Source organism: Aegilops tauschii, chromosome 4 (genome assembly GCF_002575655.3).
Source record: "Aegilops tauschii subsp. strangulata cultivar AL8/78 chromosome 4, Aet v6.0, whole genome shotgun sequence".
Classification (NCBI taxonomy): Eukaryota; Viridiplantae; Streptophyta; class Magnoliopsida; order Poales; family Poaceae; genus Aegilops; species Aegilops tauschii.
In genome coordinates this window covers 282,316,074-282,388,162 of record NC_053038.3, presented here as the reverse complement: position 1 = coordinate 282,388,162, position 72,089 = coordinate 282,316,074, and positions in this window count along the sequence as shown.

The window sequence follows — 72,089 nt, the reverse complement described above, 5'->3', positions numbered from 1 at the left end:
TCATGACGCTCAAACCCTGGGTACTCCTCATAGGCGCCAGTATTGAGATACTGTTGAGTGTCATCGTCATCCTCATCCTCATCTATGGCGACGTCATCAGCGACTAATGGAGCCTCTTCCTCACCCTGTCTACTATCGCCCAACACGACAACCGATGCTAATTGGGTAGGTGGGGTGTTGATGTTCATACCTTGCTGAGGTAGTGTGCTCGTGGGTGTGCTCCCGGCCGCCTCCAGACGAAGCAGGCACTTTGGCCACAACAGGACCCACCCATTGCAACCACCAAGCTGCCGCGGGGTCTCATCGTCATCCCCCCTAGTACCGGAGGAGCCAAATTCTCGTGGCCCCATTTGACACTAGCCACAAAACCTTGAAGACGTTAGGGGGGATCTGCCGGCTGTGGAACAATGGTTCCTTCGGCTTCATTATCGTCGCCTTCCCCACGTCCACCTTCTGGTCGCCGATGGTGTACAGTATGGTGCACGGGGTTACGTCGGCCTGCAAAGACATGTCTGTGATGTGAGACATCCGAAAGGCAACGAAAACGGGAGATTATACATTTATCGAAGAGGGCCGATGTGACAGATACCGTGAGGGCGTCGAGCTCAGCCAAAGACGAAGCACCGCCGAGCACGTCCGAGATGGAGGATGGGCTGCTATGAGCAGGTGCAGGAGACGGTGCAGGAGCTGGTGCGGGAGCCGGTGCAGGAGCAGGTGCAGGTGCTGGTGCAAAGCTAGTCGAGTTGCTCCCGAAGAAGTCGGCAAGGGGAAAGTCCGCATCATTTTTCTTCTTCTGGATTTTGCCTGCTCCAACTGAGAACAGCCGGAACCAAGACACAAGACGTATCTGCAATCGCCTGTTTTGCGGCAGCTACCGTTGTTGCGACTGTCTCACCTGATTTCTTCTCAACCGCAATCTCAACCTTCTTGTCGATGTTTTCTTCAATTAACCTCCGTCTTTCCTTTCTCTCCTCCGTGGTCTCACGGTAGTACTTCTTCCATGTGGCGCCGTCTCCGACACCGTGCACGCGTCAATACGACGACCGAGTGTCCACCGGGAGTCCTTTCAATATGTTCAACGCCCGGTTGAATGGAGTGTCCCACTTGGGCTCGCCAACGCCTCAGATGGCGAGTCGCTTTCGGCCGCAATCCTGTGCTGCTCTCTCTATAAAAGGAACAAGGATCGTTTACAAATATGGCTAAACGTGCAGTCGAATTGATCAGAAACTAAAATTACCAGCAATCTCATGAACTCCGTTGTGACCGGGTCCACCTTGAAAACCTTCTTGGCTGGGTCCCAATGGTACCGGGCCCTGAGGACGTCAAGCTCCTGCGGGACGCTGAAGTCTGCTAAGGGGTCTGGGATGCCCAGACTTTCGCGTTCCGTGTCCTCCTTGGCCCATATGGACCTCTTCCCGCCGTAACCACGGCTTCCGAGGTGGTGGCACCCCATGTTCCTCTGTTGAAACCCCTTCATGTACTTCTACTTTTTTTGGAAGCTTCGGCCTCACAAGCCGCCTTGAATATTTGAAACTGCTCTTCCGTGATTGTCAGATTATCCTTTACAATCTCGGAGTAGGGTTCCTTTTTGTTGACGATCCGATGTTTCACCCTTGCTTTCCAGGCGGCGAACGCGTCCCTAAACTTGGTCATGGCGTGTTTGTTTATCTTCTTCATTGCCGGGTCCTTATCTGGATTTTTATATTCCTTTTCATCCAGGCCCGGGAACAAGAATATCTGGTGCAACTTCTTTAGGAGGGAGGGCCTCATATTATCTATCTTGTTTAGTTTCTCATCGTTGATGGTGGCGGTTGTCCGTACGATGCAACCTATTTGATTGCCGTAGCATGCGCGCACTTCCGCGGGCTCTTTTGGCTCAAAAATGCCGTCGTCCACCTCCGTACCACTAGTCTAGTAGTCATGAGCTGGTTTGGGCGCCGTTGCCTCTTTGCTTTCGGTTCTATACCGGCTCCGCTAGTCTCGGCGCCAGTGTGGATGTCGGTCTTAGTCTCCGATGCGACAGGTGGGCCCAGCAAGAACACCCGTTGATCGTCGGCAAGGTTCAAAAATTCGTCTGCCGCCCGGTAAACATCATTGCAATCACCAGAACCCTGTCCTTCATCATCGCTAGCCATGTTTCCCATGATTAAATCTAGTCAATTAATTCTAGACCTAATAAAATGAATAATGACATAAAAAGGCCTATGTTTTGCAAGAACGTTGACTCCTTCCCGGTGCGGCAAATCCCGGGCACTCGATATGTCCTAGTTTGTAGCACAAGTCATGCCGAAATTCACGGAAAATTTCGGCATGACCTATGCTAAAAAGTGGCCAAATCAAGCACCTGAAAATTGCCAGAACGGAAATGAATCAACATTCCGGCAAAACATAGGCCACTCGGCTTCATTCCATGGAAACAACAAAAGGCCACTTGGGCACAATCGAACCACTTCAATGAAAAGATATAACATGACCACTTCAATGAAAAGATATAATCAACAATAAAAGTATAGGAAGGGATCATCTTTAAAATAAAACTTGCCTAAATTATTTTCCTAGAAAAATAGTGGTCTTTTCAAAAATCAAAAACCTTTGCAAAATGACCTCACTAAACACTTCTCTGCCTAGGACATAACCCAAATTCTGTCCTAGCCATTCCTCTCTCTCTCACACACACATACACACACACATTATTTTCTCTAACCCTTCTCTGCCTAGGACATAACCCAATTAAATTGCAAAGGAACTCCATTTCTCTAACCCTTTTGACCTAATGCTCTAAAATAAATTTTCCCTCTAACCCAGCAAACCTAGTTAACCTAGCTTGTTAACCTAACGAACCTAATTAACTTAGCTATTTAACCTAGTTAGTTAACCTAGCTAGTTAACCTAGTTTACCTAGATAATTAACCTAATTAAACTAGTTAACCTAGCTAGTTCTCTGTCAAAGCCCTAAATAATTTTTTTCACTAACATATATAATTAACCTAATTAAACTAGTTAACCTAACTAGTTCTCTGTCAAAGCCCTAACTAAAATTTTGCACTAACCTAGATAATTAACCTAATTAAACTAGTTAACATAGCTAGCTAGTTCTCTGTCCAATGTTTTTGCTATGCATGAGAGAGAGGAGGGGTGGGGGCTTACAGAGGATGGCTCTGGTGGTGGCGAGGGAGGCAGGGCGTTTGCGGTGACGTCGAGGGAGGCAGGGGCGTTGAGAGTGGCTCCGATGGCGCTGAGGGCGGCTCTGGTGGCGTTGATGAGGCCGCGCGGCTCCGGTGGCATTGGGGGCGGCTCCGATGGCGTCGACGGCGCGCAGCTCTGGTGGCTCCGGGGGCGTCGATGTTGGCAGGAAACGACGGCGAAGTGGGGCGACAACGAATTGGGGAGACGATGGCGAAGTGGGGCAAGGGATTTGGGAAAGAAGTGGTGGCCGGGAGGGAGGGAAACCACTTTTGGGTTAAGTCAAACTTAGCGGTAGCGCGTTTACTGAAAAAGCGCTATAGCTAAGTTAGCTATAGCAATTTTTACTAAACGCGCTACTGCTATAGCTAAGTATTTTCCTTTTCTTTTCTTATTTTCTTTTCTCTTTCTATAGCGGGGGTCTAAAAACGCGCTGCTGCTACATTATCTATAGCGCCTCTTGTGAACAGGCGCTACTCTATGCCTTTCTCCTTTTTTTTCCTTTTCATTTATTTTTCTTTACATTTTATTTTTTCCTTCTCCTTTTTCTATTTCTTTCATTTTCATTTACTTTTCTATTTGTTTTTCATTTTATTTTATTTTCATTAGCAGTAGCGTCTTTCGCCGTAAACGCGCAGCTAAAATAATCTTAGCGGTAGCGCGGTTTTTTACAAGACCGCTACTACTATGTGTAGCCTATCAGCTTAGTAGTGAGAATTTTAGTAGTAGCGCGTTTACAGGGAGACGCTCTACTGCTACGTGTGTATCTGTAGCGCGGTTATCCTGCACGCGTTACTGCTATGTAGCACTAGCGCCCTTTTTTAACAAGCGCTATTGCTAAAGTTTTGTGTATAAGGTTTTCCCTAGTAGTGTTGAGACACCCCTGCAGGGTTCGATCTTTCGAAAGCTATGCCCGCGGTTATGTGGCAGATGGGAGTTTTTAATATCTGGTTGTAGTGAACTCGAACTAAACTCAATTAAAATACACCAACCGCGTATGTAACCGTGATTGTCTCTTTTCGATGAGGTTCGAGAAAAGAAGACGTAAGTAGTTCATGATCACTTCTTGATCATTACTAGTTTGCGACCGCTGCATAGTTTCTCATCTTATTTTTGTACTCGTAAGTTAGCCACCATACATTGCTTAGTGCTGCTGCGACCTCAACACTTCCCCTTTCCATACCAATTTAAGCTTTGCTAGTCTTGATACCCATGGTAATGGGATTGCTAAGTCCTCATGGCTCACAGATTACTACAACAACAGTTGCAGGTACAGGTAACGCGATGATCTAACATGAGAGCGATGCTTGATTGATTTTGGAGTTCTTCTTCTTCTTCGATTAAGGGATATGTTCCGGGTCGTGAGCCTAGGATTAGTAGGGTGGATGTCGTTCTTCTTTTTCGTTTGATTTCATCCGTAGTCGGATCCTGCTCTTCTATATGATGATTGCTATGTATTGATGTACTGTTGTATTCATGCTGTAGCTTGTGGCGAGTATAAGCCTTTATCTTGTATTCTCATCTATTCAGTACATGGTATGTTGTAATGATATTCACCTTGCTATGCACTCGAAATGCGGTTGTGCCCCAATCATGAATTCATCACGTGATTGGGATAGAATCGCATCTTGGGCGTTACACGAAATCCAGTGTGTTACCATGTAGAGGCGCGACTTCCTTTTGCCGTTTTATTTTTTGGTATCTTGACGAACAAGTTTGTTGTTTCCTTGTTCGGTAAGTTTGACTTGGAAACCATGTCAGTTTGAGATCATAATCGCGACACGATACCTCCTCTGGTTCTTATATATACTCCTCTTTTATACTCCCAGGAGTATGTACTCCCGTGGACTAAATGGGTTGGCAGTTATTAGATCTAGTCGCTAATTGCTCCACCAGCCGATGCATGCATGCTTGTGCATCAACAGATTGAGAGATTCAAGGATCCTAGCATACAGATAAGGTTCATTCGGTGCAAGTAAATAATAATAGTGGTTGATTTTTTGTAAGGACCGATAGATATCTACCATACTAACTCTTGACTTAATTATATATATACTACTTTTTTCTGCACACAAGTATGAACTATCTGTTCTGGTTATACTACTACTTTAACGCAAGGAAAAAGATATTTACTACTTTGTTTTAACACAGTAGATATATACTACTTCTTTGGGAAGACAGTATATACCACCTTTTGTATATGAGTATATACTGCCTTTTTGGTAATGGAGCATATACTACTTTTTTTTGGTAGGGGAGTATATACTTCTTTTTCCGTAAGGGAGTCTATACTGCCTTTTTTACGTGAGTATAAACTGGCTCTATGTGAGAGTCGAGTAGCTGCAATGAGAGAGTGGGCTGGTCGCTGAAATGAGTGATAAATTCAAAGTATGCATAAAAGAGTATATCAAAAACTAGATGAATAATGGGTGTAATACATTTTGAAATGCCATCGTATGGCAGTAAAAATACAAGGCTACCCGTAGAAAAATAAAGCACTTGTTGAAGAGGGAAATGGACGTTCCTTTCCAAAATAGAAAAGGAGTATGTATTACTAATTATTTCAGTGTATTTTTGTGATTGGGCATATGCTACTAGAAAAGGATTATCTCTTATTTCTACAACATTATACTATATTTTTTGATGGGGTATATGCTGCGTTACAAAGTGTATATACTCAATTTTTTAGGACTATATACTGATTTATTCTGGAGGACTATATACTAATTTTTTTTGGAAGCTTTATATACACCCGAAGAAAAAGTAGTAAACCCATCAGGCATAAAAAATAAATGAAATTTTGATCATCAATAACAATCATGACTCGATTGTGTGAGTGCAAAGCAAGCTCCTAACTATTTCTACGTCGACGTACTAGCCACTTTATTGCATGTGTACAATATGAATACATTGGGTAAGTGGCTAAGTGCATCAACGGTCGCTAGTGGCTAGGGCCTAGATGTAGATTTATGTGCTCTTCGGCCCGACACCATGCATGCACCGGGACATGTGACAGATCGAGAGGACAGCAGACACGCCGGCCATGGGGTAGCCGAATGAAGTAGCTTCACTATGGCCACGTCACCACCGCATGTCGTCAGTGTCGTCTTTGCCCTGCACCATAGGCCATCACGCCGCAGGTATATAGAAATTATTAGTATTAGTTAGCAAGATCTTGACTCCTTGGGTGCTCGATCTGACTAATAAATGCAGCCAGTAACAAAAATAACAAAAGATGAATGCATCAATTTGAATGGAACGACAGCTTACCTAGTACTATTTTCTTCGTCCTATTTTCTTCGCCGACGATGACATACTGGACAGGAATGGATTGAGAGATCAACGGAAACATGAACACGGTTGTGGGAGCCGAAAAGAAAAATTGGGAAACATCAATTGCACGTACCCTCGCAAACTAGAGATGATGAATCAATGGATGTGCTGGTGGAAGCCTCCCACCAGGGAAGAAGCACGGGGATCATCGTCGGCCATGTCTGGCGGTCAGTCGGCGGCGGAGGAGGTGAGCCGATGCTCTTTTTTTTTTTATGTCCGTGGGTGTTGGTAAGAGATGAGAACGCCGTTTCAAATGGAATCCCTGGAAGACACGCCTACGAGAGTTGGAAAAAAGGAACCCGTTCAACTAATTTTCAAATCCAAGGGCTTTATCCGGAGTTAGTTAGCTTTTTTTTTCTTTAGTAGTTAGAGGGATGAATGGTTGCAACAATGATGGGTGTAGGTAGGAGTACGTACTCTTAGGAGTACCAACCCATTTTCACAACTGGCGCAATACACAAAGACAAACAAAAACACCTAGGGTTTTGCCACATCTCACAACTTGCGCTGCCACCATAGTCTACTCTATCAGACACGCCAGTGTGCATACACTTTTTTGAAACTCAGACGTCACACACTTATACATCATACTCTAGGTGGAGTACACAATACACAAAGAGAAGCGGCATACGCACGCACTAGTTCTTTCACACCCACGCGCGGGTACACTCGTAGGAGCACATTTGTTTACAAAGAGGCATCCCAAGTGACAATTTGACTCGTGTAGTTTTCAACTTCTGGAGGGGTGGGGACCACATGTGAATGATCCAATACATAGTGCGACATGGACGCGGTGGCGCGTTATTGATCGAGTTTTTTTACTAGAACATTAAATGAAAATAGTGGTTCGCGCGTATTCAATTTAAAAACAATTGCTACAACAAAACCACTCCACTATATATACAAGCAGGAGCCTCGGCACTTGCTTTACTAGGTTTGCTCTCATTCACTTTATCATCCTCTCCAGATCTAAACAAGATAGCGGTGCCCACACACTCTCTCTATGCTCATCGCTGGTCATAGATCCGGCTGGACCCCATCGGCCGGACAGGGGAGTAGGTGCATTGTTCACGCGGTCGTCGACGGCGAGAGAGGAGACCAACAGCTACCCACCCGTCCCGATCGGCGGCCCGTGTCGATCTCTCCGACACAGGGCTGGCTCGGGAGGGCCTCCCACCCCTCCTTCCTCCCCGTCGTGTTGTGGGCAGATCCGGCCCCCACCGCCCTCCTAGCCACATCACGACGACCCTCAAGTATATGTTCCATTGAAACCAACCTTGTTCTATTGCCCCAGCACCCCACGTGGCTGCATGTGGATCTTTTTCTAGTTCCATCGGCTGTTCCAAAGCTAGTTCATGTTGTTGAATCTAGGATTTGGTTCAAACAGGGAAGAAAGCGGGAAAGCTGTAGCATGAATCTAGGACTTGGTTCAAAGAGGAAAGAAAGGGGGAAGTAGTAGAGACTGGCTACCAAACCGGTCTCTTGGTCAAAAAGGGGAAGAAAGCGGGGTGGATGGCGAAGGGTGGGGGAAGTACTAGTAAGATACTCGCCAGACCTGTCTCTTGGTCGAAAAAGGAAAGAATGTGAGGGGGTGTTGGGGGGGGGGGCAACACAACTAAGAACGAGCAGTTCTAGATTTCCTGTGCTCACATAGTAAAAGGCCACCATGGAGATTAAAATATGGGACAAATGCAGACATGCTGGCTAAATATTTGCCGCTCTCAGCAACCACATCCGCCTCACAACTTTATGCCCCTGCTTTTCCTATGCCCTTACCACTACCGTTAATCTAAAATCACATGAAAAATGAAGCAATGCCATTGTTAGCCTAATGTTACTTTCAAGTAATGTTGTTGTCAGTCTAGTGCCATCGATAAATTGAAGCAATGTCGCCACCATTTTATAAAGTGCTTCTGTCTTGCTTTATTTCCTGTTAATTGTGTTTTAGAAGTTACAATTAAATATCACACCGGTAACATTGCTTCATCCCAATGGAACTGCACAAATTTGAATGCACATTTTAGTTGTACCATGCACAGAGCTACTGACCATGTGCTACTCTCATGACAGTAATACTAATGATATTGTTTTGCATGTTAATCTAGTGCCAGTGTTGATGTGATATGATGCTACTTCTTACTTAATGGAACTTTTCCATACCGTCAATATAATGCCATTCATAACACAAGGGGTGTTGCTGTTAATCATATGAACTACAAATAACTGTCACTGCTTAAATAACCCTATTACATATTTGTGCAAACAGGGATGTCCATCTCCATATCTTTTCTATTTGTGAAAACAAAAGCACACACCTCAAATTTAATACAACCACACAAAATTAGATGGTTGTTCTTACCTGTCATCCTCTAGCCACCCGTATTCCAGGTATTCCTACATTCGTAGTAACTAGGTAGAATGACCAACACAAGCTAAAAGAAGCAAAATTGTATTTAGACATCCTGATTGCAGTGCAGGACCGAGCCTGTCATGTGTGGTGGAGAAAACAAGCATTGCGTCCTTGTGGGAAATACACTCACTCCCAGATCAAGGATGACCAGAGGACTAGCTGGCCTGGCTGTGCAAAGGTAGTGGGGCCAGGTGCATAGTACAAGAGGCATTGTTTTTTTCTCTCGAATACGCACGAGTGTGTGTATCATATATTAAAGGAGAATAGGGAAGACTCCCTCCACTTTTGATGTTACAAGGTTATGTACAAGTGGCTCGAAGGCCACACCGCCTATCTATCACGCTATTCTTGATTACTCATTACTATCCCATGATGTGAGGCCAACGAAAAATGCCTCGACTTCCCCTCTCAGTAGTCCTGCCTACTTCCATGCCCGGGCCTCGTTTCCTATGTTCTATAGCATCATTCGTGTAGATGGCTCCGCTCTGTCAAAAACCACGATGTTGCGGTGTGTCCAAAGTTCCCATAGGACAGGGATGCAGACCAACTTCCGGTGCTGCCCCGTTTCCTCTTACCTGATGCACCACTCCGGTAATGACTCACTTGATATTGGAGCTCTTTCTGGTTGCCCCATAGCCAGGCAAACCTTTGCCCAAATCTTCCTCGCGAATACACACCCAATCATGATGTGGGTTATGGTCTCGTCATGCCGTCCGCACAGAGGACATGAGCTCTGGTTGGGAAGTCCCCATCGAGCAAGACAGTAAGAGGTCCAACACCTGTTCTTGATGGCAAGCCAAGTGAAGAAGCGACGCTGGAGGGGCGCCCTCGACTTCCATGTGAATTCCGCCGTAGGCGCGACCTCTAATCCAGAGAACTTGGCCGCGTATGCAGATCGTGCCGAAAACATGCCATACTTCTCCCACGCCCACTAGATCGTGTCCTGCGTATCAGTTTGCAGGTCTGTCGCGTCCACTCGTTGCCATATTTTCAGAAATTGGCGGAGCATGGTGGCCGTAAGCTCAGGTCCAATGTCAGATGCCCAAGGGTGGTTTGTCAGGGCCTCCGAGACTGTACGAGTGGATCTAACTTGTCTTGTTACCTTCTTATAAAGCAGGGGTGCCAACTCCTGGATTCGATAGCCGTCGAGCCATCTGTCCTCCCAAAAGAGTGCCACATCTCCGTTTCCCACCTTAGCTGTAGTCGCTGCCTGAAAGAGGGCCATCGATTCCGCTGGCACAATTTTTTTGAATTGAGACGCGGGCCTTGATTAGTCGGTACGTTGTAGCCATGGCCGTCTCGCCAGCATCGCGGTGTTCAACCACCGTAAGTTTGGTATTCTGAGTCCACCGGCCCCCCTAGGGTGGCATACCAAGTCCCATGCCTTGGCGCAGTTGCCACCCCGTGCCTCCATCTTTCCACACCACAGGAACCCTCTACATATCTTTGTCAGGGCAGTCAGAGTTCTCGAAGGTATATGGAGCGCGAGCATAGCATGTATAGGGATTACACATAGCACGGAGAGTGTCGGTGCAACAAACCCTGGGCCCGTTGCCCAGACTGTGCACAAGCACAAGAGCAAGATTGAAGCACAAGCCTAATTTAGAGATCGAAGGACCAAGAGATTTGAAGAACCAACATGCAGCTCCAAGAGACCAAGATCAAGCTGGAGAAGCAGAGTATCGACAAGAGAGGGGCCTCCCTTGCCGGGCAGGCGAGCCCGGCAAGGGGCGAGGCCACCACCAGAAGCAAGCAATCAAAGCTCCCCGGCAGGGCCTGCCGGGGCTCGCGGAGGCAAAACCACCTCACCAATCACTCAAGCGCGACCCACGTGATCAATCAGTGCGGTGTCAAGCCGCAAGGTGATTAAGTGGCAGCCATTCGCCACATGGCAGCCATTCGCCACATGGCAGCCATTTCATACAGAATAAGCACACAAATGACACCTGTCCTGCAACGTGTCAAGGGAACAGGCGCGGAGCTGGCAAGATAGCCCAGCAAGCCTTGCCGAGCAACCAGTGATGTGACACTAAGCGGTGCATTTAATGCACCCTGTCAGCCTGCAGAGTTAGGTATTATAGCATTGTTTGCTATCATATCAGTGGATAATGACTACTTTGCCATTGTGGTGACCCTAGGGATGAAAATGGAGTGGAAACTTTCCGTTTTTCCGGAGGAAAAATGGAAACGGAGAGGAAATACGAAAACGGAAACGGAAATTTGCAAAATGGAAGTGGAAGTGGAATTTTTTATGTGGAAACGAAAACAAAAACGGAACGGTGTTTTCCGGTGGAACAGGCGTGGAAATGGAACTTTCGTTTCCGTGAATATGGAATTTCCTGTTTTACTATGGACCTATGGCTGTTTTGTAGTCCAACCACCAAACAACACACAATTTTACAATGAGTAGAATGGATCATTTGAGCCCAACTTCTACTACCACACATGTACTCAGCTTGACCCTATACTCAATTGTCCAGTACTACTATAATACAATGATAAGTTGCTAACATAATGATATTATTTTGTAGCCATGTTAACAATTCATTAAATTTGTTTGTCTTTTGTGTGTATTTATCTATGATTCAAGGATTTTTTAACTTCCGGTCAACACACACTTCTGTTTCCGTGTCCGCTTTGTATTCGCTCCGTGTCTGTTTCCGGTACTATCCATTTCCGTATTCATTTTTGGGGTTTCTGTATTCGTTTCTGCTTTTGCAAAAAAATATGAAAACAAATATGGTAGCACTCAGTTCCATCCGTTTCCGCTCCATTTTCATCCCTAGGTGACCCCTTGATATATAAAAGGAGGCCCATGGCACCCGTAGGAATGGTTGGAAACTTGACGAACCCACACCCCCATACGCGCGTAGTCGCTACCGCCCTACGGCGACCCCTGTCGGGAAAGTGTAATACGTTCTACTATCTCCATTCCACCATCAATCCACCAAAGCAGGAGTAGGGTCTTATGCCTCGCGGCGGCCGAACCTGGGTAAATTGCTTGTGTGCTCTCTGCCGTGCTGCCGTGCACTGGTCTGCTCTTTGTGCATCGCGACGTCCCCCCGCCGAACCAGCAAGGGGCCTCCTGGTCCCATAGGTGGCCGTGGATATCCCGCAACTTCATTGGCGTGCCAGGTAGGGGGCTCGCTTGCGCGAACCTGAAAGCATGCGCAACGCGTCATCTTCATCACCATCTTCATCTTCGACGACGCTATCAACCATGGCGCCCAAGAAGAAGAAGTCCGGTTCTTCGGCCCATCCATCCACCTCGAAGGCTCCGCGCCCGCGGCCTCTCATGCCGAGGGGGATGCGGAGGCAAGCGAGGACGTGAACACTGCTGGGGGCGTGGTTGGAGCAGGTGGCGCCATCACCACTTCCCCCGCGACCGACACGGGGGCTGGAGATATCGGAGGAGAACAACATCAGCAGCGCCTCGACGGTCACGCTCCGCAAGGTGAGGGCGAGGGGGTCACTCCGTCTGCACCCTCTCCTCCCACCGACGGGCACAGCCGCAGCAACGGAGCTCGGTCCAGGGTGAGCCATCGTCCTCCGGCCGCTCCCACCATGGGAGCGACCGCAGACCATGTGCCTCCTCCTAGACGAGCCAACCAGACCGTTGCGCTCAACAGGAGCCGCTGACCCTCGAGCACCACAGCCGTGCAACCCCGCTGCCCAGGTAGTCGTCCCACAGCTGCGTGGACGCGGCACCACCGCCGTCACCGCCGCTGGCACCGTTAGGAGCCAGGCGACGGTGCGGTCGACGTCATCAACATCTATGCCAAGCACAGCCACGGAGGCTATGGCGCGAGCTCAGTTGCTACTGAGGTTTCCGCCAGCAGCCGAACAGATGGATGAATGGCGTGCCACCATCCAAAGCCTGATCGGTTTCGCCGAAGCTGGGGGCTCACAACGAGCCGGCCCACCACGACCTCCCCAAGCGACAGCAACCGCCTGTAGTGCTGGCCGAACGGAGGGGGCCGTCCCCACGATGCGGTCCCCACTACGGTAGCCGACGCGGGTGGAACTGAATCAAGACCCCAATGACATCTCGATGGCCCCTTCTGACCCTCGAGCGCGTCCAGGCCAACGTCGAGCCCTGGAGGATAGGCGGCGGGGAGACGCACGCGTCATCATAGATCGACACCGCGACGACCTCCGCCAGACCGACGGGTGCGATGGCCTCAACATCGATGAGCCCACGCTCTATGTTGGCGGGTGCCTACCTTTCGAGGTCGGCTGCCTTGCCTTTACGCAAGAGCTGTGGCAAGTCCGTTGGCCGTCCGGTCGCATGTTCAAGCCAGAGATACCTGAGAAGTACAACGAGAGGCTGAACCCGACAGAGTTCCTGAGCATCTACACCATGGCTGTTCAGGATGCCGGGGGAAGAGATGAGAATGTGTTCGCCAACTACTTCCCTTTGGCCCTCAAATCCAACGTGAGGTCTTAGCTGATGCACCTGCCGGAGAACTCCATTTCGTCGTGGGCAGACCTGTGCAACGAGTTCATCGGTGCCTTCACCGATAGCCACCAAGAGCCCGGCAGGCCCAACAACCTGCAACTCCTCCAGCAGAAAGAAGGAGAAACCCTCAATAAGTATTTACAGAGATTCAGTAAAGTTCATAGAAATATTCCAAATATCCATCCGGCAGCCGTTATAGCAGCTTTCCAGTCCAATGTGCGCAACCGTCGCATTTATCCTAAGATGAACGTGCGGTTGCCCAAGACTGATAAGGAGCTATACACACTGGTGGATAAGTGTGCTCGGATGGAGGAAGGAAGTAAGTTGCCCGGAGAGGAAGATTGCATCAATGTCGGTTTAGAGGATGAGGATGAATCAACCAGTTAGAGAAAGGGCAAGAAACGCAGTAGGAAGCCAAGAGATAAGGCAGTGATGACTGTGGAAGGTTCGGGCACACCTAGTGCCGGCAAGAAGGCCAAGGCCGAGACCCCCGTCAAGGAAGTTGCCGCTTGCACTGGCTGCCGGGAAGCCGCTGCCGCCGAGAAAGCTGGGAAAGACGATGGCCCGTATTGTAAGATCCATCGGACCAAGGGCCATGACCTTTAGGAGTGTTACCAGGTTGAGCAGCTTGTCAAGAAACAAAGGGCGGAATATGATAAACGTGACAAGGAAAAAGGTCAGAATGCCGCTGTACCCTGCCGAGGCGGTGAAGAAAATAGCCCCTGCAAACCCTTTCGAAACCAAGGAAAACCCACCAGGGGTCAAGAGAAGGAAATCTGTGATGATGTGAGTGATGAGGGGAATGAAGAGGAAACCAGTGAGCAGGAGTTTCAAAAGGCCACTGACGCCCTATGGGTTGATGGGGGTGCGTCTTTGCACGCATCTCACCGCCAGCTCAAGCAATGAGCACGTGAGATCAATGCCGTGGAGCCAGCACCAGAGGCCTGGAAGCCGCTCAAATGGTCCCACACGCCCATCTTCTTTGATGAGGAGGATCACCCTGGCCGCAGCACTGCGGTGGGATGTTTGGCATTGTTGGTCTCCCCAACAATTCGCAACCTCAAGGTCACAAAGATGTTAGTGGATGGCGGGGCCAGGTTGAATCTGATTTCCCCGACAGTCATCAGCAAGCTTCAGATAGGAGAAGAAGACTAGAGGTTACCGGCATGTTTCAAGGAGTTAACCCTGGCAGGAGCCATCCTAAAGGGAAGATTACGTTGCCGGTGACATTCGGGGGAGAACTGAACTACCAGACAGAGAAGATTGTGTTTGATGTGGTTGATCTTTCCCTGCCGTACAATGGGATTCTTGGACGCCCGGCCCTGGCCAAGTTCATGGCAGCATCCCACTATGCTTACAACACGTTGAAGATGCCTGAGCCACTGGGAGTCATCACTATCCCATCAGATGAGAAGGATGCAATTATCTATGTGGACAAGATGTACCGGGATGCAGTCACAGCAGAGGCAGCGGCAGCGACAACTCCCACCAAGGAAAGCAAAGGAAAGAAGAGGGATTGTAGGACCTCTGACAAGGAGTCCGGGAGCATACCCCCTTCGAGTGCACGACACCCGTTGACGACGTGCCGGAGTGTTCCAACAGCTAGAGATCCAAGGTTGCTGCACCCCAAGTGAAGAAGGTCCTGGAAGGGCTGGCTGGCATTGATGGTACTTTCGCCATCAGTGCCACCCTCAATGAAAAATAGGAAAGCGCGCTCATTGCCTTCCTGTAGGCGAGTATCGATGTGTTTTCCTGGCAACCATCTGATATCCCCGGTGTTCCCAGGGAGGTAATCGAGCACCACCTTGCTGTCTGCCCACACACCCGACCTGTCAAGCAGAAAGTCCAGAAGCAGGCCTTGGAGAGGCAGTAGTTCATTGCCGAGGAGATCAAGAAACTGGAGGCAACTGGTTTGGTCGGAGGAGTACTGCATCCTACGTGGTTAGCAAATCCAGTGGTAGTCTGGACGGCTAATGGGAAATGGTGGCTTTGCATTGATTTCAAAGATCTCAACATGGCTTGCCCGAAGGACCCATTTCCCTTGCCACGCATCAACCAGATTATGGATTCCACTTCAGGTTGTGATTTTCTCTCCTTTCTGGACGCGTACTCTGGATATCACCAGATCTTCATGTCCAAAGAAGATGAAGAGAAGACGTCGTTCATCACTCCATGTGGTACGTACTGCTTTGTCTGGATGCCATTCAGACTAAAGAGTGCCGGGTCCACTTTTGCAAGGGCAGTTCAGATTGGTTTTGAGCCACAGTTACACAGAAATATAGAAGCCTATATGGATGATATCGTGGTCAAAACCAAGGATAAGACCACCCATATCCAGTATTTGGAGGAGACATTTGCTAATCTGCGCAAGATCAATTTGAAGCTTAATTCGGAGAAGTGTGTGTTTGGTGTCCCCTCCGGCAAGCTGCTTGGTTTCTTCATGTCCCATCGGGGGATCGAAGCTAACCCTGACAAGATCAAAGCCATCAAGCAGATCCAGGCGTCAATGACTGTTAAGGCTATGAGGCGCTTGACGGGATGCGTTGCCGTGCTAAGTAGATTCATTTCCAAGTCTGCCGAGTGTGCCCTATCGTTCTTTAAAGTTTTGAAGAAGGCAGGGCTATGAAGTGGACCCCGGAAGTGGATGTGGCTCCGCAAGAGTTGAAGGCCTACCTATCGTCTGTGCCTACCTCGGTTGCACCCAAACCTCAAGAGCCGTTGTTGCTATACTTGGCGGCAACCAACCAAGTTGTCAGTGTAGCCTTGGTAGCACAGCGAGATGTGGATGAGGCAGAAAGTGAGCAGAAAACAGCAGAACCAGATAAGGATCAAGACAGCAATGAGCACGACAACGAGAGCAACCCCAAGGACATGGCAAGGAAGAAAGAAATGCAGCGCCCAGTGTACTTCGTCAGCTCCTTGTTATAGGGGGTAGATCGAGGTACTCTGGCGTGCACAAGTTGATCTTTGGTCTCATTATGGCCTCAAGGAAACTGCGCCACTACTTCCAAGCCCACAGATCACGGTTGTCACTCGTTTTCCGTTGCAAAGGATACTCCGAAACCCTGAGGCTACTGGCAGAATAGTGGAATGGGCATTGGAGTTATCCAGCTTTGGTTTGAAGTTCTAGAGCACGTCAACTATTCAGAGCAGGGCACTGGTAAAGTTTATTGCAGAATGGACGCCAACCCGTGATGAGGAAGTGACAGAGACAGCTATCCCCGGCAGGGAATCACCCCAAGAATGGATTATGTATTTTGATGGCGCTTTTTCCCTACAAGGTGCAGGGGTTGGCGTGCTTCTTGTTGCCCCCTCCGGGGAGCACTTGAAGTACGTCGTTCAAATGCACTTTGCCCGGGAAGAAGCCACCAACAATACAGCTGAGTATGAAGGGCTCCTTGCTGGGCTCAGAATTGCAGCAGAATTGGGAATCAAGAAGCTGATCATATGAGGAGATTCACAGCTTGTGGTCAGACAAGTCAACAAGGATTATCAAAGCCCATTGATGGAAGCATATGTCGAGGAAGTGAGGAGATTGGAGGAGCACTTTGACGGGTTGCAAATAGAGCACGTACCCTGTGCGGAAAACAACATAGCTGATCACCTGTCAAAGTGTGATGCGCAGAAGTTTCCTGTGGAACCAAGAACTTTTGTTCTCCGTCTCTCTTGGCCCACCGTATCACCAGCCACAATGGCCCAGAAAAGGAGAAAGTTATACTATGGTAAGCCTCTCCCATTCGAGCCGTCCGCTCTCGGCAGAGACCCTGCCAGAAATAACTCCTCACAGCCTACCGGGTCACCCCCTCCAGCCGGACCCATGGACCCCATGAATGAGGCTGGTGCTCCCGCAATAGAGGAGGTGCCGCTAGTCCTCGTTGCCGAGCCCCAGGCTCCAACTTGGGCAAGGCACATCGTCCACTTCCTCCAAACCAGAGAACTTCCCGGCGACCAAGTTGAAGCTGAAAAAGTAGCCCGGACGGCCAGTATGTATCAGTTTGTCGATGAAACTCTATATAGAAGGAGGCCCAACGGTGTGAAACTGAAGTGTGTCTGCCAGGAGGATGGAAAGGAACTGCTGGCTGAGATTCACAGAGGAATGTGCGGCTCCCACATTGGATCAAGGGCATTAGTTGGGAAAGCATTCCAGCAAAGATTCTATTGGCCCACAGCCCTCCAAGATGCGGTCGAGCTCGTCACGACATGTGAAGCCTGCCACTTCCATTCGAAGAGAACACACCTGCCTGCCAAAGCCCTTCAGACAATCCCTCTATCATGGTCATTTTTGGTCTGGGGGGTCGATATCCTCGGCCCCTTCCCCCGAGAAACCGGGGGCTTTGAATTCTTGTTCGTCACCATCGACAAGTTTACATAGTGTCCGGAAGTGACTGCTGTGAGAAAGGTGACTGCTTAGTCAGCTATCAAGTTCTTGAAAGAATTGGTGTGTCATTTTGGAGTTCCGGCAAGGATCATCACCGACAACGGCACCCAATTGATGAGCCACGCCTTCATGCAATATGTTCGTACCCTTGGATGCAAGATCTCATTCGCCTCTGTGGCACACCCTTGGAGCAATGGACAAGCTGAGAGGGCGAACGCTGAAGTGCTACGTGGACTCAAGACAAGAACTTTTGATATGCTGCAGAAGCACGGCATGCGGTGGATCGAGGAGTTGCCGGTAGTTCTCTGGTCCCTCAGAACGACACCTAACCGAGCTACCGGGCAGACTCCCTTCTCCATGGTCTATGGGGCAGAAGTAGTTAACCCCACGGAACTCATTTACGGGTCCCCTCGAGTGCTTGCCTACGGTGAAGTAGCGCAAGATCAGTACCGGCGTGACGACGTTGTGCTATCGAGGAGAACCTTCTTTGAGCTGCTACGCGTGCTGCACGCTACCATCAAGCCCTGCGTTGCTATCACAGCCGCGGGGTTCATTCCTGGTGTTTTGCGGAAGGTGACCTTCTCCTTTGGCAGTGCCCGGCAGCCACCCTTTTGTACATGCCTTGCCTCAGCTGCATGTATCCCCTTGTACAAAGCCGGGGCAATGACCCCGTGCAAGAGAAAATAAAGAAGCTGTAGGATTGAAAGCGTGTCTAGAGGGGGGGGGTGATTAGACTACTTGACCAAATAAAAATCTAGCCTCCAATTTGAAGTCTTGGCAGATTTTAGCAACTTAACACAAGTCAAGCAATCAACCAACACATGCAATTCTAAGAGTATAGCAGCGGAATGTAAATCATTGAATATGAAGGTAAAAGGGGAGAGTTTGGAGGGAGCAAACACGATGTAGACACGAAGATTTTTCCCGTGGTTCCGATAGGTGGTGCTATCGTACATCCACGTTGATGGAGACATCAACCCACGAAGGGTAACGGTTGCGCGAGTCCACGGAGGGCTCCACCCATGAAGGGTCCATGAAGAAGCAACCTTGTCTATCCCACCATGCCCATCACCCATGAAGGACTTGCCTCACTAGGGTATATCTTCACGAAGTAGGCGATCTTCTTGCCTGTACAAACTCCTTGGTTCAACTCCACAATCTTAAAGGAGGCTCCCAAGTAACACCTAACCAATCTAGGAGACACCACTCTCCAAAAGGTAATAGATGGTGTGTTGATAATGAACTCCTTGCTCTTGTGCTTCAAATGATAGTCTCCCCAACACTCGACTCTCTCTCACAGATTTGGATTTGGTGGAAATATGATTTGAGTGGAAAGCAACTTGGGGAAGGCTAGAGATCAAGATTCTTGTGGTTGAATTGGAATATCTTGGTCTCAACACATGAGTAGGTGGTTCCCTCTCAGAAAATGAATGCTAGAAGTGTAGGCACATTCTGATGGCTCTCTCCACGAATGGAGGATGGGTGGAGGGGTATATATAGCCTCCACACAAAATCTAACCGTTACACACAATTTACCAAACTCGGTGGGACCGAATACTGAAACTCGGTCAGATCGATTTAGTTCAAAATGTGAACGTTAGTCTTTTCGGTGGGACTGACATGTCAACTCCGTGGGACCGATTTCATTAGGGTTAGTGCATAACGTAATCTCGGTGAGACCGATCACATGAACTGGTGAGACCGATTCATGTAATAGGCAAACAGAGAGTTGGTCAGGCAAACTCGGTGGGACCGATCACTCATTTCGTTGAGACCAAAACGTTACGAAAAGGAAACAGAGAGTTTGCATTGCGAACTCGGTGGGACCGATCACTCATCTAGGTTAGACCAAAAAGTTATGAAGGGAAACAGAGAGTTTGTAATCCCGTCTCGGTGAGACCAAGATCCCTATCGGTGAGACCGAACTGATTAGGGTTTCTTGTAGTGGCTATGTCAAGTGAACTCGGTGGCGCCGGATAGATCAAATCGGTGGGGCTGAGTTTGACTTTCGGTTTGGTACATATGTGGATATGAGAAAGTGGTTGAGGGCTTTTGGAGCATATCACTAAGCATTTGTAGCAAGCAAGCCATTAAGCAACACCTCACCCCCTTTTAATAGTATTGGCTTTTCCTATGGACTCAATATGATCTTGGATCACTAAAATTAAAATGTAGAGTCTTGAGCTTGAGCCAATATGTGTCCTCAGCATTTTGAGGGGTCCACATCTCTAGTCCATGCCATGCCAATCATTGAACTTTATGAAAAGATTATCTTGAAAGAATATTAGTTTAATGAGATATATGTTGTTAAGAATTACCAAAACCACCCAGGGATTAGTTGCACTTTCAGAAGCGCTGTAGGGGGGCCCAACTAAGATTGCTTGCATGCATGAGCACACCGAGATCACTGCATAACCATTTCATGAGCATTTGCATATGCATATAGATAGGATCGTATCCTGCATTCATTCTCATCTACATGGAGTTGCAGGTTCCAGCCGTGAACTTGGCTTCGACAAGGGACGAGAAGATTGCACGACACAGCAATCCTCGGCAAGCCAAACAGATAAGTTATACCTCCTGTCCATTAGTGTTCTGTAAAGCTATAACTTTGCATGAGGAAACCTCGCCTCTCTTTTGCAACTTAGGTGCTCGCATCCATGACTCGAACATTGCTTCAGTCAGGATGGTCCCAGTGGCCTTTAGTAAAAAGGAGTTGGCGGGGGGCTGGCCCCTCTGTATGTTCCCCGGCAGACGCAGCTCTCCGGCACACAAAGAGGGTGCCGACAGGATATTCTACCGGGGAAAACTCGTTTATTTACATTAAAGAGGCATTCCACCTCTACATGGACATACACATGCACGGGTTCCCGACAAGGTTCATATTTTTCATTCATATGCTAATACAAGTACAAGCATTTCAGAACACAAAGATGGACTCGAGTGATTATATTATTTGAATTAAAATTTGGCAAGTGCCAACAAGTTTAAGATTAAAAAAAGGTAAGTGCCCCGTGATCCCCTCTTTTCGTTTTCCCTCCTTCAGGCACTTCAGCGGAAGGAGGAAAAGACGAGAAACAACACACCCAAGCAGGAGCCCACACCGGTCTCGTCAGGGTCCGTCAGGCACGGCCTGACAAGACCGGGAGTGGCGAGGCTGTGAAGGAGAAGTGCGGGGGACGGGGCGGCGCGTTCTGGTCGCCGCCTCCAGAGCCAGCAAGAAGCCCCGGCTTGAGCGCCGGTGGAGTCATCCACCAAAGCTCAACCGAAAGACTGTTGGAGACGAGGAGAAGGCGCCAAGAGAACATCCCTCCCCCGCTATCACTCGAAGAGGCTGGTGATGACGGTGCCGGGGAGGGAGGGGAAGTGCGGAAAGATGAGGAAGCAGGTCGCCGATCGGAGGCGAAGGCGTCCACGCCCTCGTACTCCGACCCGACCCCCTGCCACCCGCCTTCTTCGCTTTCTCCTCACCACTACTGCTCCCGGGAAGTGCCAAGACTCCAGTCCGGCACCTCCAGCGGAGAAACAACAAGCAGTCGGGACGGCCGGGGGCTTGAGGCGCGCTGCTCCCCTCCTTGGCGGGCAGGAAGGTGCGCCTCTCGTCGACAACAGCCCCAAGACCTCCGGGAGGGGCAATGCTGGGATTACCAACGATCTCCAGCCCTGCCTTCCGGGCGAGCCTCAAAGAGGCCAAGAGATTCGCCATGCCAAGGAACAGGCTCACTCCCCGAGCGTCAGCACCAACATGGGGCAACTATAGCCCCAAGCAGGAGCCCGTGGGCTGGCCCCAGGCTCTTCTCATCGACATAGCCAACAGAAGCAGAGAACAAAGGAAGAAGAGGGGGAATGCAAAGATGGATGACTCCGCCCTCCTTTGCTCCTCCCTTTTATAAGCCGGGTGGGGAGGGCAGCTGCTCCATCAACGGGCGGCCACCACCCTCCTCCCCCCAATTCAAGACGGCCGGGCCCACACCATGATGCTCTCCCGCGCCACGCGCCTCCGTTACCTACCCCGCGCAATGCATGCAACATACGTGGCCAAGGATAAGGGCGCGCTGTGGGAAGAGTAAATTGGCAGTTTCTACCCCGTGTGTTAAAGTCGTTCACGTGCCATCACTGGAGCGGCCCCACCACTATTGGCTTTATACCACGCGCGGGGATACCGGAAACTGGCCCGAAATCAAGGCTAATGAAGCAGCAATGGAAACTTCAAGGGGCCAACCCGTTCAGCAACCCTACCTGTGCACTTATTAGGCCCTACCCCAACGATGCTCAGCAGCGTGTTCGGGGCAGGCCCGGGGGCTTCTGTCGGTGCAACAAACCCTGGGTCCATTACCCAGACTGTGCACAGGCAAAAGAGCAAGATTGAAGCACCAGCCTAAGTCAGAGATCGAAGGACCAAGAGATTTGAAGAACGAACATGCAGCTCAGAGAGACCAAGATCAAGCTGGAGAAGCAGAGTATCGACGAGAGAGGGGCCTCCCTTGCCGGGCAGGCGAGCCCGGCAAGGGGCGAGGCCACCACCAGAAGCAATCAATCAAAGCTCCCCGGCAGGGCCTGCCGGGGCTCGCGGAGGCAAAACCACGTCACCAACCACGCAAGCGCAACCCACATCGTCAATCAGTGCGGTGTCAAGCCGCAAGGTGATTAAGTGGCAGCCATTCGCCACATGGCAGCCGTTTCATACAGAAGAAACACACAGATGACACCCGTCATACGACGTGTCAAGGGAAGAGGCACGGAGCTGGCAAGATAGCCCGGCAAGCCTTGCTGGGAAATCAGTGATGTGACACTAAGAGGTGCATTTAATGCACCCTATCAGCTCGCAGAGTAGGTATGACAACACTGTTTGCTATCATATTAGTGGATAATGACTACTTTGCAATTGTGGTGACCCCTTGATCTATAAAAGGAGGCCCATGGCACCCGTAGGAGGGGTTGGAAAGTTGACGAACCCACACCCCAATACACGCGTAGTCGCTGCTGCCCTACGGCGACCCCTGCCGGGCAAGTGTACTACGTTCCACCATCGATTCACAAAAGCAGGAGTAGGGTCTTGCGCCTCACGGCGGCCCGAACCTGGGTAAATTGCTTGTGTGCTCTCTGCCGTGCTGCCGTGCGCTGGTCTGCTATTTGTGCAACGCGACATCCCCCCGCCGAACCAGCAAGGGGCCTCCTGGTTCCATAGGTGGCTGTGGATATCCCACGACAGAGAGGATAAGCATGAGCCGACCACTTTTGGGTAAGGTAGCGCGACCTTCCAGTTGGGCAGGCGACTAGAGAATTGCTCCACCAGGTACTGAAGCTGCGCGATAGTGGCCTTCCGAATCGTGAGTGGGAGGCCTAGGTACTTGTACGAGAACGATGCACTTGTGCAGGCTAATGAGCTGCACATGGACTCCAACTCCTCGGTCGAACATCGAATGGGGAGTGCAGCGCTCTTAGATAGATTCACCACAAGGCCCGAGGCTGCCCCAAAGAGTGCCAAGATCTCCCTACAAGCCCGTATCTCCTGGTTATTGGGCTTGAAGAAGACCATTACGTTGTTAGCAAACATAGATAGCCGCTGGTGTACTCCGGCTCGAGCCAGGGGTGCGAATATGCCTCGATCCATGGCCTTCTTGAATAGGGATTGCAACGGCTCCATGCACAGGATAAAAAGCATAGGGGAGATTGGGTCCCCCTGCCGGAGACCGCATGTATTGTATATCGTATCGGTACAAGAGGCATTGTGGTCTTCTTATTTCTATAACTAGTGGTGCTTAAATTTAGTGGAACTGCACAAGAAGTTCAGATGGTCAATCCAGTACAAGGTTCAGTTCAATATTCCAATTGAGAACACAATTATAATTTCTTATTCTAGAATCAGAGAACCTAACCCTGGATGCTGGCAACAAGAAAAACCGGAGTGAACCCCAGGAAATTAAAGCTTTCCTAGGGAGGCCCTTTACTCAAAGAAGCCTTGCTTGATTTTCCTTATTTGTAAAACTTCTCACAACGTCGTCTTTTCCTATGTACTTCTAAAAGAGATGTTATGTTCTATGAATCGTCGAGATGTATAAAAAATGTTAAACTTATGCTTTTCAAGTATTTTATGAAGCCGAGTTTATTGTGAATGTTTAACATGAATGCTGGACTAGCGTGTGAACATTTGGAATGTATATTGTAGCCTCAGTTAACTGCATGAACACTTTATCAAGATATGTAGTTGCTTATATGTCAGATAACAGAGTATTGAGTGTGAGCTGGTCGATAGCCGACTTTTCTAGTGTTGAAGCAAGTTCCGCCAATGTGTCGTGTCTGCACCAACTATGCTTACAAGTGGAGTAGCACCAACAGTATTTACAAGCACTTAACCAGCATTACCTACCCTATGTATACATCGGTGCACCAAGAGTTGCCAAACAAGTACTCTATTTCATCAAACACACACAACTCATATGATGAACAGTGGCAACTTATGTATTACCATGCCATATTACATGAAAAAACTCATGAGGATGCATCTGTTTCGGCAACTCTTACGAGGTTTCTCACATGATTCATGGGCACACAAAAGTAGCAATAATTCAAACAAAGTACTACCAGTAGAGGGCACGATAATTGATACGTCTCCAACGTATCTATAATTTTTGATTGTTCAATGATATTATAGTATCAATCTTGGATGTTTTATATGCAATTATATGAAATTTTATATCATTTTTTGGGACTAACCTATTAACCTAGTGCCCAGTGCCAGTTGTTGTTTTTTGCTTTTTTTTGGCTTTTCAGAAAATCAATATCAAACAGGGTTCAAACGGAGAGAAAACTTTGGATTAATTTTTTTGGACCAGAAGGGACCCACGAAGGTTCAGGACAAGACCTGAGGAGTCACGAGGAAGCGACAAGCATAGGGGGCGCGCCCCAAGGGGGCGCCCCCCAGGCTTGTGGGCCCCTCGTGGCACCTCTTGACCTAATTTCACCTCTATAAATACCCAAATATTCCCAATACATCAGAGAGCCACCCGAAATACTTTTTCTGCCGCTGCAAGTTTCTGTTCTTCCACGATCCAATATGGAGGTTTTTTCGGGCACCATGCCAGAGGGGGAATCTATCACGGAGGGCTTCTACATCATCCTTGATGCTGCCTCCATGAGTAGTTTACCACAGACATACGGTCCATAGCTAGTAGCTAGATAGCTTCGTCTCTCTCTTTGGTCTTTAATATAATGTTATTCTCAATGTTCTTGGAGTTCTACTCGATGTAATCTTCTTTTGTGGTGTGTTTTTTGGGATCCGATGAATTGTGGGTTTATGATCAGATTATTCATGAATATTAGTTTGAGTCTCCTCTGTATTATTTTATGCATATTTATTATAGCATTGTATTTCTCTCTGATCTATCCGTTTAGTTTGGCCAAGTAGATTGATTTTTCTTGCAATGGGAGAGGTGCTTTGTGATGGGTTCAATCTTGTCATGCTCAATCCCAGTGACAGAAAGGGACGTGACACGTATTTTTATTGTTGTCATTAAGGAATAAAACATGGGGTTTATTCATATTGCTTGGGTTTACTTTGTCTTCATCATGTCATCTTGATTAAGGCGTTACTCTGCTTTTATTAACTTAATATCCTAGACGCATGCTAGATAGCAGTCGATGGGTGCAGTAATAGTAGTAGATGCAGGCAGGAGTCGGTGTACTTGTCTCGGACGTGATGCCTATATACATGATCATTGCCTTGAATATCATCATAACTATGCATTTTTCTATCAATTGCCCAACAGTAATTTGTTCACCCACCATACGTTATGTGCTCGAGAGAGAAGCTTCTAGTGGAAACTACGGCCCCTGGGTCTACCTTTATCTTATATAAAATCCAAAAATATCTCTCTGCACTTTTTTTCAATTTATTTATTTTCCTAACACTACGATATTTGATCCTTGCAAATAACCACCGAGGGGATTGACAACCCCATTGTTTGCGTTGGGTGGAAGTATTTGCTTTTGTTTGTGTAGGTGTTGCTAACTAGGTTCTGCGTGGTTCTCCTAGTGGATTGATAACCTTGGTTCTTAACTGAGGGAAATACTTATATCTGCTGTACTACTCAATCCTCTCCTCTTCGAGGAAATCCCAATGCGGCTCACAAGTAGCAGGAAGAATTGCTCACGCCGTTGTCGGGGAGACATCACCAAAACCTATCAAGTACCTACGCATAAACTATCATCTATTTGCTCTTATTTTTATCATGTTGCCTTTTTATTTGCCTTTGCCTCTCATTTACATCTCCTCCACTTCAATATTTTTTACAAAAACACAAAATATTTTTATTTTCTTATTTGCTTGCCTCACCGCCATGGTTAGTTCTCCTCCCGATATGCCTTTCCCTCCTTACCTAGGAGAAGGTTCATGAATTTTAGATTTTAAGCACTTTAGCAATGACTCTTTAAAAGAAGCTTGGGATAGATTATTGATGTCGACTCCCTCCGTCCCAAAATTCATGTCTTAGATTTGTCTAGATACGGATGTATCTAACACTAAAACGTAACTAGATACATTCGTATTTAGACAAATCTAAGACAAGAATTTTGGGACGGAGGGAGTACTACGCAACATTCTTCTTGTAGGCGTGGTTGGGCCTCCAAGTGTGGAGTTTTGTAGGACAGTAGAATATTTCCCTCAAATGGATGACCTAAGGTTTATGAATCCGTGGGAGCGTGTAGGATGAAGATGGCCCCTCTCAAACAACCCTGCAACCAAATAACAAAGAGTCTCTTGTGTCCCCAACACACCCAATACAATGGTAAATTGTATAGGTGCACTAGTTTGTCGAAGAGATGGTGATACAAGTGCAATATGGATGGTAGATATAGGTTTTTGTAATCTGAAAATATAAAACAGCAAGGTAACTAGTAACGAAAGTGAGCAAAAACGGTATTGCAATGCTTGAAAACAAGGCCAAGGGTTCATACCTTCACTAGTGCAAGTTCTCTCAACAATGATAACATAATTAAATCATATGAAAATCCCTCAACGTGTGACAAAAGTCACTCCAAAGTTCCTATCGCGGAGAACATAAGATGAAATTTCTTGTATAAAACAACCTCAAAGTTATTCTTTCCGATCAATCCATTATGCTATTCCTATAAGTGTCACAAACAGCCCTAGAGTTCGTAGTAAAATTACACCATATGACACACATCAATCAACCCTAATGTCACCTAGATACTCCTATGTCACCACAAGTATCCGTGAGGCAATTATACGATATGCATCAAACAACTTCATATTCATAATATTCAATCCAACACAAAGAACCTCAAAGAGTGCCCCAAGATTTCTATCGGAGAAAGAAGGAAGAAAACGTGCATCAACCCCTATGCATAGATTACCCCGATGTCACCTCGGGAATCCGCGAGTTGAGTGCCAAAGCATACATCAAGTGAATCAATAGAACACCCCATTGTCACCACATGTATCCCAAGCAAGACATACATCAAGTATTCTCAAATCCATAATAGTATTCAATCCGATAATAGTGAAACCTCAAAGGTAAAACTCAATTCATCACAAGAAGGTAGAGGGGGAGAAACACCATATGAACCAACTATAATAACAGAGCTCGTGGTACATCAAGATCGTGTCAAATTGAGAACACGAGAGAGAGAGATCAAACACATAGCTACTGGTACATACCCTTAGCCTCGAGGGTGAACTACTCCCTCCTTGTCATGGAGACCGCCGGGATGATGAAGATGGCCACCAGTGATGGTTTCCCCGTCCACCAGGGTGCCGGAACAGGCGATAGATTGTACGTGACAGGCAATCTAACAGGAGTTTTTCGACGCGTTAGTATTGAATGGACAAGAATTGAATGGGATTGTGCCGATTGGTTTTTCATGGCTACAGAGGCTTGCGGCGGCGGAACCCCAGATCTAGGTTTCTTTCTAGTGGTTTCTGGATTTATAGGAATTTTTGGCGTCGGTTTCATAGCAAGCTGGTCCACGAGGCAGCGACAAGGTAGGGGGCGCACCGACCACCCTTGTCGTTGCCTCGAGACTCTTCTGGCCCAACTCTTGTGCTTCGGGGGCTTCTTCTGGTCCATAAAAAATCACCGTAAATTTTCAGCTCGTTTGGACTCCGTTTCATATTCATTTTCCGCAAAACTCAAAAAAAGGAAAAAACAAAAACTGGCACTGGGCTCTAGGTTAATAGGTTAGTCCCAAAAATAATATAAAATAGCATATAAATGCATATAAAACATACAAGATGGATAATATAACAGCATGGAACAATGAAAAATTATAGATACGCTGGAGACGTGTCAAGCATCCCCAAGCTTAATTCCCGCTCGTCCTCGAGTAGGTAAATGATAAAAATAGAACTTTTGATGTGTAATGCTACCTAACATATTTGTCAATGTAATCTTCTCTATTGTGGCACGAATTTCAGATCCATAAGATTCAAAACAGAAGTTTAATATTGACATAAAAACGATAATACTTCAAGCGTACTAATAAAGCAATCATGTCTTCTCAAAATAACATGGCTAAAGAAAGCTATCCCTACAAAATCATATAGTCTGGCTATGCTCCATCTTCATCACACAAAATATTCAAATCATGCACAACCCCAATGACAATCCAAGCAATTGTTTCATAGTTTTGATGTTCTCAAACCTTTTCAACTTTCACGCAATACATGAGCATGAGCCATGGATATAGCACTAGGGGTGGAATAGAACATGGTGGTTGTGGAGAAGACAAAAAGAAGGAGATAGTCTCACATCAACTAGGCATATCAACGGGCTATGGAGATGGCCATCAATAGATATCAATGTGAGTGAGTAGGGATTGCCATGCAACGGATGAACTAGAGCTATATGTTTATGAAAGATCAAAAGAAAACTAAGTGGGTCTGCATCCAACTTGCTTGCTCACGAAGACCTAGGGCAATTTGAGGAAGCCCATCGTTGGAATATACAAGCTCTATAATAAAAAAAATTCACTAGTATATGAAAGTGACAACATAGGAGACTCTCTATCATGAAGATCATGGTGCTACTTTGAAGCACAAGTGTGGAAAAAGGATAGTAACATTGCCCCTTCTCTCTTTTCTCTCTCTTTTTTGTTTGGCTTCTTTGGCCTCTTTTTTTGTTGGCTTCTTTGGCCTGTTTTATTTTTCCTCACATGGAACAATGCCCTAATAATGAAGATCATCACACTGTTATTTACTTACAACTCGATACTTAGAACAAAATATGACTATATGAATGCCTCCGGTGGTGTACCGGGATGTGCAATGACTCAAGAGTGACATGTATAAAATTTATGAACGGTGGCTTTGCCACAAATATTATGTCAACTACATGATCATGCAAAGCAATATGACAATGATGAAGTGTGTCATAATAAACGGAACGGTGGAAGTTGCACGGCTATATATCTCAGAATGGCTATGGAAATGCCATAATAGGTAGGTATGGTGTCAGTTTTGAGGAAGGTATATGGTGGGTGTATGGTACTGGCGAAAGTTGCACGGCACAAGAGAGGCTAGCAATGGTGGAAGGATGAGAGTGCGTATAATCCATGGACTCAATATTACTCACAAAGAACTCACGTACTTATTGCAAAATCTATTAGTCATTGAAACAAAGTACTACATGGATGCTCCTAGGGGGATAGATTGGTAGGAAAAGACCATCGCTCGTCCCCGACCGCCACTCATAAGACAATCAACAAATAAATTATGCTCCAACTTCGTCACATAACGGTTCACCATACGTGCATGCTACGGGAATCACAAACTTGAACACAAGTATTTCTACCACTCCACAATTACTCACTAGCATGAATTTAATATCACCATCTTTATATCTCAAAACAAATGCAAGGAATCAAACTTCTCATATTATTCAATTCTCTTTATATGAAAGTTTTTATTATATCCCTCTTTGATGCCCATCATATTAGGACTAAATTCGTTGCTACTACTATTAAACAAGCAAACATATTCATCGCTAAACGCATTCGGTCTAACCTACACATAACAATCCCGACCAATTACAACCTCACAATTAGAGATACTTAATTTCGTCTCGCCGTCCAGATTACATTGAGGGTAAACCAAGAGTGCGTTTAGCGATTTCCCCTGGCGGACGATTACTCTGCCAAACCCCACCTCCTCCCACGCCAGCACATATCTAGGAGAAAAATAAGGAGGAAGCATAAGAGGAAACAACGAGATATTGGGAAACAACACGTCCTGGCTTCCTGTGGATAAACACGAGGGCCGCGGAAAACGCGAAGACCACCAACCCTCCTCTGACGCATCTGAGAGCAGGTCATCGCCCCGGACGATCCACTTCTTACGGACGCGAGAGTAGGCCACCGTCCTCGCCGCTCCTCCGATGGAGGCGAGAGCAGGAAGCCGTCCTCGCCACTCCTCTGACAGAGGGGAGAGCAGGATGCCGACCCTGCCGCTCGTCCTCTCCTCTCACATGTAGGCCGCCGACCATCTTCCGATGGATGTGGGTGCAGGCCGACGCCCCTGCCGCTCTTCCTCCAATGGATGCGAGAGCAGACTGCCACCCCACCACTCTTCCTCAACGGATGCGAGAACAGGCCGCCACGCTGCCGCTCCTCCTCTGCTATACCCCAGGTACGTCGCCGCTGAACAGACAGCACGGCCACCGCCCGCCGCTCCTCATCGTCTGCACCCATGAAGATGCTACTAATTAAGGTGGCTTAGCGCTCTATGGGTCGATTGATTTGTAGGATTTGAATTCATAGGATTTTGTAATGGTTTCTTAGCACTCTATTTGGAGGAAATATTTATCAATTTCTGATTCAAATTCTTGTGGTTCTCCAATCTTGGGCAACTTCATCGGAATAGGAGGATCGCAGCAGAAGGAGCATCAGGCATGTGCTTGCGGCAACCACGAAGACCAGAAAAGAGGTGGATGGGTTCTCGCCAAGTTTCTGTGGCTCACGGTTTTCAATCAGCTCTCTAGAATAACTAGAAGATGAGTTACCATGACTTCTACATCAAAGGTTGGATCTTTCAGCAGTTTGTTGTTGGTTGTGCCTACTTACTAATCTGATTTGATGTCAACCTAGGGAACTGCCGATTGGATGTGAATGAAGTTGTTAATATGATTTTATTCGTGTACGCTAATGATAGATCTTGCATTTCTCTACTATGCTTGTCTGTAAGAGCTACTGTGGTGGATAAGGGTGACATGCACCAATGTAAACTTCAAATGAAGCTTACAGCACGGCGAGGAATAACCTTGATTTCTGCATGAGTAATGTACCTGTAGTGTTTCACGCCGTGTTCCTGGACTACCGGCATTTCAGAATGATAAGCATTATGCATCAGATTTTTGACTGAATGATTTAAAGGTCTAAATTGATTAGAGAAGATGGTGATACAAGTTGGGCCTCCAAGTGATCAGATTTTTGACTAAATGATTTAAAGGTCTAAAATGATCAGTACTATGCAACCTTATTCTTGTAGACATTGTTGGGCTTCCAAGTGCAGAGTTTTGTAGGACAGTAGCAAATTTCCCTCAAGTGGATGACCTAAGGTTTATCAATCCGTGGGAGCCGTAGGATGAAGATGGTCTCTCTCAAACAACCCTGCAACCAAATAACAGAGTCTCTTGTGTCCCTAACACACCCATTACAATGGGAAATTGTATAGGTGCACTAGTTCGGCGAAGAGATGGTGATACAAGTGCAATATGGATGGTAGATATAGGTTTTTGTAATCTGAAAAATATAAAAACAGCAAGGTAACTAGTAACGAAAGTGAGCAAAAACGGTATTGCAATGCTTGAAAACAAGGCCTAGGGTTCATACTTTCACTAGTGCAAGTTCTCTCAACAATGATAACATAATTAAATCATATGTCAATCCCTCAACGTGCGACAAAAGTCACTCCAAAGTTCCTATCGCGGAGAACATAAGATGAAATCGAATCTAGGGTATGAAACCACCTCAAAGTTATTCTTTCTGATCAATCCATTGAGCTATTCCTATAAGTTTGACAAACAACCCTAGAGTTTGTAGTAAAATAACACCATATGATACACATCAATCAACCAATGTCACCTAGATACTCCAATGTCACCACAAGTATCCGTGGGTCAATTATACGATATGCATCAAACAACTTCAGATTCATAATATTCAATCCAGCACAAAGAACCTCAAAGAATGCCCCAAGATTTCTATCGGATAAGGACGAAAACGAGCATCAACCCCTACACATCGATTACCCCAATGTCACCTGGGGAATCCGCGAGTTGAGTGCCAAAACATACATCAAGTGAATCAATAGAACACCCCATTGTCACCACGGGTATCCCACGCAAGACATACATCAAGTGTTCTCAAATCCATAATAGTATTCAATCTGATAATAGTGAAACCTCAAAGGTAAAACTCAATTAATCACAAGAAGGTAGAGGGGGAGAAACAAAATATGATTCAACTATAATAAGAAAGCTCACGGTACATTAGGATCGTGCCAAATCAAGAACACGAGAGAGAGATCAAACACATAGCTACTGGTACATACCCTCAGCCCCGAGGGTGAACTACTCCCTCCTCATCATGGAGACCGCCGGGATGATGAAGATGGCCACCGGTGATGGTTTCCCCTCCGGCAGGGTGCCGAAATAGGATCCCGATTGGTTTTTCATGGCTACAGAGGCTTGTAGCGGCGGAACTCCTGATCTAGGTTTCTTTCTGGGGGTTTATGGATTTTTAGGAATTTTTAGTGCCGGTTTCACGTCAAGGGGGTCCATGAGGCAGCGGCAAGGTAGGGGGGCGCGCCCTAGGGGTGGGCACACCCTCCACCCTTGTCATTGCCTCAGGACTCTTCTAGCCCAACTCTTGTGCTTCGGGGGCTTCTTCTGGTCCATAAAAATCACAATAATTTTTGTACCTCGTTTGGACTCCGTTTGATATTTATTTTCTGCAAAACTCAAAAACAAGGAAACAGAAACTGGCACTGGGCTCTAGGTTAATAGGTTAGTCCCAAAAATAATATAAAATAGCATATAAATGCATATAAAACATCCAAGATGGATAATATAATAGGATGGAACAATAAAAAAATTATAGATACGTTGGAGACGTATCAATTATTAGAAATACAAATGAGAGCTAAGCCAAAGAGTCACATCAAAGTACTCCTTCGAAGTTTTTATGCTGGTCTACCTCTAGACGTGTCTTGGATTCCCTATTTGAAAATGATTTCCTTGGGAATAACATTTTTGACACCTATGAAAAGATGAAAAGCATATTTGGACAACCAAAAGTAGAAACTGTTGAACCCACCATACTAGTAAGCTACCGTCAAACTTAGCTAATAAAAGAAACTAAAAATAGTATGGATTCCAATTTTGGAGGGATATTTAATCTTTCCACTAAAATAAATGATAATGTGGTGTGACAAAATAGGAGATTTGATACTTTGGAACAAAAGGTTGATGCTTTTTGTGTGTGTTGAAAGCTAAAATAAAAACTCTCAGGGCCAAACTTAACCATTTAGTTCATATTATTGATAATGGCAAAGAGGGTAAAATAGTATGCGGGAATATAGATATTGCTAGGTAAACTAAAGATGACAACACTTGAAACTATGCATTACGCCTAGCTAGGGGTGTCTGTGTCCAAACCGGCAGATCTCGGGTAGGGGGTCCTGAACTGTGCGTCTAAGGATCAAAGGTAACAGGAGGCAGGGGACACGATGTTTACCCAGGTTCGGGCCCTCTTGATGGAGGTAATACCTTACTTCCTGCTTGATTGACTTTGATGAGTATAGGGGTTACAAGAGTTGATCTACCTCGAGGTCATAATGGCTAAACCCTAGATGTCTAGCCTATATGATTATGATTGCCCCTACGGACTAAACCCTCTAGTTTATATAGACATCGGAGGGGGCTAGGTGAGGGAGTCCTGGACTAAGCGGTCCTCGGGCATCCGGCCTGTTGGACATGAGCCGGACTAATGGGCTGACCAAAGGCTCTCTCCCGTGTCCGGATGGGACTCTCCTTGGCGTGGAAGGCAAGCTTGGCGACCAGATATGAAGATTCCTTTTCTCTGTAAATCGACTTTGTACAACCCTAGCCCCCTTCGGTGTCTATATAAACTGGAGGGCTTAGTCTGGAAAGGGGACAGTCATATAGGCTAGACTTCTAGGGTTTTAGCCATTATGATCTCATGGTAGATCAACTCTTGTAATACTCATATTCATCAAGATCAATCAAGCAGGAAGTAGGGTATTATCTCCATAGAGAGGGCCCGAACCTGGGTAAACATTGTGTCCCCCGTCTCCTGTTACCATCAACCTTAGATGCACAGCTCGGGACCCCCTACCCGAGATCCGCCGGTTTTGACACCGACATTGGTGCTTTCATTGAGAGTTCCACTGTGCCGTCCTCGAAAGGTTTGATGGCTCCTTCAATCGTCAACGACGATGCTGTCCAAGGGGGAACCTTCCTCCCCGGACAGATCTTCGTGTTCGGCGGCTTCGCACTGCGGGCCAACTCGCTTGGCCATCTGGAGCAGATCGACAGCTTCGCCCCTGGCCATCAGGTCAGATTCGGGAGCTTGAACTATGTCTTGGACATCCGTGGAGACTTGATCTTCGACGGATTCAAGACCACGGCGGCCGCTCCCTGTCCCTACGATGAACATGACTTAAATCTGTCATCGGACCATGCTCAGGAAATTTCAACTATAACTACCCCGGCCTCAGATCCGGAGCAGATCGCGCCATCCAAGGACGGGAAGCTCAACCACGCCACGGAGGCCGCTGATTCCGTGATGTTGGAGCCACACACAGACATAACCTCGGGTGGTATCTGTGTCTCCGGAACATCGGACTCGTTTCCGGCCATAAGTTCCAAACCACGTGTGTCCGCGCACGTCGAGCTGGATCGGTCATCGATCGTCGAATTCAGTGCTGAGGACATCTTCCGGCACTCGCCTTTAGGCGACGTGTTAAGCTCATTAAAAAAAATCTGTCCTTAGCGGAGTGCTCACAGCCGAATTATATCCGGTTCGAACTGGAGCCTGATGACAGGGAATTTCGCTTCCCACCCGCCACCTACTTCATAGCTACTGTCGAAGACTTAACCGACATGCTCGATTACGGCTCTGAAGACTTCGACAGTATGGACGATGAAGATGAGGAACATGGCCAAAATCCGCCATTCACCCAACGTTGGACGGCCACTTCTTCGTACGACGTATACATGGTGGATACACCCAAGGAGAATAACGGCGAGGACAAGGAAAATCCAGTTGAGGACGAACCTCCTAAGACACAACCAAAGCGCCGACGTTAGTGGTGCCGCTCTAAATCCCGCCGCAGCAAGGACAACAACACCAGCACATGAGACAATAACACTCTGGACGGTGCCGAGGACAGAGAAGATCCCGACGAACAAACGACCAAACAGGACGATCGGGAAGATGGGCAAGTTAGCCCTGATGAACAGGCCATAAATGACGACTCGGAGGGCAGCACTTATCTTCCACCCTCCGAGGATGAGGTGAGCCTTGGCAACGAGAATTTTATCATCCCTGAGGAACCTCTCGAGCAGGAGCGCTTTAAGCTCCAGCTAATAGCCACTGCAAGGATCCTGAAAAAGAAGCAGCAACAGCTTATGGCTGATCAAGATCTACTCAATGATAGATGGACTGATATCCTGGCAGCCGAAGAATATGGCCTTATATGCCCAGCTAAAAGTTACCCGAAGCGCAAATTGCTACCTCAGTTTGATGACGAGGCGCTGGAGCCCGTACCATCATCGCGCAATGCGGCTGACCGACCACCACGCGGTCGAGATAAAGCGGCAACTCAGGCCGAACACCAGACCGCCCCACCTCACCGTAAAGGGAGGGATAAAACAGCTCGGGGTTATACATATGACCTTCAGCAGGACCTGGATAGTAGAGCAGGACATACCAGATCGATCTACAAATCGCGAGGACATGCCTCGACACGTGACGACGGCTATCTATTCGGACGTGACAAGGCTAGCCACGCCCGGGCCGAAAACCGCAGACGGACTCCATCGGAGCTACGTCACGCCGTGGCCCGATATAGAGGCACCGCACACCCTCTTTGCTTCACTGACGAAGTAATGGATCATGAATTTCCAGAAGGGTTTAAACCCGTAAATATCGAATCATACGATGGAACAACTGACCCCACAGTATGGATCGAGGATTTTATTCTTCACATCCATATGGCCCACGGAGATGACCTTCATGCCATCAAATACCTCCCACCAAAACTCAAAGGGCCAGCTCGGCACTGGTTAAACAGCCTGCCTGAAAATTCTATTGGCAGCTGAGAGGACTTGGAAGAAGCCTTCCTTGACAACTTCCAAGGTACATATGTCCGGCCACCAGATGCCGATGACTTAAGTCACATAGTTCAACGGCCTGGAGAGTCAGCCAGGAAATTTTGGACTAGGTTCCCAACTAAAAGAACCAGATCGTCGACTGTCCGGATGCTGAAGCCCTAGCGGCCTTTAAACATAGCATCCGTCACGAACGGCTCGCCCGCCACTTTGGCCAGGAAAAGCCGAAGTCCATGGCAGCCCTCACGGCACTCATGACATGCTTTTGTGCGGGTGAGGATAGTTGGCTGGCCTGTAGCAAAAACACAGCAAGTGAAATGGGCACCTCCGGGTCAAAAACAGCAAGGCAAGCTCCGACGTAGCACAAATGCCAAAGCAATGGCGACAACACCGATGACACGATAGTCAACGCCGGATTCAGTGGCTCCAAGTCCGGTCAGCGGAAGAAGCCATATAAAAGAAACAATCTGGGACCATCCAGCTTGGACCGCATACTAGATCGTCCGTGCCAGATCCACGGCACCCCAGACAAACCAGCCAATCATACCAACAGAGATTGTTGGGTTTTTAAACAGGCAGGCAAGTTAAATGCCGAGAACAAGGAGAAGGGATCGCAAAGCAAGGACGATGATGAGGAGCCCCCGCAACCGAACACAGGGGGACAAAAGAAGTTTCCCCCTCAGATCAAAACGGTGAACATGATATATGCTACACACATCCCCAAGAGGGAGCGCAAGCGCGCGCTCAGGGACGTCTATGCGATAGAGCCAGTCGCACCAAAATTTAATCCCTGGTCTTCATGCCCGATCACCTTTGATCATCGGGATCATCCGACCAGTATCCGTCATGGCGGTTCAGCCGCGCTGGACCTCGACCCAATCATTGATGGATTTCACCTAACGCGAGTCCTCATGGATGGCGGCAGCAGCCTCAATCTGCTCTATCAGGACACATTGCGCAAAATGGGCATTAATCCATCACGGATCAAGCCCACAAAGACTACCTTTAAAGGAGTCATACCAGGTTGAGAGGCCCGCTGTACGGGCTCGATCACACTAGAGGTTGTCTTCGGATCTCCGGACAACTTCCAAAGCGAAGAGTTAATCTTCGATATCGTCGCCTTTCGCAGCGGCTATCACGCACTGCTTGGACGAACCACATTCGCTCGATTCAATGCGGTGCCTCATTATGCTTATCTCAAGCTCAAGATGACCGGACCACACGGCGTCATAACAGTTAATGGAAACACGGAACGCTCCCTCCGTACCGAGGAGCACACCGCTGCCTTAGCAGCAGAAGTACAGATCGGCCTTTCCAAGCAGAACCTTAATTCGGCGGCCAAGCTCCCTGACGCTATCAAGAGGGTCCGGCCTATTCTGCAGTAGAACAGCTCGGCTCAACAAGAGCTCGACTAGCAATTCGGCCTTCGTCCCAGTCCCGATGAAGTGGCGGCATTCGCACCGCGCGTACATAATTACGCACTCAAAATACCATGGGCATAAACGGAGGCATAACTAGCTTGTGATCTACAATACAGCTCAACCGCTCCCGGGCACATATACTTTCAGTGTTTCCTTTTTTCCTTTTCAGGTTTCTTTTCCACAGGCCTTCCCTGATGGCTTGATCGCAGGTCCTTTCGAAGGACAAATACACCAAGCCGGCAGTCAGCTTGGACGTAGAGGGGAATTTCTAGGTGGTCTCTTTAATGACCACTCTACCTGTTTTCAGGGCCCACACACGCAACTCTCCTTGGTTGTGGCATGTTAAATAGCCTGTTGCTTATCGCACTATTTGTATCAATGCGCTTTGACGTATTAATCAAATTATAATGGAAACAGTTTGTGGCCCAAATTTTAGGGCCCTTACCCATTACTTTTGCTCCTTTTCAGTTTTCCTTTTTTAATAATCTTATCAGATAGCACCCATACACTGTGGTACGTTTCAATCTGCCAGGGGCTTCATAGCGCCCCACACTATGGCAACAAAGTCCGAACACTTTTTACAGTATAGTTCGGCACCCCGAATTTAGCACTATATGCATTGGCTCCGAATCATGTCTTTGGTCAATAGTTGGGCTGCCCGGCTCCTGTGCTTGCTACCTTACGTTCCGCTATATCAGCTAAGGTAGTTAAGGGAGCACTACTGCGATTGTGCCCTGGTTTACCCGAAGGAGCACCTCAGTAGAGAAAGCCGAAAACTGACTGTCATGATGCGGCGAGAGCCGGTCAGCTCTTCGGAGGTTTCAAATCGTTAGAGATTTTTTCCGCATTACGCGAGGGATCGGTACTTACCCAATCAGGTGCTTATAGCATTCTAGTTCGGATACTAGGGGTTGCGCCCACATTTTCATTGTCAAACTCCTATGGCTAAGCGAGGGTGCTAAAGCCGCATAGTCTGATTGCCTGGTTCATTCCGCTAAACGCCTCCTTCAAGGACCAAACAATTGGATCAAGAGTGTTTAGATTCCATCCCGAACACACCCGTACTGCCTACGTGGGGCAGAAGCCGACGACTGGCCAACTCTCAGATTTCATACAACACGGCCGCACATGAGGTAAATTTTTTAAACATAACAAAAATAATATTACATAACAAGTTTGTTTCATCATACAAGGCAGAGACAACATGAATGTATTCATTCAAAGATAATGTCTTTCGCACATTGCGTCGCCACAATGCAAGACCCCTCCAGGACGTCTTCAAAATATCGCTCGGGCGTGCGGTGCTCCTTGCCCTCAGGCGGCCCTTCGGTCACAAGCTTGACGGCATCCATCTTCGCCCACCAGACCTTGACGCGGGCGAAGGCCATGCGCGTGCCCTCGATGCAGACCGACCGTTTGATGACGTCCAGCCGAGGACAGGCGTTCACCAGCCGCTTCACGAGGCCGAAGTAGCTGCTGGGTATAGCTTCGGCAGGCCACAACCGGATTATTATATCCTTCATGGCCAGTTTGGCCACCCTATGCAGCTCGACCAGCTGTTCAGCTGATCGGTGAAGGGCACTGGATGTTCTGGCGCAAGGTACTGTGACCAGAACAACTTCTCCGTTGAGCTCCCTTCTTTGGCTCGGAAGAACTCTGCAGCGTCTAACACACTGCGGGGCAGATCCGCAAACGCCCCTAGAGAACTCAGAATCCGGGTTAGTAAGAAATACTTCTTCTTCACATACTTGCTTTGCATACTAAACGCCTTACCCACCGCGATCTTCTTGGCCTCCTGGATCTCCTGGAGAGCGCCCTGGGCCTCAACCCGGGCTTCTTCCGCGCTTTGGCAAGCCTTGGCGAGTTCGGTCTCTCGAGCCGAAACAACGCACTCCAAGGCCTCGCACTTCTTCACAGCGTCCTGGAGCTCTTGCTGGACCTCGTTAAGCCTGGCCTTGAGCTTCTTACGGGCGGCTTGCTGCTTTCTCCTCAGCTTCGGCCAGGGCCTTTTTAAGGGCCTCGACCTCGATCGTCGCTCCTACACATATCATAACACTACGGTCAATACACATCAGTTATTCTTTCCGAATATATAGCAAGTCATTACATACCTTGCTGGTCTTCCAGCTTCTTCCTAGCTTGGCCAAGCTCCTCCTCGGTCCGCTCCAGTCTCTGCTTTAGTCCAGAGACTTCAGCAGTGTGGGAGGTTGCCGCCAGCAACGACGCCTGCTTATTCACATCAGATAACTTTAGTTAGTTTCCTGTGAAATTTAATTGATCCTCTGTCTGGGCTTTCTTTCCGAACACCAGACAGTGTCTCAGGGGCTACTGTCTATATTGGGACCTTTTCTTTTGCGTCGCTTACCTCAAAGCCGGTCAGCAGGCCGTTGCAGGCTTCGGTCAGTCCGCTCTTGACGGAATGAACCCTCTCAATCACCGTACCCATAAGGATACGATGTTCATCCATGATGGAAGTGCCTCGTAGCGCTTCCAGCTGATTATCCGGTGCCTCTGGTTGGACAGAGGCCACCGGCAGAATAGGCACACCCCCTTCTTTCGAAGGAGGTTGCTGGCCGGACTCCGGAGCCGTATAGGTCTCTGGCATCATGTTCGGCTGGGGGCCGAACTGAGCATGACCCCCATTGCTAGTCTCCATGGGGGACTGCTCCCCCATGTGTCTAACGGCTGAGGTTTCGCCCTCTAGCGCCACCCTGACGGCCTCTTGAGACTCTCCCTGGCCAGGGAAAGTCCTTCGCGACAGCACCTCGGTGTCGCCCTTGGCCGTGGGAGAGTAAGCGGCCGGCGGTGACTCACTGGCCATCGCCTTTGAATCCAACAAACCCCTTGATGAGGATCACTGGGAGCTGTCGTGGGCCGGACTGCAATAGCACAATTAACCATGTTAATACAACAAAGAAGAGAGCCCGGATACACGGACGAATACGAGTTTGTCAGTACCTACGATGCGGCCAGGGGCTTGTTCCGGGGGCGTCGCTCCGGACTGCTGTTAACGTCCCACGCGGTGTTATCCGCAAGGGAGCCCTTTCCCTTCTTGGGCGCCTCCGCCTCCAGATTTGTGGAGGCTGCCCTCTTCATCCTCCCCCCATCCGGGGGAGGGTTGCTTTCCTCCTCCTCACCATCATCGTCTTCGGCGGCGGAGGAGTGAGTCTTGTCTTCGGACATCGCGTCCAAAGCGCCCTTGCGGCGAGGGCCACCACAGCCCCCCTTGGCCTTCTTCTTGGCCTTCTTCTCCGGCGGCTGAAAGGGCGCCGGGACCAACATCTTCGCCAGGAGCGGAATGACTGGTTCTTCGGGCAGCGGAGCCGAACATTGAATCCGCTCCGCTTTCCCGGTCCATACCTGAAAGAATAAATCAGTAAAGTTTAGTTACCCTCCTTGAACAAGCAAGTAGAGGGCACGCCTTGAGACGCGAAGGACTTACCGCATTGGCGGGATGGGCAAGATCGTGCCCACAGTCTGAGTCTATGGACGGGGCTTCTCGTCGCCCTTGAAGAGCAACTTCCAGGCATCTTCGTGAGTGGTTCCGAAGAGCCTCACCAAGGCTTGGTGCTTCTCCGGATCGAATTCCCAAAAAGGGGAGGCTCGGCTTTGGCAGCGGAGGATCCGACGAACTAGCATCACCTGGATCACGTCGACGGGCTTGATGTTTCTGTCCACCATGCTTTGGATGCGCGTTTGCAGCGCCATCAGCTCATCTGACGAAGACCAATTTGGGCCCTTCTCCATCTAGGAGGTCAGCCGCATTGGAGCTCCAGACTTGAATTCGGTAGCCGCGGCCCAGGTGGCGTCGCGGGGCTCTGTGATATAGAACCATAGCTTCTGCCACTCCTTGACAGTCTCCACAAACGTGCTTTTGGGCCATGTGACGTTGGGCATCTTGCTCACCATGGCTCCTCCGCAGTCTGCGTGTTGGCCATCCACCACCTTCGGCTTCACGTTGAAGATCTTGAGCCACAGTCCGAAGTGGGGTTGGATGCGGAGGACGGCCTCACACACGACAAATGCCGAGATGTTGAGGAAGGAGTTCGGGGCTAGATCGTGGAAATCTAGCCCGTAATAGAAAATCAGTGCACGGACGGAAGGATGGAGTGGAAATCCTAACCCGCAGACGAAATGAGGGAGGAACACCACCCTCTCGTTGGGCTTCGATGTAGGGACGACTTGCCCCTTGGCCGGAAGCCGGTGGGTGATTTCCTTCGCCAGATACCCGACCTCCCGAAACTCAGCGATGTCCTTCTCCTTAACGGAGGAGGCCATCCACTTGCCTTTCCCTCCGGATCCGGACATGGTTGAGTGCTTGCTTGAGGAGGAAAAGATGAGAACTTGGGCGCTGGAGCTCGAGGATGGAAGGGCAGAAGAAGAGAGAAGGCGTGGGTGAAGAAAGGGAATCCTTATCCCCTTATAAAGGCAGTGAATATCGAACGCCTCCCCACTCGCCTTAAAACTCGCCTATTCCCAAGGGCTGTGTAAACAGGCATGGTTGGGTTACCTACACCCGTATTGATGAGAATCCCACAATAAGGGGACACGATCTCTGCTTTGACAAGACACGCCAATGGAAACCGCATCTCGAAATGCGGAACAACATACGAAAACAGTTCAAAATAATGACTGGGCAGACGTGATGTCGTCTTGCAAAAAGTTGTCAGCGGATGGGACTCATGAAATATTATACTATAAAACGGCTCTGTGTGTGGTACATGTGTTGCAGATCCGGACATGTTCGTTGCGTTCGAAGACTATCTTGGAGTATTCGGGAAGGGGAACCCGCCTTGGAATGCCGAAGACAATCTGCGCGCCGGACACCTCATCATTGAAGCCTGGTTCAGGGGCTACTGAGGGAGTCCTGGACTAAGGGTTCCTCGGGCATTGGGCTTGTTGGACATGGGCCGGACTAATGGGCTGACCGAAGACTCTCTCCTGTGTCTGGATGGGAATCTCCTTGGCGTGGAAGGCAATCTTGGCAACCAGATATGAAGATTCATTTTCTCTGTAAACCGACTTTGTACAACCGTAGCCCCTTCCGATGTCTATATAAACCGGAGGGCTTAGTCTGGAAAGGGGACAGTCATATAGGCTAGACTTCTAGGGTTTTAGCCATTACGATCTCGTGGTAGATCAACTCTTGGAATACTCATGTTCATCAAGATCAATCAAGCAGGAAGTAGGGTATTACCTCCATAGAGAGGGCCCAAACCTAGGTAAACATTGTGTCCCCCGTCTCCTGTTACCATCAACCTTAGACGCACAGTTCGGGACCCCCTACCCGAGATCCACCGGTTTTGAGACCGACACTAGGGTTGTACAGAGTTGGTTTACAGAGACAGGAATCTTGATATCCGAACGCCAAGCTTGCCTTCCACACAAGGAGAGTCCTATCCGGACACGGGGAAAGCCTTCTGTCTTGTATCTTCATGGCCCATCAGTCCGGCCCACGTTACATAGCCCGGACGACCGGGGATTTCCTAATCCAGGACTCCTTAGTAGCCCCTGAACCAGGCTTCAACGATGATATGTCCGGCGCGCAGATTGTCTTCGACATTGCAAGGCGGGTTCCTCCTCCGGACACTTCAAGGTAGTTTGATCAACAAGAACTATATCCGGCTATGCTTAACAGTTACAACCCATTACCACAAGAACAAAATACTCAACAACAAGTTACGTCTATCAACAACCCTTTTTTGGCGTGACATTTATGCTTGGCTTCAATATTATGTCGAACCGTTTTTAGCCTCTCGCTTCGCGTTTCAAGGCACGACCCACATCGATACGTCTTGTCCAACAGAGATCACGTCCCCTTATTGCAGGATTCTCATTAATACTGGTTTTGATAACCCAACCGTGCCATTTGTACGATTCCTTGGGAATAGGCGAGTTTTAAGGGTTTTGAGGAGGCGCTTGGTATTCATTGCCTTTATAAAGGGATAAATACCCATCTTTCTCCCCTGCGCCTTTCTTCTTCCTCAGCCTTTCCATCCCTGAGCTCCAGCGCCCAAGTCTCGACTTCTTCTGTTGCCACCAAGCACTCCGGCCATGTCCGGGTCCGGCTCTCAAGGCAAGTGGGTGGCCTCCTCCATCACCGAGGAGGACATCACGGGGCTCCGGGAGGTACTTGACTGCGGAAATCCCACACAGGCGTTCCTGCCAAAGGGCAGGTCATCACCACACCAAAGCCCGGTGAGAGGGTTGTGTTTATCCCTCACTTCCTCCGCGGGTTAGGGTTCGCTCTTCACCCTTGGTTCGCGGTCTTATGTTCTATTACGTGCTAGATTTTCACGATCTAGCCCCGAACTTGTTCCTCCATATCTCGGTGTTTATCGTCATGTGTGAGGCTTTTCTCCGTATCCCCCCATGTCGGTGTCAAAACCGGCGGATCTCGGGTAGGGGGTCCCGAACTGTGCGTCTAAGGTCGATGGTAACACGAGACAGGGGACACAATGTTTACCCAAGTTCGGGCCCTCTCTATGGAGGTAATACCCTACTTCCTGCTTGATTGATCTCGATGAATATGAGTATTACAAGAGTTGATCTACCAGGAGATCATAATGGCTAATACCCTAGAAGTCTAGCCTGTATTACTATATCTCTTTTCGGACTAAGCCCTTCGGTTTATATAGACACCGGAGGGGACTAGGGTTGTACAAAGTCGGTTACAGAGAAAGGAAACTTCATATCTGGTCGCCAAGCTTGCCTTCCACGCCAAGGAGAGCCCCATCCGGACATGGAAGAGATTCTTCGGTCTTGTATCTTCACAACCCATTAGTCCGGCCCATGTCCAACAGGCCGGACGCCCGAGGACCCCTTAGTCCAGGACTCCCTTAGTAGCCCTTGAACCAGGCTTGAATGACGAGGTGTCCGGTGTGCAGATTGTCTTCGACATTGCAAGGCAGGTTCCCCTTTCCGAATACTCCAAGATAGTCTGTAACGCCCCGAGACCGACGCTCCAGAAGCCTTCCATGTTTTTCGTTGTCGTCGTGTGTTTTATTTGTTTGTTGCATTTCATCATTGCATCATCCGCACTGCATCGGCACTCGTTGTCGTCATTGTTTTTAAAACATGCATCCGCTCATAGTTGTCGTGTCCCCCTTGCTATCATTGACCGTTTTGAGACCAACCACACTTGCAACATTGCTCCTCGTTTTCTCTCTTGTCTTCTCCGGGGCCTTTTGTCAGACACCTTGTCTTTGTCGACCCCTCTCAGACCACCCCTTGCGCGCGTCCGAAATTTGTCCCGAACCCGACCCGGGTTGTTGTTACCGATGGGTCCGGATCATCCCCTAACATCTATAAAACATCACCGTTTTCTTTGTTGGACGCTCTAGCCTACTTATTCTCGACCGCCCGATTATAATCGGACGGACCGGATTAACCCCTACCCTAATCCCCTACCTATATAACTAGACCAACCCTAATCTTTAGGGGACTTGTCCCATCCTCCCAGCTAGCCGCCGCCGCCACTCCACCAAATCTCTCTCGGGATCCATCCCCTCCTCGATTTCACACACCAGCCAACCAAATCCATCTCCTCCTCCATCCAATCGAGCCAGCCAGCCACCACCAAATCCTCCCCCTTGCCTCCCTCAAGCCCACAAGAGAGGAGCTCCTCCTCTGCCCGAGCGCTCCTCTCCACGCCGGCATCCCCGTCCCGACCAGCAGGTTGCCGTCTCCTCGCGCCCCTTCTTCCCTATCTCTGGTTCCTCCCCTGCTCTTTTCCCCTTCCTTCTTTCTATCTCTCTTACGTGAGCTCTCTCCTTGTTCTCTTCTTCACAGGGAACCGAGCAGCCATGGCCGCCGTTTGTCCTCGTCGCCACCCTTCGGATCCGCGCCGGATCAGCCTCCTCTGTGACCTCCCCTTCTTGCTGGAGTCCCTCCCTGCTGCAACTCCCTCGAACAATATCGGGGTCGAGCCTCCCGCTCCTGCCGTCCCCGTTGACCCACGCCTGTCCGCCTCGGAGCCGGCCTCCACCGCCTCCTCCGCATCTGCTTCGCCTCGCCGGAGCTCCGTACGCGTCGCTGCCGTCGTCTTCGTGCCGCAGCCCAAGCGCTGCCCCGAGTCGCACTGCCTCCTTCTGTCGGGAGCAGACAGAGGAAGCTGCCCCTGCCGCGTTGACCGCCAAGTCCCACCCCGCCCTGCTTGCTCCTTCAAGTCCGTCGAGGCCGGTCCTCCCTGCTGCCCTCTCGCCCGGATCCAGCCGCCCCTGCTTCCCGTTGCGCCGCCCGCCACCAAGTCCTTCGTCATCGGCCTCTGCTTCCTCTGCAACGAGCAGAAGCTCTGCTCGTCCCGTGCGCCTGGAGATCGAGCAGCTGCGCCCGTTCTCGAGAGCGTTGACCAGGCCCGCAGCCGCAAACGCGTGTGGCCCAGCTCCTCCTGCGCCAGGGCCCATCGTGAGGAAGCCCATCTTCTATTTGCCCCTGTGCACTGTTGGGCCAGTCAGTTTCGGCCCAATGTTGTTTTTTCTCTGTCTGTGATTTTGCCTATTAATGCTGAGAAAAAACAGATTTGCAGAAAAACCCCTAGAGTTCATGCATTCAATAACTCCATAACCATGCATCATTTGTAAAAACATTATATATGAATAATGCTTAGAATTTTGTCTATTTTCATAATATGCCACTTTCAACCATGTTAAAAATGTTTAAAATGCTGTTTGTTTAAATTTGCTTAAATGCCATGTTAAAATGATTTATTTCATAACTAAATAACTGTAGCTCCATTTTAAATAAACTTTATATGTAAATGGGGTAGAAAAATGCCTAGTTTAACATGGTGCACTTCATTTTGCTGTTTAACAACATTAAAATTGTGTTTATGGCAGAACAGTACCAAATCTAAAATATGCATGTGGGGATTTTTCGGAATTGTTGTTTGATGTTTCCGGCCTCATTTAAATTGCCTAAAATGTGTAGATTTCTTATGCCTCACTTCCTGCCATGTTAATCAACATTTAATATTGTTGCGTACATAACCGAGAGAGAACAAAATAATTGATGTGGTGTTTTGTCAATATGCAACTCGTTGCATATTGAGCTCCACTGAATTTGTAGTATTGTTTGTTACATTTTGCCATGCCATGCCTCATTAAACCGGACATGCATCATACTTGTTTGTGCATCATGCCATGTGTATGTGGTGGTTGTTTATTATGTTGTTTGTTTCTTTCCGGTTTGCTTCTCTCGCTAGCTTCGGTTTCGTTCCGGAGTTGTGAGTATCCGTTCGACTACGTCCGTTTGTCTTCTTCATGGACTCGTTCTTCTTCCTAGCGGGATCTCAGGCAAGATGACCATACCCTCGAAATCACTTCTATCTTTGCTTGCTAGTTGTTCGTTCTATTGCTATGCTACGCTACCTACCACTTGCTATATCATGCCTCCTGTATTGCCATGTCAAGCCTCTAATCCACTCTTCCTAGCAAACCGTTGTTTGGCTATGTTACCGCTTTTGCTCAACCCCTCTTATAGCGTTGCTAGTTGCAGGAGAAGATGAAGATTGCTCCATGTTGGATTATGTTTATGTTGGGATATCACAATATCTCTTATTTAATTAATGCATCTATATAGTTGGTAAAGGGTGGAAGGCTCGGCCTTATGCCTGGTGTTTTGTTCCACTCTTGCCGCCCTAGTTTCCGTAATACTGGTGTTATGTTCCTTGATTTTGCGTTCCTTACGCGGTTGGGTGATTTATGGGACCCCCTTGACAGCTCGCTTTGAATAAAACTCCTCCAGCAAGGCCCAACCTTGGTTTTACCATTTGCCTACCTAAGCCATTTTCCCTTGGGTTCTGCAGACTCAAGGGTCATCTTTATTTTAAACCCCCGGTCCAGTGCTCATCTGAGTGTTGGTCCAACCTGTCAGTCGCCGGTGGCCACCAGGGGCAACTCTGGGCTCGCCTATCGGAAGCTTGGACAATCCGGTGTGCCCTCAAAACGAGATATGTACAGCTCCTATCGGGATTTGCCGGCACATTCGGGCGGCTTTGCTGGTCTTGTTTTACCATTGTCGAAATGTCTTGTAAACCGGGATTCCGAGACTGATCGGGTCTTCCCCGGAGAAGGTTTATCCTTCGTTGACCGTGAGAGCTTATAATGGGCTAAGTTGGGACACCCCTGCAGGGTATAAACTTTCAAGAGCCGTGCCCGCGGTTATGTGGCAGATGGGAATTTGTTAATATCCAGTTCTAGAGAACTTGACACTTGACTTATTTAAAATGCATCAACCGCGTGTGTAGCCGTGATGGTTTCTTTTCGGCGGAGTCCGGGAAGAGAACACGACTCTTGGGTTATGTTTGACGTAAGTAGGAGTTCAGGATCACTTCTTGATCATTACTAGTTGACGACTGTTCCGTTGCTCCTCTTCTCACTCTTATTTGCGTATGTTAGCCACCATACATGATAGTGCTTGCTGCAGCTCCACCTCACTACCTTCTCCTACCCATAAGCTTAAATAGTCTTGATCTCGCGGGTGTGAGATTGCTGAGTCCTCGTGACTCACAGATATTTCCAAAACAGTTGCAGGTGCCGACGATACAAGTGCAGGTGACGCAACTGAGCTCAAGTGGGAGCTCGATGAAGATCTTGTTCGTTGTGTTGTTTCTCTTCATGTTGATCAGTAGGGGAGCCCAGTTGGGACGATCAGGGATCTAGCATTTGGGGTTGTCTTCTTTTATTTTGGTTCCGTAGTCGGACCTATGTGTGTACTCTGATTGATGTATGATTTATTTATGTATTTTGTGAAGTGGCGATTGTAAGGCAACTATTTATCCCATTCTTGTTCATTACATGGGATTGTGTGAAGATGACCCTTCTTGCGACAAAACCACAATGCGGTTATGCCTCTAAGTCGTGCCTCGACACGTGGGAGATATAGCCGCATCGTGGGTGTTACAAGTTGGTAATCAGAGCCATCCCCGACTTAGGAGCCCCCCTGCTTGATCGAATAGCTGACGTTGTTGAGTCTAGAACAAAAATGTTTTGAGTCTTAGGATTATATATATCGCAGAGTAGGATTCTTTTTACTCCTCAGTCCCTTCGTCGCTCTGGTGAGGTCTCCTGACGTAGATGTTTTGACTCTTCTCTCCTCAAATTTCACTAAAAAAATATTTTAGGATCACGCGGGTATCTTGGAATTGTTCTGATGGTTTTGTGGAGGGAACATTGTTCTTGGTGCCTCCTGACATTTAGGGGTTGTGGCAGTATCCCGGGGAGTTGAGCTCCGAGGTGTTGTCGTCACACTTTTATCGTTGCAGTTCTAGAATACCCGAGTTTTTTTCGCCGACATCGAAAATCTCTTTTATGCAGTTGTTGGTGAGATCACCTTGACGCCACCCAGTACTGGGGCGGGAGTTCGGGAGTATTGCCATAACTCGTATAACGGATGCTTTTCGAAGGTTGAGGTACATGATTTCCGAAGGTGTCTTGGTTATGTGTTGAAGGATGGATACAGCTGGATCTAGGTATTGTTAGTTTGGGTGAGATATATTGTGTCCCATGTATCCCCAACACCTGATTGCATAACCAGAAAGTTTTGGGAGTTTATAAGTGGGAATTCAAGTAGCTCCTAGGATATCTTTCCGACAGATGCTTGATATGAGATTGGGGTTCGACGTCTAGTGGTCCGCCTTTCCACGGTTGGTTTTACAGTGATCTCTTAGTGTCTTAAAGAGTCCTTGGCTATGCTGACTCGGGGACGCTTCGTATGTCATGTGCACTGCCTTGTACATGATGGTGTTGTACGATCAAGCCCGTGTGGGCCCCACCACGAAAAATTCGGACGAAATCTCTATCATATGTTTGTTCCGGCTTATTTTGCAAGCCAAATCCTTTGTTTTTTGTTTTGTTTTGTGTTATTCGAGTTGCTTCAATGACAAGTGTTGATTCCATACCTTATTCTAAGCGGTGTTCTCATATTCCTATGTGGATACTAATCCTTCGTGATCATCGAGTTTGCCATCTTAATTCTATTTCCAACCGGTGCGTTTCTCTTCGAGATGATCCCATCATTCTCCCCATTCGGAAGATCAATAATAAGTTTTCTCAACGTTGTTTGTTTCATCTGCCCCAAGTAGTCTTTGTTTTCCCGCCCTCCCACCCTTTTCTTCAAGGACTCAGATTTCTTAATCAAGTATCCATTTTATTCATGTGAAGTCCCTTCATTCTTTTCAATCAATGTTCTTACCCGGTGGTTCTCATGAAGATGTTCTTCAAGTTTATTATTCTTCGTTCTTTTTCTTCTCCGGTGGATTCAATTCAAGCTTTATCGATCATATCTTTTCCTCGTTTCAAATGCTTTCTCATGCCAGTGTACCTCTTAATCATGTACTTCTCGCCATTCATTTGTTCTGGAGTGCCGAAGATATCTCAGAAGATTTGTGTCTCCATTATCAATCCGTTCAAGCTATTTCGAGGTTGTTATCACATTCAAGCCATTTAATTCAACCGGCGCAATATTTCTTTTAATCATTCCAACGTTGTTTCTTTTGAGTGGGCCCTAACCCACAGGTTTTTTCCCAGCATCTTACCTAACTCTTCTAATTCTTTCCGGAGTTATTCTCAAATTCATTGCAAAGTTTGACGTAAGAATGAATTATCATCAGTCAAATGTCTTTCTCCAAGATCTTTCATATTCTTTTCATCGTTGGTTCAACCTTTCTAATTTTCATCCCGGAGTATCTCAACAATTCATGGTGGTGTTTCTCGTCGTCATTCTCAACATTTGAAGACCGAAGAAGAGTTTCTCTTAAATCTTGCTCCATTCTCTTCAAGATTCATGGTTCTAGCTTGATGCCATCCTCTCATAATTGTTTTTGATTGTGAGAATTCTTTTCACCCATCCGGAGCATTTCAGGAGTCTTTTTCAGTTTGATTCTCCGAAGGCCATCTTTTCAAAAGATTTCTTCGTTCTAAGTTTTCAGCCTCGTTCTCCAATTATTCTAAATTGATGTCTCTTCGTTCATCTCCATATTCTTCCGGTGCATCGTTCAAGTATTCTCTAATCAGCTCGTGATCTCTTCGTTCTCGTGTATCAAATTCCCTCGAGTATTTTCGCGCGCTCTTTAATTCTTACGGTGATTCGTTCTCTTTTCTTCATTCATTTTCAATTCTTACGGTGGTTCGTTCAAGATTCCTTTTCCTATGTCCTCATATTAATGTATTCATTGTTTCAATCCTACCGGCGGATCGTTGAAAACTTTTCCTAAGTTTATGCTATATCTCTCTTAATCCTTTCTACGAGAATAAGTGGTATGCCAAATCCGTTGCTTGTCATCAATTTAAATTTGTGAAGGATATGCATAACTTAATTCTTATTCTTGTTTTACCCAAATGATTAGTTCCTTATTCCGGAGATTCATCAAAATGCTTGTTTTCATTTGTTCATCTTTCTTTCCGGAGTTCCAAGTTTTTCTCGGTTATGTCATTTCAAAGCTCCACCCAAATCATTGCAAGGCTTCACCTTGTGTTGTCAACTTCTCTTTCTTTTTATCATCCTTTTATTACTGGAGTTCTTCATGAAGGTTCACATGGTGCTTCGTCAAGGATTCCTTTCATTCTTCAATTGTTCGTCAAGATTTCTCACGGAGTTAAGATCCGCCAAGCTATACTTTAAAATAAACATGGTGTTCAACACATGTTTTTTTTGTGGAGTCCAAGCATTCTTCATCTTGCATTCTAAAGTGCAATTCATTCTACCTTTTCATTTGAGGTGGTGTTATGTCATTCTTGACAGTTTGAGTTCGCGTTTCATGATTCACATGTTGTCAAGAATGAGATATTTTAAATCCACCAATCTCTTCGTTGGATTTATCTTGTGTCATGTTTCACCTAAAGCTTTCCCTAAGGATTTTTGCTATTTATGGTGCTCATAAATGACCCAAGTTCTTCATTTATCCTCCCAGCGAAATAAGTTTCTCGTCTCCTTGTTCATATCAATCCAATCTATTGTTTTTCCGTTAGTGGCAGAATTTCACCTTTTTGAGATGTTTTCCATAAGCCCACAACAAGCTTGTTCTTTTCGTTGTTGATTTTTCCAACAACTCCGTTCAATCCTACTTCGTAAGGATGCTCTTTAAAATTCATTTATGGTAGGAGATGTTGGTTTCATTCTTCGTTCTATTCACCCCAACTACCTAACTATCATGCATTGTTTCCGGAGGCTTTGTGATGTTGCTCTCTTCGACCAATCATGTTGTTTCGTCAAGATCATGTAATTTTCCTTTCTTATCCGTTTAGCCAGAGTGTCGTGTTTTCATTCGAGTTCTCTCATCTTATCAAGTTTTGTCTCCTTCCTCAACTGGAGTGCTGTCTGAAATCTTTCTTACGCCTTGTGCCATTCTTTCATTAGTTCCGGAGGCAATGTGTTGTTAATTTCATCGAGTATCTTCTCATCTTGTCAAGATCATGTTCAATTCCTTCCATTTACAGTCGGAGTGCTGTCCAAATTATATCACTCTTATTCCTTCTCTATCTTGTTTTAACCGGAGTGCTTGCATGTACTTCTCGTCCATTGTTCTCGTCATTCATAGCTTTGCAAACTCCAAGGTTCACATGGTGTTCCTTGTTTCTTTTTTCTACCGGTGTTCATATTCCTTTTGATCCGTTAAGCTCTTGTTTCATATTCTTCAACCTACAAAGGTTCTCGCAATGTTCCTTGTTTCTCTTTTCTAACGGAGTGTTTTCAACTTTGTTCATCTTCGTTGTATTATTTTGTCAAAATTGTTCAACTTCCAAGGTTCTTTGGTTTCACTCATTTGTCAAGAAGCAATTTGTTTTACCTCTTCCCCTTCCGTTTCTCTCCGGTGCCATCCCTGATCTCGGGACGAGATCCTCTTGTAGTGGTGGAGTGTTGTAATGCCCCGAGACCGACGCTCCAGAAGCCTTCCATGTTTTTCGTTGTCGTCGTGTGTTTTATTTGTTTGTTGCATTTCATCATTGCATCATCCGCATTGCATCGGCACTCATTGTCGTCATAGTTTTTAAAACTTGCATCCGCTCATAGTTGCCGCGCCCCCCTTGCTATCATTGACCGTTTCGAGACCAACCACACTTGCAACGTTGCTCCTCGTTTTCTCTCTTGTCTTCTCCGGGGCCTTTTGTCACACACCTTGTCTTTGTCGACCCCTCTCAGACCACCCCTTGCGTGCGTCCGAAATTTGTCCCGAACCCGACCCGGGTTGTTGTTACCGATGGGTCCGGATCATCCCCTAACATCTATAAAACATCACCGTTTTCTTTGTTGGACGCTCTAGCCTACTTATTCTCGACCGCCCGATTATAATCGGACGGACCGGATTAACCCCTACCCTAATCCCCTACCTATATAAGTAGACCAACCCTAATCTTTAGGGGACTTGTCCCATCCTCCTAGCCAGCCGCCGCCGCCACTCCACCAAATCTCTCTCGGGATCCATCCCCTCCTCGATTTCACACACCAGCCAACCAAATCCATCTCCTCCTCCATCAAATCGAGCCAGCCAGCCACCACCAAATCCTCCCCCTTGCCTCGCTCAAGCCCACAAGAGAGGAGCTCCTCCACTGCCCGAGAGCTCCTCTCCACGCCGGCATCCCCGTCCCGACCAGCAGGTCGCCGTCTCCTCGCGCCCCTTCTTCCCTTTCTCTGGTTCCTCCCCTGCTCTTTTTCCCTTCCTTCTTTCTCTCTCTCTCTTACACGAGCTCTCTCCTTGTTCTCTTCTTCACAGGGAACCGAGCAGCCATGGCCGCCGTTTGTCCTCGTCGCCACCCTTCGGATCCGCGCCGGATCAGCCTCCTCCGCGACCTCCCCTTCTTGCTGGAGTCCCTCCCCGCTGCAACTCCCTCGAACAGAGAGGGGTCGAGCCTCCAGCTCCTGCCATCCCCGTTGACCCGCGCCCATCCGCCTCGGAGCCGGCCTCCACCGCCTCCTCCGCATCTGCTTCGCCTCGCCGGAGCTCCGTACGCGTCGCTGCCGTCGTCTTCGTGCCGCAGCCCAAGCGCTGCCCCGAGTCGCACTGCCTCCTTCTGTCGGGAGCAGACAGAGGAAGCCGCCCCTGCCGCGTTGACCGCCAAGTCCCACGCCGCCCCGCCTGCTCCTTCAAGTCTGTCGAGGCCGGTCCTCCCTGCTGCCCTCTCGCCCGGATCCAGCCGCCCCTGCTTCCCGTTGCGCCGCCCGCCACCAAGTCCTTCGTCATCGGCCTCTGCTTCCTCTACAACGAGCAGAAGCTCTGCTCATCCCGCGCGCCTGGAGATCGAGCAGCTGCGCTCGTTCTCGAGAGCGTTGACCAGGCCCGCAGCCGCAACAGCGTGTGGCCCAGCTCCTCCTGTGCCAGGGCCCAATGTGAGGAAGCCCATCTTCTATTTGCCCCTGTGCACTGTTGGGCCAGTCAGTTTCGGCCCAGTGTTGTTTTTTTCTCTGTCTGCGATTTTGCCTATTAATGCTGAGAAAAAACAGATTTGCAGAAAACCCCCCAGAGTTCATGCATTCAATAACTCCATAATCATGCATCATTTGTAAAAACATTATATATGAATAATACTTAGAATTTTGTCTAGTTTCATAATATGCCACTTTCAACCATGTTAAAAATGTTTAAAATGCTGTTTGTTTAAATTTGCTTAAATGCCATGTTAAAATGATTTATTTCATAACTAAATAACCGTAGCTCCATTTTAAATAAACTTTATATGTAAATGGGGTAGAAAAATGCCTAGTTTAACATGGTGCACTTCATTTTGCTGTTTAACAACATTAAAATTGTGTTGATGGCAGAACAGTACCAAATCTATAATATGCATGTGGGGATTTTTCGGAATTGTTGTTTGATGTTTCCGGCCTCATTTAAATTGCCTAAAATGTGTAGATTTCTTATGCATCACCTCTTGCCATGTTAATCAACATTTAATATTGTTGGGTACATAACCGAGAGAGAACTAAATAATTGATGTGGTGTTTTGTCTATATGCAACTCGTTGCATATTGAGCTCCACTGAATTTGTAGTATTGTTTGTTACATTTTGCCATGCCATGCCTCATTAAATTGGACATGCATCATGCCATGTGTATGTGGCGGTTGTTTATTATGTTGTTTGTTTCTTTCCGGTTTGCTTCTCTCGCTAGCTTGGGTTTCGTTCCAGAGTTGTGAGGATCCGTTCGACTACGTCCGTTTGTCTTCTTCATGGACTCGTTCTTCTTCCTAGCGGGATCTCAGGCAAGATGACCATACCCTCGAAATCACTTCTATCTTTGCCTGCTAGTTGTTCGTTCTATTGCTATGCTGCGCTACCTACCACTTGCTATATCATGCCTCCCATATTGCCATGTCAAGCCTCTAATCCACTCTTCCTAGCAAACCGTTGTTTGGCTATGTTACCACTTTTGCTCAGCCCCTCTTATAGCGTTGCTAGTTGCAGGAGAAGATGAAGATTGCTCCATGTTGGATTATGTTTATGTTGGGATATCACAATATCTCTTATTTAATTAATGCATCTATATACTTGGTAAAGGGTGGAAGGCTCGGCCTTATGCCTGGTGTTTTGTTCCACTCTTACCGCCCTAGTTTCCGTCATACCGGTGTTATGTTCCTTGATTTTGCGTTCCTTACGCGGTTGGGTGATTTATGGGACCCCCTTAACAGTTCGCTTTGAATAAAACTCCTCCAGCAAGGCCCAACCTTGGTTTTACCATTTGCCTACCTAAGTCTTTTTCCCTTGGGTTCTGCAGACTCAAGGGTCATCTTTATTTTAAATCCCCAGGCCAGTGCTCCTATGAGTGTTGGTCCAACCCGTCAGTCGCTGGTGGCCACCAGGGGCAACTCTGGGCTCGCCTATCGGAAGCTTGGACAATCCGGTGTGCCCTGAGAACGAGATATGTGCAGCTCCTATCGGGATTTGTCGGCACATTCGGGCGGCTTTGCTGGTCTTGTTTTACCATTGTCGAAATGTCTTGTAAACCGGGATTCCGACATTGATCGGGTCTTCCCGGGAGAAGGTTTATCCTTCGTTGACCGTGAGAGCTTATAATGGGCTAAGTTGGGACACCCCTGCAGGGTATAAACTTTCGAGAGCCGTGCCCGCGGTTATGTGGTAGATGGGAATTTGTTAATATCCGGTTGTAGAGAACTTGACACTTGACTTAATTAAAATGCATCAACCGCGTGTGTAGGTGTGATGGTTTCTTTTCGGCGGAGTCCGGGAAGAGAAGACGGCTTTTGGGTTATGTTTGACGTAAGTAGGAGTTCAGGATTACTTCTTGATCATTACTAGTTGACGACCGTTCCGTTGCTCCTCTTCTCGCTCTTATTTGCGTATGTTAGCCACCATACATGCTAGTGCTTGCTGCAGCTCCACCTCACTACCTTCTCCTACCCATAAGCTTAAATAGTCTTGATCTCGCGGGTGTGAGATTGCTGAGTCCTCGTGACTCACAGATATTTCCAAAACAGTTGCAGGTGCCGACGATACCAATGCAGGTGACGCAACTGAGCTCAAGTGGGAGCTCGATGAAGATCTTGTTCGTTGTGTTGTTTCTTTTCATGTTGATCAGTAGGGGAGCCCAGTTGGGACGATCAGGGATCTAGCATTTGGGGTTGTCTTCTTTTATTTTGGTTCCGTAGTCGGACCTATGTGTGTACTCTGATTGATGTATGATTTATTTATGTATTGTGTGAAGTGGCGATTGTAAGCCAACTCTTTATCCCATTCTTGTTCATTACATGGGATTGTGTGAAGATGACCCTTCTTGCGACAAAACTACAAGCGGTTATGCCTCTAAGTCGTGCCTCGACACGTGGGAGATATAGACGCATCGTGGGTGTTACATAGTCTTCGGACGCAACAAACTTTTCCGGATCTGCAACACAAGTACCACACACACAGCCGTAGAGAGTATAATATTTCATGAGTCCCATCCGCTAATAACTTTTTGCAAGATGATATCATGTCTGCCCAGTCATTATTTCGAACCGTTTTCGTCTGCCGTTCCGTGTTTCGAGATGCGGTTTCCATTGGCACGTCTTGTCAAAGCAGAGATCGTGTCCCCTTATTGTGGGATTCTCATCAATACGGGAGTGGGTAAGTCAACCGTGCCGTTTGCACAACCCTTGGGAACAGGCGAGTTTTAAGGCGAGTGGGGAGGCGCTTGATATTCACTGCCTTTATAAGGAGATAAGGATTCCCCTTCTTCACCCACGCCTTCTCTTTCTCTGCCCTTCCATTCTCGAGCCGCAGCGCCCAAGTCCTTATCCTTTTCGCTTCAAGAAAGCACTCAACCATGTACAGGTCTGGAGGGCAAGGCAAGTGGATGGCCTCCTCCGTAAAGGAGAAGGACATCACTGAGCTTCGGGCGGCCGGGTATCTGGCGAAGGAAATCGCCCACCATCTTCCGGGAAAGGGGCAAGTCATCCCCTCCCCGAAGCCCAACGAGAGGGTGGTGTTTATCCCCCATTTCATCCGTGGGTTAGGGTTTCTCCTCCACCCTTTTGTCCGCGGACTTATGTTCTATTACGGGCTAGATTTCCATGATCTAGCCCCAAACTCTTTCCTCAACATCTCGGCATTCATTGTCGTGTGCGAGGCCTTCCTCCGCATTCCCCCCACTTTGGACTATGGCTCAAGATCTACAATGTGAAGCCGAAGGTGGTGGATCGCCAACACACGGAGTGCGGAGGAGCCATGGTGAGCAAGATGCCCAACGTCGCGTGGCCCAAAGACACGTTTGTAGAGACTGTCAAGGAGTGGCAGAAGCTGTGGTTCTATATCATAGAGCCTCGCGACGCCACCTGGGCCGCAGCTCCCGAGTTCAAATCCGGAGCTCCAATGCGGCTCACCTTTTGGATAGAGAAGGGCCCCAATTGGTCTTCGGCGAACGAGCTGATAGCGCTGCAAACGCGCATCCAAAGCATGGTGGATAAAAACATCAAGCTTGTCCACGTGATCCAGGTGATGCTACTTCGCCGGATCCTACCATGCCAGGGCCGAACATGCCCTTTATGGGAATTTGATTCGGAGAAGCACCAGACGTTGGAGAGGCTCTTCGGCACCACCCACGAAGATGCCTGGAAGTTGCTCTTTAAGGGCAACGTGACACTGCCGGCCATAGACTCATACCGCGGGCACGATCTTGCCCATCCCGCTAGTGTTGTAAGTCTTTCTTGTCCTAAGGTGCATCCTCTGCTTGCTTGTTTAGCGAAGATACTTAGGCTTCACCATTCATTTTTTTGGGCTGGACGAAGAAGGTGGAGCGGATTCAGTGTGCGGCTCCGCTGCTAGAGGAACCAGTCATCCCGCTCTTGGCAAAGATGCTCGTTCTGGCGCCTTACAAGGCGCCAGAGAAGAAGGCCAAGGGGGCCAAGAGTGGCCCTCGCCACAAGGGCGCTTCGGACAGGACGTCCGAAAACAACGAGACTCCCCCCTCTGCCGCCGAAGACAATGACGAGGAGGAAGAAAGTAGCTCTCCCCCTGAGGGGGAGGAAGAAGAGGGTGGCCTCCACAAATTTGGAGGCGGAGGCGCCTAAGAGGGGGAAGGGCCCCTTCGCAGATTACTCCGTGTGGGATGTCGACAGCAGCCCAGAGCAACGCCCCCGAAGCAAGCCCCTGGCCGCATCGTAAGTACTAAATGCCCATATACGTCCATGTGTCCGGCCTCTCCTCTTCATGGTATTAATATGATTAATCCTGCTATTGCAGTCCGGCCCACGACAGCTCCCCGCGAACCTCATCGGGAGGTTCGCTGGATTCAAAGGCGATGGCCAGCGAGTCACCGCCGGCCGCTCACTCTTGCAAGGCCAAGGGCGACGACGAGGAGCTGTCCCAAAGGACCTTCCCAAGCCAGGGAGAGGTTTAGGAGGTCGTCAGGGTGGCGCCGGAGGGCGAAACCTCGGTCGCCGAACACCTGGAGGAGCGGGTCCCCGTGGAGACTAGCGATGGGGACCGTGTTCAGTTCGGACCCCAGCCGAACACGGATCTGGAGACCCATACGGCCCCGGAATCCGGCGAGCAGGCTCCTTCAAGAGAAGGAGGTGTGCCTGTCCCGCCGGTGACCTCTGTCCAACCAGAGGCACCGGATAATCTGCTGGAGGCGCTACGAGGCGCTTCCATTGTGGAGAAACACTGTATCCTCATGGGTACGGTGATTGAGAGGGTTCAGTCCGTCAAGAGAGGATTGACCGAAGCCTGCAGTGGCCTGCTGACAGGTTTTGAGGTAAGCGACGCAAAAGTGAAAATCCCAATATAGACAGTAGCCCCTGAGACACTGTCCGGTGTTCAGAAAGAAAGGCCGGACAGAGGATCAATTCATTTTTGCAGGAAACTAACTAAATGTGTCTTATGTGAATAAGCAGGCGTGGTTGCTGGACGCGACCTCACACACTGCCGAAGTCTCCGGACTAAAGCAGAGACTGGAGCGGGCCGAGGAGGAGCTCGGCCAGGCGAGGAAGCAGCTAGAAGACAAGCAAGGTATGTAATGACTCGCTATATATTCGGAAAGAATAAATGATGTGTATTGATGTGTCATGATATGTGTAGGAGCGACGACCGAGGTCGAGGCCCTTAAAAAGGCCCTGGCCGAAGCCGAGGAGAAAGTTGCCAAGGAGCAAGCCGCCCGTAAGAACCTCAAGGCCAGGCTTAATGAGGTCCGGTAAGAGCTTCAGGACGCTGTGAAAAAAATACAAGACCTTGGAGTGCGATGTTTCGGCTCGAGAGACCGAACTCGCCAAGGCTCTCCAAAGCGCAGAAGAGGCCCGGGTTGAAGCCCAGGGCGCCCTCCAGGAGATCCAGGAGGCCAAGAAGATTGCGGCTGGTAAGGCGTTTAGTATGCAAAGCAAGTATGTGAAGAAGATGTATTTCTTACTAACTCGGATTCAGAGTTCTCCAGGGGCGTTTGCGGATCTGCCGCGCAGTGTGTCAGACACTGCGGAGTTCTTCCGAGCCGAAGAAGGGAGCTCAACGGAGAAGCTGTTCTGGTCGCAATACCTTGCGCCAGAACATCCAGTGCCCTTCACCGACCAGCTAAAACAGCCGGTCGAGCTGCATAGGGTGGCCGAACTGGCCATGAAGGATTTAATAATCCGGCTGTGGCCTGCCGAAGCTATACCCAGCAGCTACTTTGGTCTCGTGAAGCGGCTGGTAGATGCCTGCCCTCGGTTGGATATCGTCAAGCGGTCGGTCTGCATTGAGGGCGCGCGCATGGCCTTCGCCCGTGTCAAGGTGTGGTGGGCGAAGATGGATGCCGTCAAGCTTGTGACCGAGGGGCCGCCTGAGGGCAAGGAGCACCGCACGCCCGAGCGGTATTTTGAAGACGTCCTGGAGGGGTCTCGCATTGTGGCGATGCAATGTGCGCAAGACATTATTTTTGAATGAACACATTCATGTTGTCTCTGCCTTGTATGATGAAACAAAGTTGTTATGTATTATAATGTTTGTTTAAAAAAATATCACCTCCTGTGCGGTCGTGTTGTATGAAATTTGAGAGTTGGCCAGTCGTCGGCTTCTGCCCCCACGTAGGTAGTACGGGGGTGTTCGGGATGTAATCTAAACACTCTTGATCCAATTGTTTGGTCCTTGAAGGAGGTGTTTAGCGCAACGAACCAGGCAATCAGACTATTCGGCTTGAACACCCTCACTTAGCCATAGGAGTTTGACAATAAAAATTTAGGCACAGCCCATGTTATCCGAACTAGGAAGCTGTAAACACCTGATCGGGCAAGTATCGATCCCTCGCGTAATGCGGAAAAAATCTCTTAGGATTTGAGACCTGTGAAGAGCTGACCGGCTCTCGCCGCATCATGACAGTCAGTTTTTGGTTTTCTCTACTGAGGTCCTCATCCGGGTAAACCAGGGCACAATCGCAGTAGTTCTCCCTTTACTACCCTAGCAGATATAGCGGAACGTAAGGTAGCAAACACAGGAGCCGAGCAACCCAACTATTGACCAAAGACATGATTCGGAGCCAATGCATATAGTGCTAAATTCGGGGTGCCGAACTATACTGTAAAAAGTGTTCGGACTTTGTTGTCGTAATGCGGGGCGCAATGAAGCCCCTGGCAAATTGAGACGTACCAAAGTGTATGGGTGCTATTTGATAAAGTTATCAAAAAGGAAAATAGGAAAGAGTAATAAGCTAGGGCCGTATAATTTGGGCCGCAAATTGTTTCCATTATAATTTGTCTGATACGTCAAAGTGCATTTGTACAAGTAGTGCAATGAGCAACATGCTATTTAATATGCCACAACCAAGGGAGAGATGCATGTGGGTCCTGAAAATAGGTAGAGTGATCGTTTAAAGAGACCACATGGAAATTTCGCTCTACGTCCAAGCTGACTGCCGTCTTGGTGTATTTGTCCTTCGAAAGGACCTGCGATCAAGCCATTAGGGAAGGCCTGTGGAAAAGAAACCTGAAAAGGAAAAAAAGAAACAGTGAAAGTATGTGTGTCCGGGAGCGGTCGAGCCGTATTGTGGATCACAAGGTAGGTATGCCTCCGTCTATGCCCATGGTATTTTGAGTGCGTAGTTATGGATGCGCGGTATGAATGCCGCCACTTGATCGGGACTGGGCCGAAGGCCAAATTGCTAATCGAGCTCTCGACGAGCCAAGCCGTCCTGCTGCAGAATTGTCCGGACTCTCTTGACAGTGTCCGAGAGTTCGGCCGCTGAATTGAGGTTTTGCTTGAGAAGGCCGCTCTGTCTTCTGCTGCTAAGGCAGCGGTGTGCTCCTCGGTACGGAGGGAGCGTTCCGTGTTTCCATTAACTGTTATGACGTCGCGTGGTCCGGGCATCTTCAGTTTGAGATAAGCATAGTGTGGCACTGCATTGAGTCAAGCGAATGCGGTTCATCCAAGCAGTGTGTGATAGCCGCTGCAAAAGGGGACGATATCAAAGATTAACTCTTCGCTTCGGAAGTTATCCGGAGATCCGAAGACAACCTCTAATGTGATTGAGTCCGTACAGCGGGCCTCTACACCTGGTATGATTCCTTTAAAGGTAGTCTTTGTGGGCTTGATCCGTGATGGATTAATACCCATTGTGTGCACTGTGTCCTGATAGAGCAGATTGAGGCTGCTACCACCATCCATGAGGACTCGCGTCAGGTGAAATCCATCAATGATTGGGTCGAGGACCAGCGCGGCTGAACCGCCATGACGGATACTGGTTGGATAATCTCGACGATCAATGGTGATCGGGCATGACGACCATGGATTGAATTTTGGGGCGACTGGCTCTATCGCATAGACGTCCCTGAGCGTGCGTTGGCGCTCCCTCTTGGGGATGTGGGTAGCGTATATCATGTTCACCATTTTGACCTAAGGGGGAAACTTCTTCTGTCCCCCTGTGTTCAATGGCCGGGGTTCCTCGTAATTGTCCTCGCTTTGCGATCCCTTCTCCTTGTTCTCGGCGTTTAACTTGTCGGCCTGTTTGAAAACCCAACAATCTATGTTGGTATGATTGGCTGGCTTGTCTGGGGTGCCATGGATCTGGCATGGACGGTCGAGTATGCGGTCCAAGCTAGATTGCCCCGAGTTGTTTCTTTTATATGGCTTCTTCCGCTGACCGGACTTGGAGCCACTGAATCCGACGTTGACTGTCGTGTCATCGGTGTTGTCACCATTGCTTCGGCGTTTGTGTCTGCTGCGTCGGAGCTTGTTGTTGCTATTTTTGACCTCGGATGTGCCCGTTTCACTTGGTGTGTTTTTGCTATGGGCCAGCCAACTATCCTCACCCGCACAAAAGCAGGTCATGAGTGCCGTGAGGGCTGCCATGGACTTCGGCTTTTCCTGGCCGAGGTGGTGGGCGAGCCATTCGTCACGGATGCTATGTTTAAAGGCCACTAGGGCTTCGGCATCCGGACAGTCGATGATCTGGTTCTTTTTAGTTAGGAACCTAGTCCAGAATTTCCTGGCTGACTCTCCAGGCTGTTGAACTATGTGACTTAAATCATCGGCATCTGGTGGCCGGACATATGTTCCTTGGAAGTTGTCGCGAAAGGCGTCTTCCAAGTCCTCCCAACTGCCAATAGAATTTTCAGGCAGACTGTTTAACCAGTGCCGAGCTGGCCCTTTGTGTTTGAGTGGGAGGTATTTGATGGCGCGAAGGTCATCTCCGCGGGCCATATGGATGTGGAGAATAAAACCATTGATCCAAACCGTGGGATCAGTTGTTCCATCGTATGATTCGATATTTACGGGTTTAAACCCTTCTGCGAATTCATGATCCATTACTTCGTCAGTGAAGCAAAGAGGGTGTGCGGCGCCTCTATATCGGGCCGCATCGCGACGTAGCTCCGATGGAGTCCGTCTGCGGTTTTCGGCCCGGGCATGACTAGGTTTGTCACGTCCAAATAGATAGCCATCGTTGCGTGTCGAGGTACGTCCTCGCGATCCGTAGATCGATCTTGTATGTCCTGCTGTACTGTCCCGGTCCTGCCGAAGGTCATATGTATATCCCCGAGCTGTTTTATCTCTGTTTTTACATTGAGGTGGGGTGGGTTGCTGTTCGGCTTGAGCTGCCGCTTTGCCACGCGGTCGGTCAGCCGTATTGCGCAAGGGAGGTACGGGCTCCGGCGCCTCCTCATCGAACTAAGGTAGCAATTTGCGCTTCGGGTAACTCTTGGCTGGGCGCTTGAGGCCATATTCTTCGGCTGCCAGGACATCAGTCCATCTGTCGTTGAGCAGATCTTGGTCAGCTTGAAGCTGCTATTGCTTCTTTTTCAGGGTCCTTGCAGTGGCTATTAGCTGGCACTTGAAGCGGTCCTTCTCGAGAGGTTCCTCAGGCACGATAAAATCCTCGTTGCCGAGGCTCACCTCATCCTCGGAGAGTGGAAGGTAATTACTGTCCTCCAAGTCCTCGTTTATGGCCTGTTCGTCAGGGCTAACTTGCCCGTTTTCCCGTTACTCCTGTTCAGAAGTTATCTCAACGGGGTCTTCGTTGTCTTCGGCGTTGTCCGGAGTATTATTTTCTCCGGTGCCGGTATTGTTATCTTTTTCATGACGTGACTTAGAGCGGTGCCGCTGACGCCGGCGGTTAGGCTGTGTCCCAGGAGGTTTATCCTTGACTGGATCTTCTTTGTCATCGTCGTTAGGTTCTTTAGGTGTATCCACCATGTACACGTCGTACAAAGAAGTGGCCGTCCAGCGTCCGGTAAACGGCGGGTTTTGGCCATGCTCCTCATCTGCATCGTCGCCCATACCGTCGATGTATTCAGAGCTGTAATCGAGCATGTCGGTTAAGTCCTCGACAGTGGCTATGTAGTGGGTGGCGGGTGGGAAGCAAAATTCCCCGTCATCTGCCTCCAGTTAGAACCGGATATAGTTCGGCTGTGAGTCCCCCGCTAAGGATAGATTTTTCAATGAGTTCAGCACGTCGCCTAAAGGCGAGTGCCGGAAGATGCCCGCGGTGCTGAATTCGGCGATCGATGACCGATCCTGCTCGATATACGCGGACGCACATGGTTCAGAACTTATAGCCGGAAACGAGTCCGAGGTTCCGGTGACACAGACATCACCCGAGGTTAGGTCTGTGTGCGGCTCCAACACCGCGGAATCTGCGGCTTCCATGGTGCGGTTGAGATTCCCATCCTTGGATGGTGCAATCTGCTCCGGATCTAAGGCCAGAGCGGTTACAGGTGCAGTTTCCTGGGTATAGCCCGATGACAGATTTAAGTCATGTTCATCATGGTGACGGGGAGCGACTGCTGTGGTCTCGAATCCGTCGAAGATCAAGTCTCCGTGGATATGTGTGACGTAGTTCAAGCTCCTGAATCTGACCTGACGGCCAGGGGCCTAACTATCGATCTGCTCCAGATGGCCAAGCGAGTTGGCCCGTAGTGCGAAGCCGCCCAACACGTAGATCTGTCCGGGAGGAAGACCTCTCCTTGGACAGCATTGTAGTGGATGATTGAAGTGCCATCCAACCTTTTGGGGATGGCACGACGAAACTCTCAATGAAAGCACCAATGTCGGAGTCAAAACCGGCGGATCTCGGGTCGGGGGTCCCGAACTGTGCGTCTAAGGTCGATGCTAACAGGAGACAAGGGACACAATGTTTACCCAGGTTCGGGCCCTCTCTATGGAGGTAATAGCGTACTTCCTGCTTCATTGGTCTTGATGAATATGAGTATTACAAGAGTTGATCTACCACGAGATCGTAATGGCTAAAACCCTAGAAGTCTAGCCTGGATGACTATATCTCTTTCTGGACTAAGCCCTCCGGTTTATATAGACACTGGAGGGGACTAGGGTTGTACAAAGTCGGTTACAGAGAAAGGAATCTTCATATCTGGTTGCCAAGCTTGCCTTCCACGCGAAGGAGAGCCCCATGCGGACACGGGAGAGAGTCTTCGATCTTGTATCTTCACAACCCATTATTCCGGCCCATGTCCAACAGGCCAGACGCCCGAGGACCCCTTAGTCCAGGACTCCCTCACCCCACACTCCTGCTTGTGGCTCAAGACATTCAACATGAAGCCGAAGGTGGTTGACGGGGAGCACGCGGTGTGCTGCGGTGCTATGATGAGCAAACTTGCCAACGTTACCTAGCCAAAAGGAGCCTTCATGGAAATCGTCATGGTATGGTAGCAGGAGTGGTTGTACATGACCGAACCCCGCGGCACCAAATGGGCAGCCGCCCCTACATTGAGATCTGGTCCTCCACTACGGCTTGCATCGTGGATCAATAAGGGTCTAGACTGGGGATCGTCCGACGTGGTGTTGATGCTGCAAAAGCGTATCAAAAGCATCATCGACTAAGACACCAAACTTACCAACGTGATCTAGGTGATGCTTGTCCGCCGAACCCTTCCGTGCCAGCGACGGTCTCTTTGTATGTGGGAGTTTAATCCGGAAGGGCCGCGGACCCTGAAGCAGTTCTTTGGCACAACGCACAAAGGGATCTAGAAACTGCTCTTCAAGACTCAAAAGTCATGGCCGAATACATCTGAGGACATCGGCCTCGACTGCAACCATCCGGACACCTCGGTAAGTGCTTAATCTCTGAACATAGCTTAGTCTATTAATCTAGGGTGATGTACTGAGAATTCTGCTCTTTTAATCAGGGTTGGATAAAGAAAGTGTCGGATCTCGGGTTCCGGCAAAACCCTTAAGGTTCGGACACTGGGGTGTGTGAAGTTCTCCCCCTACCGATCCGCGTCCTAGCTTTGCTAAGATCTCAAGGACTAACTCGACAAACTCGCAACACAAAGAACAGAAGATTTATACTGGTTTGGGCCACCGTTGTGGTGTAATACCCTACTCCAGTGTGGTGGTGGTGGATTGCCTCTCGGGCTGAGGATGAACAGTTACAACGGGAAGAACAGCCTCCTCAGGCTGAGGTGTTCTTGTGCTGGGTGCGTGGCTAAGGATTGGTTCAAGATCAGATGCCTGAGGCTTGGTCTCCTCCTACTATGGTGGCTAGTCGTATTTATAGGGGCCCTGGTCCTCTTCCCAAATATTTAGCGGGAAGGGAGCCAACAATGGCCAATTTGAAAGGGGACAACTAGTACAGCTTATCCTGACAAAAGTAGTCTTCGCCTGCCAAAGGCTCTGGTGGTGACGCCGCCTTGGGCTCCATGGTGACCTTCATCTTGCCGTCCTGCTGGTCTTGGTCTCGTTGCACTGATATGGAAACCTTTGCTTGATGCCTCGGTACTCCGTGCCTGCGCTTGCCCCCTTAGCACCAAAGAGGAAACAAGGACACTGTGCGCGCTGGCGCCTGCCTGGTCTCGGTCGTCATGGCTCACATCACGAGAACCTCGCGAGGTTTGCCCTGCCTTGATCTCTCCGCCCCTCGCGAGCCAACCTGGTGAGACCGCTCTTGAGGAGGTCTTGTGTCGTCCGCCTCGCGAGGCTTGGTCCCTCGCAAGGGTCTTGAAAGCTTGTTGGTGAAGATGGGCCGTACGGGCCCACTTGCAGAGCCACGCCATGGGCCGTAGGTAGGCAAGTCTGGGGACCCCCATTCCCAGAATGCCGACAGTAGCCCCCGGGCCCAAGGCGCGGTCGGGCTTGGCTTCGAGGCGAAGCCAAAGGGCAAGCGCGGAGCGCTGCGGGCCCCAATAGTATGCGGCCTTGGTCGACGCGTGGCGGTTGATTGGACGTGGGCGTCTTCGCTTCCCCACGCTGCCTCGGCAACTGCCCGACTTGACAAGTCCCTGCGACATGCAAGGGAAAACCATCATTACCAGTGATCGTGGGGGCGCTGGTTGGCCTTCTCTTGCTATAAATGGGGAGGGGGCGGAGCCCCCGTCGCCCATCTCTTCCCATTCCGCTTGCTTTTCCTCCTCTGCTCCACCGCTGACACCAATGGCGCCATCAAAGAGGTTCTCTGCCGCGGAGAAGGGGTAGGCCCCTCGCGAGGGGCCCGGCTCCCCGGCGCCCAAGCGTGGACGCGGCTCTAACGCCCACGATGCGGCTATATCTCCCACGTGTCGAGGCACGACTTAGAGGCATAACCGCATAGTGGTTTTGTCGCAAGAAGGGTCATCTTCACACAATCCCATGTAATGAACAAGAATGGGATAAAGAGTTGGCTTACAATCGCCACTTCACACAAAACATAAATATAATCCATGCATCATCCAAAATACATACATATAGACCGTCTACGGCCAAAATCCAGATGAAAATAAGACAACCCCAAATGCTAGATCCCCGATCGTCCCAACTGGGCTCCACTACTGATCATCGGGAAAAGACACATAGTAACGACCACGTTCCTCGTCCAACTCCCACTTGAGATTGACCCCATCATCTGCACTGGCATCGTCGGCACCTGCAATTGTTTTGGTAGAATTTGTGAGTCACGAGGACTCAGCAATCTCACACCCGCGAGATCAAGACTATTTAAGCTTATAGGAAAGGATGGTGTAAAGAGGTGGAGCTGCAGCGGCAATAAGCATATATGGTGGCTAACATAGGCAAAAGAGAGCGAGAAGAGAAGCAACGGAACGGTCGTCATCTAGCAATGACCAAGAAGTGATCCTGAACTCCTACTTACGTCAAACATAACTCAGACCGTGTTCACTTCCCGGACTCCGCCGAGAAGAGACCATCACGGCTACACACGCAATTGATGTATTTTAATTGGGTCAAGTGACAAGTTCTCTACAACCGGACATTAACAAATTCCCATCTGCCTCATAACCGCGGGCACGGCTTTCGAAAGATAATACCCTGCAGGGGTCTCCCAACTTAGCCCATCGTAAGCTCTCACGGTCAACGAAGGATAAACCTTCTCCCGGAAAGACCCGATCAGTCTCGGAATCCCGGTTTATAAGACATTTCGACAATGGTTAAACAAGACCAGGAAAGCCGCCCGAATGTGCCGACAAATCTTGATAGGAGCTGCACATATCTCGTTCTTAGGGCTCACCGGATGAGCAGTCCGTACAACTAAAACCAATCCTCGAGTTTCCCCAAGGTGGCGCTGCAAAGGGCTCTAGTTTGGACCAGCACTCAGAGGAACACTGGCCCGGGGGTTTAAAATAAAGATGACCCTCGGGCTCTAGAAAACCCAGGGGAAAAAGGCTTAGGTGGCAAATGGTAAAACCAAGGTTGGGCCTTGCTGGAGGAGTTTTATTCAAGGCGAACTGTCAAGGGGGTCCCATAAATCACCCGACCGCGTAAGGAACGCAAACTCAAGGAACATAATCCCGGTATATCAGAAACTAGGGGCGGCAAGAGTGGAACAAAACACCAGGCATAAGGCCGAGCCTTCCACCCTTTACCAAAATATATAGATGCATTAATTAAATAAGAGATATTGTGATATCCCAACATATCCATGTTCCGACATGGAACAAACTTCAACTTCACCTGCAACTAGCAACGCTATAAGAGGGGCTGAACAAAAGCGGTAACATAGCCGAACAACGGTTTGCTAGGAAAGGATGGTTAGAGGCTAACATGGCAAAATGGGAGTCATGATATAGCAAGTGATAGGTAGCGTAGCATCGCAATAGAGCGAACAACTAGCAAAGCGAAGATAGAAGTGGTTTCGAGGGGTGGTCATCTTGCCTGCAAGGTTCTCAGAGTTATCGAAAGCTTGATCCTCGCAAGCGTACTCAACAGGTTCCTCGTTCACGAACTCGTCTCCCGGCTCTACCCAAGACAAGAACACAAACAAACGGAACCACAATCAACCACGAGAAATGCGCAAGCAACATGATGCAAAACATGTATGATATGCGAGATATGATATGCGATGCATATGCGTGCTCCGGAAGGAAAATGATGAACAAGGCAGTAACTTGGCAAACTAAGCATGCCACTGGAAATATGAGATGATTTCGGTCGAAATCAATATAAAGATCACCGGAAACGGATGCACGGTTTGCAAATGGCGGGCAAAACAAGAATGACACGAATCTGCGATTAACAGCATGATAGCACTTAAAATGCAACAAGCAACAATGCTACAGCACTCCAACATAGCAACAAAGCATATGACAGTAATCTACAGGAGCTGCTTGACAAAACATGAACACTGAGCTACGGCTAGTTCACAACATAACAAGCTCAAACAAGCACGGCAAAAGTGCAAAAGATAACAGGTTCACAGACTTGGTGAAATTACTGGACATGGCAGAATCAGCATCAGGTAGCAATGTTCAGAGCACGAAATCAACATGCTAAAGGCATGGCAGTGTTCTACTAGATGCATATGATAAAAGTCCCTTACTGACCATAAGCCAAAAAGGACCAGAAGATATGATGGCAAGCATGTAAACATAGCAAGTTTCGTTATCAGGTTTCAGACTTGGCAGAAAACAGAGCATGGCAGAAACAATAATATGAGGGCATGTTGGTGAGCTTGATGCACTCACCACAAAGCAATGCATGCCAAAACTAGCATACCTACCGTAAGATGGCATGTTTATTAAGATATCCATGGCAAGAACAAGAGCATAGCATGTATGGATCAACTACAACAAGCTTGGCAAAATTGCATATCCTGTTGAGAATCTGCCAGAAATATTTATAGCAAAAGTAGAGCAAGATTGGGTCATTCTATGGTACTCCATAATTGCAAACAAGGGCAGGCATGGATCAAGTACAACTCTAGGTACAAAACATCCTTACTTAACATCACCAAAATATCCATGGATCTCTCTGTAGCATCAAGTTTACATGGCAACAAAATAACAGCAGACAAGGACTTGGAGAAATCACCAAGTCCCTGAAATCAGAAACATTACGGAGCCTACTTTGCATGCTTGTGCTAGTCACCACAGAGGTCACAAAAATACATGGACTACACCACTGGAAAGCTGGCATGGCATACAACAAAACACATGTAGATCTCATGCCCATAAGATGCACAGATAAAATGATACAAAAATGACAAATCTCCAAGTTCTGCTAAGAACCAGAGGATAACAGCAACTAGCCCTCTTGCAACAGAGATTTTGGCATCAAGATGACCTCTAATGAACATGGTGCAATAGAACAAAATGTAGAGCATCACGAGGCGAACAATTTGACATACCACACGCACGAAACGGAGCTACATGCAAGGAGTTATGCACTGTTGAACATGGGCACATATCGCAACAGAAAAGACTTGGGAAAAAAACGGGATCGGGAGAAAGTCAACCGCTACAGTGGGTGGATCCAGATCGGGGAACAGGAGCTCGGGCTCGGGCTCGCCTCGCCGTGAATGGCGCCGGAGACGGAGGGAGGAGGCCCGGCTCGGGGAGGCGTGAGGCACGGCAGGGAAGGGCGGCGCCGGCCGGAGGGGCAGGCCGGCGGGTCGGCGGGCGGCGCCGTGGCGGCGGAGGCGCGGTGGAGCCCGGGGAGGCTCGGGCGTGGGATGGGCCGCGCGGGTCCACTACGGGCCCGGCGGGCCTGCGGCGCGGGCGGCGATGTGGGGCACCCGAGAGATGACGTGGCGCGCCCCTATTGGCTGTGGGCGGCGGCGGTTTTGTCCGGCCGGCGGCGGACACGTCCGGCGCGGCGCGAGGAGCGGGTTAGGGTTCGTCTGCGATTCATTTACGGGAGGGGAAGGAGTTTTATAGGTAGAGGGGGCTAGGAGAGTCCAAATGAGGTGCGGTTTTCGCCCACACGGTCGTGATCGAACGACCTAGAGCATGGAGTTGACTTGGAGGGGTTTTGGGCTGGTTTTTTGGGGGGTTTTACTGCAACACACAAATGGACTTTGCGGATGCCCGGTTAACCGTTGGAGTACCAAACGACCTCCAAATGGAACGAAACTTTATCGGTGGTCTCCGGGTGGTATACTAAGGCCACTTGACAAGCCTCGGTCCATTCCGAGAATGTTTGACACCCGCTCATGGAAGAAAACAAGAGGGGTGCACCGGAGGATATAGGAGCGCCCGATTGCAAAACGGACAACGGGGAAAATGCTCGGATGCATGAGACGAACACGTATGCAAATGCAATGCACATGATGACATGATATGATATGCATGACATGAACAAAATGCAAAACGAAAGACAAAACCCGACCACGAAGGGAATATCATAACACATAGCCGAAAATGGCAAGAGTCGGAGTTACAAATATGGCATGTTACATGCGGGGTGTTACAGCGGCCATCCCCGCAAGCACACCACGACCCCCGCCGCGGCCCCCCGCTCCCGCGGTGGCGCCGCTGCGTGTGGCAGGGGTCGTTCCGGTCGTGGCAGCCCTGTCGATGAGAGGAGACGTGCCATGGTTGCACGGCCTCCCCGGCCGCGCTTCCACTCGGCGGAGGTGCTGCCGGAGTTCGTCGTCTGGTCGGAGGACCCGGCCGGCAACTGGCTTCAGCTCCCATGCTTCTTTGCCGATGAGCTGCCAGCCTTTGGTCCAGGTGGGCTTTGGCTGCAGGCGGATGGTTGCTGCAGCAGGGCTTCTTGGGTTGCGGTCGAGGTCTCCGTCGCGGGCAACATAGCTCTGGCCCGCAGTTGGTAGACGTTCGCCCACGCGCGCGGCTTGGGCAGGCAGTGCACCCTCCATTTTAAGTACGACGGTGATGCGACCCTCTACGTGAGGGTGTTTGGGGAAGATGGTCGCCACGCCGGGTGCTGCCCCGAGGCGAATGACGACGACGAGGTGCTCGGCCTTGGCGATGGTCGGGACGAGGAGGAGGGTGAACCCGCCCTTGGTGCTGACCGTGTCTCGTCCAGCTACGGTGGCTCTTCCCCTGGCGATAGCTCCAGCAGTGGCGGCTTCGACCAACCGCCACGCCGCTGCGCTCGCTTCGAAGGTGGCAGCGGGTCGTCTCATCGTCGCGCCTTCGTGAAGCGCGAGGAGGGATCTGACTGAGCTCAGGACGTCGCCAAGAGCCCATCCCTGTGAACCGCTGTAGGGGTAGGCGCCACTTTTTTCTTGTTCTTCCTTTTCTTCCTGTATCAAAAAGAAACTAGTATGGGCCCCGAAGGGGCGTGTATCGAACTATGATTCCTCAATCACTATGTCAAGCTTATCATTTCTGTGTTGTGCCGTTGTTTTGCGTAGAGACGACTTAGCTTAGCACGCTTGGGGTAGCCTCTTCTTCATGAGGCACTTGTTTCCTGGCGCCTGTCAAGGCCTTCCTTGACTCGGTGGGCGCATCAGAGCTGCAAAAAAA